This window comes from Cupressus sempervirens, chromosome 6, assembly GCF_028749045.1.
Source record: "Cupressus sempervirens isolate cs-2001-9-10 chromosome 6, ASM2874904v1, whole genome shotgun sequence".
Taxonomy (NCBI): Eukaryota; Viridiplantae; Streptophyta; class Pinopsida; order Cupressales; family Cupressaceae; genus Cupressus; species Cupressus sempervirens.
The window spans coordinates 631,523,507-631,595,595 of NC_143123.1; positions in this window are offsets into that span (position 1 = coordinate 631,523,507).

The window sequence follows — 72,089 nt, forward strand, 5'->3', positions numbered from 1 at the left end:
AATTCCCCTTGTAAGGAACTGAGCCTAAAAGTGTTTTCTCCTAGAATTTTTGCGATTTGATAAGGGCTTGTCCACAAGCATTGAAACTTGGTATTGCTGCTCAAATTTTCTTTCACCTTATACTAGAGTAGAACAAGGTCAGGAATCTTGAATGATTTAATTTTAGCTCTCTTGTTGAACCATCTTTTGACAAAAACTTGATGTTTAGCCATATGCTCTAATGCAGTTGTGCATTTTTCATCCATCTCTACAAGATTCATCAATCTAATTTGTACTTTGTTAGTATCTTTAGCATACCCACTCATGAAATTCAAAACATAAATTTTGAGATTAAGTGGGAACATTGGTTCTTTTCTATAAACAAGCAAGTAGGGAGAAGTTCCCAAAGCATTTTGGACTCTCACTCAATCTATCCATAAAGCATATTTGAGTTGTGTATGCCAATCCCTAGGGTTCTCCTTCAGTAATTGTCTTATTACTATGATCAAGTTCCTATTTGTTGATTCTACTACTCCATTTCCTTGTGGGTAGTAATTTGAAGATAACTTGATAATGAATTGATTTTCAAATTCCCATTGGGTCAAGAATGTAGATGTGAAAGAAATTCCATTATCACACACCAGGGCGAATGACATTCCAAACCTAGTAACAATATGTTCTTTCAAAAAGTCTGTCACCACCTTAGCAGTGCAATTTGTGAATGTTTTTGCTTCTATACATTGTGTGTAGTAATATGTAGCTATGAGAATAAATTCATGCTTGGTTGATGATGGTGGGTTGATTAGACCAATAAAATATAGCCCCCACTTTGCGAAGGGGTGTATCTCGTACATAGGCTATAAGGGCATTGCTAGATTCCTTTCTTTGTTGGCACTGGTTTGATAGATATGGCAAGAGTGTACATGCTCGTATGTGTCTTTGAATATAGAGGGCCAAAAATATCCTAATCTTAGAATCATGTGGGCCATTGCTCCTGCTAAACCATGTCCTATACCATACTTATCGTGAAAGTGTTCCAATACTTCTTTTTCTTCCTCATGCCTAAACACTTCAAATAAATCCCTTCATAGTTTCTCTTGTACAACTTGTTGTTATGTAGCATATAAGATTCACACTTCATTTTAAGTCCCCTATGTTGTGAACTGTTCATCCACTTTAGGCATTGGTCTTGTAGGAGATAATAAATAATGTCTTGATACCAAAGATTTGTCCCCACACCCTAATTAATGTCAACTTGTAATACAACCATCTTCTTTTGATCATCCTTATCCGTTTCATTGTCAAACTTGAATTCCTTTTCATTTCCATCCTAGTTATCAGCTATCATCTTTGACAACCCTTGACCTCTAACTAGTCTCATAGATTGAATTTTGAGATTGAATTCTTGAAGTACAACCATCCACTTTCCTCTCCTTTCATTGAGTTCATTCTGCATCAAAAGTGTCTTTACCGCTAGATTAAGTGCAATTGCATACACCTTTCTCCTTAGTATGTAATGATGAGATTTCTTTACCATCTTGATTAATGCAAAGGATTGTTTATCAAGGTTTTAATAATTTAACTCTGCATTCTTCAAGGGACAACTCATAAAAACAATTGGTCTTTTATCTTCTGTTTCCCTTGTGTATGTCAGGCTCCCTACACAAGAGTGTTTGAAAGCAAAGGAATAGATCTTAAAAGGTAACTCATAATCTAGACTAACCAAAACTAGGGTTGTAAAAATGGAAACCTTGATATCTTTAAATGATTTCTTTATCTTTGGAATCCATTCCATCTTAGCTCCCTTTTTGAGTAAATCATTAAGGGGAAAAACTATCTCTACAAATTCACTTATGAATTTTCACACAATGTTTATCTTTTTGAAGAAAGACTTCAATTCCTTCCAACTATGTGGAGGTGCTAACTTCAGAATAGATTCAACTCTATCTGGATCAATGGAGATTCTAACCTTAGAAATAACATGTCCTAGGAGCATTTCTTAGGATTGTGAGATATACTATATTTATGACATCTATTGAATACCTGTCTTAGATCAGCAATGTGGGTACTTCAATCTTTTGAAAATACCATCAAGTCATCGGTGTAGATGACTATACATCTTTTATTCTTTCCTTTGAAGGCTTCATCCATTTCTTGTTGAAATGTAGCTCCCATATTAATCAATCCAAAGGGCATTCTTCTATAGGCAAAAGTTCCCCACTTGGTTGTGAAATTCATCTTTAACCTATCTTCTTCATTGACCATCACTTGATTATATCCTAAGTAGCCATCCAAGAATGACATCATTTATGAACCATTAACAATTTGCAAGACCTCATCTAGTGAGGGTAGAGGATAGTTATCTTTCTGAGATGCTAGATTCAAGTTACAAAAGTCAACACAAAGATGAATCTCTCATGTCTTCTTCTGCATGGGAACCAAATTTTCCACCCATGTGGAATGGCAGATAGGAAATATGATCTTAACATCTAGTAGCTTCTTTACTTCTTTCATGATCAGTGGCTCAATGATAGGATTTACCGGTCTTTGCCTTTATCAGAATGGTTTGGCATCTAGTTTTGGTGGGATGTCATGTGTGATAATCTTAAGATCATAATTTTAGCTCTTCATAGCTCCAAGCAATGACATCCTTATCCTTGGTGAGTAATTTGAGCAGGTCTTCCCTTTCCTGTGAATTGCACACTTTTCCTATTCATACCATTTTTGGTTCTTCATCAGTACCCAAATTGTATGAGTCACATTCTTCGATTCCATTTTCTTGGCTTACCCTTCTATTGAGTGATAATTCATCATGGTCAAAGATGCATTCTAGTTCAACCATTCCTTTTGGAATAGTGTTGGTTTTTAGAATAAGAATCCCATCTTCATTTTCAAGCCCATCATCTTCAGGTCTGTCATTTGGTGTATCATTAATCTCTTGTCCTTTAAAATGGTGATTGCACATGATAAACTCAAGTATGTGTTGATCATCTTGAAAGACTTGGAAGTTTGTGATATTATCAAGAATAGACGAAACCACAACCAATTCTACTAATTTTTTTAAAACTTGGTTCTTTCAACTAGTTGTAAAGCACTTGCTGAAATAGCGAGAGCATATACTACCATATTTTTTCTTCTTGGAAGGGATTTTATGTTCAAAGATTCAAATTAATCCAATATATCCCATACCCTTTTTCTATAAGCACGTAATCTTTTATCATTGTAAGAGTATATGGATTTTACTTGTTGTATGACCATGAGAATCCCCTTCAATTTTGAGAGCTATGACTCATTTCTCTAGTACAAAGAGAAGTCCTCAAATTAACGCCTCATATTTTACAACATTTTCAGTACATCTAAACCGTAATTCATATGTGGCATAGAAAGACCTACCTTTTGTGTTGACCAATTTGATACCTGCATTGGCTCCCATCTTGCACCTGGAACCATCAAAGCAGAGTGTCCAAATTGAATTTTCCTTGGGTCTTTTGACTTTTTTCTTATTTGTGCTTAACTTCTCTTTGAATTGAGCCTTGAATGACTAATTCTTAGGGATCCATTGTAAATTTCCTTGTGTGGGACTCAATGAGTCCCCTTCATAATCTATATATAGAGGAAGTGTGTGTTTTTCTTGTTTATCTTGAATTTCCCCTATCAGCTCTTTGATTTCCTCAACTTTAGGTTCAAGATGAATGACTATCAAAGTCCACCCCTTATGTTTCACATATCGTCTTCTTCTTTGGACTTTAATGATCCCTAGAGGAGGAGAAGATAGACCTCCCCCATCTAAAGAGGTATCACTATATGACACATTTAAATGTTCAATTTCATCTTCAATATTTTCAACAAGGTTGGATGAGTTCACTGAATTTTGGCTTTCTATGAATTCATCTATTGAGGTGTTTTTATCCTTGTTTTTCATCATGTGGTTCAATACCTTTGCAACTACTTCTTGGCATGATAGAAATTCAAACTTAGAGTGACTAACTTTGTGTAATCGATAGAATCCTAGGAGGAGGATGTTGGGATCAACTTCCTCTCCTAAACATTGTAAATTACTCACCATACTGTCTATGAACTGTGTCATGATTTCACTTTTGGGTACTAGCACCTTAGGTTCTTCATTTTGATCTTGAGATGTATTGGTTGGAACCATATCCAATACCATCACTTTTTCTGAACCCAAATTAGATTGTAAAAACACTATCTCATTCGAGGCATTATAAAATGTGATCATTGTTTTCAATTTGGGATCAGCATCTATCTTGATTTGATTGTTTAATCCTTTCCATGGTGACCACAATTAAGTGAAGTCTGTAGAAGACCATCCTCTTAGACATTTCATCCATTCTCTACTCAGGAGCAATCCATAGGTTTCTAGGATATCAACCACATGAATATTAATAACATCCTAAATTTGAGGGTCAACTACCAATTGTATCCGCAGATCTTTCAACACACCAATGACTTTTACCTCTATTTTATCCAACTATATCACCACTCGATTAGAGGGTTGAGGACTATTTCCTAGCCTTTGAGCTATTGATAATGGAATTATGTTACATGAAGCTCCTAAATCAATGAGTCAATTGTGAAGATTCTTGCCATATATCTTGATGCTAAGAAAAAATGGGGGTACCTAAACTTTGTTTTTGAACATAGTGGACATCGCTTCTACAACATTTACTTGTTGAAATACTTTCTTTCGAGGAAAAACATTCCTAAGGTGGGAAATATTTGTATGGTCCAATGTCTTTATAAGAGCTTCTTGTTGTTGTGGACAATTCTGTAACATGTCAAACATGGACATATTGGCTTTAGTTCTTTTCAAATCCTGTACTGCATTTTACTTTTTAGTGGACCAAGAGAGATTCTTTACTATTTTTGGTACGTTCACTTGATTCTAATTCTATTGTCCTCCATATACTAGTCTTACTCATGGCAGATTGTTACTTGCCCTTGGATTAGGTGGAGTTGATTGTAAACCTAGAGGAATCCCATCCATCAAAGGTTCCTTTCTATTTCTTAGATTATACGTATTTTGATTGTCATTGAGAAAATAAAACATCTCATCATGCTAAATATCAGGTTCTTGACTAATTTGGAATGAGAATTCCTCACTTGTGCTTTCTATGTAGAACTATAGGATTCCAATAGCATAGCATTGAATTGTACAGGAGGAGGATTATCATTTACCTATGAATTTTGATTCACCTCCTAATTACCATTATAGTAAGAACCATCATTGTTAAGCACATTTTGGCTATCATCATTTTGATTGATATCAACATATTGAACATTGTTGTTGTTGTTATTAGTAGGAATGCTTCCATTGTTTATATAGGTGTTCCATTATCAATTCTACCTTTGGAAGCCATTGTTACAATCAAGAGGATTGAAGTTGTTTCCTTTGCTGTTGTTTCTTACATTGTTGTTGTTATTGTTCCTGTTGAAGTTCCTATTGGAATTCTGACCAAAATTGTCATTGTAGGGGCCATCATTGTTTCTTTGGAAGTTATTATTTTGTCCTTGTGACAATCTAAGACATGTCAATTCACTGTTCATTTGTGACATAGTCTTCTTCATTTGACCAACTTTTGAAATGAGGTTATTGTCTGTTTCCTCAAGAACTATAGCCTTCTATTCAAAGAAAGCTATTTTGGGGGGCTCATACCCTAGTTATTTTATTGAATGATTTTGTGGATTAGGTGCCTATTATAATGAAACTAGACTCATAGGTGCGAACTGGCTAGGCACTGTGGGTGCTCCCACTGGGTATGTTGGTATCATAGTGGCTACTTGCATTGGAAGCATCATTCCTCTCCATTAGGATTGGGTTGCTTCGTAAACTTGATTGAATCTATGAAGACATTATCCAATGTGTCAATATTTACTATAGGAAGTCTTCTTAGAAAAAGTAAGATGATCCATAGCATTCAGATAAATTTCAATAGCAGCTTCAACTAGTATAGTGTATGACATTTCAAACTTGCAGTATGCCATATGAAAGCAATGGTCGAAGTAGGAAACTATCTCAGCTGGGTCCCTTTTAATTCATATGAATTGTTGATGTATCACAGCTAAATTAATGAATGTTTTGAATTGTTCCAAGAATTTTTTTTAATGTGTCCCAATCTCCAATGCATCCGAGTGGCAAATTAACATACCAATTGAAGGCAATTTTCCCCAAAGAGTAGGGAAATAAATGAAGAACCATGTCCTCATTAGCAACCTTCTTGTGATTAAAAATTTTCTTGAATACCTTGACATGATCTTTAGTAGTTTGAGTCTCACCATAGATGGATCTTGGGAAAAACTTCTCGAGATTCTTAGGGAGGACATGATCTACAACATTTTTGAAAAATGCCATTGGGGGGGTTTGGTAGACCTAATGGTGGTTGTTGAGGAGTAGCTATTGGAATATGTGGTGGTCTACCAAGTGGTTTGAGTGGAGGTGGAGTTGAAGAAGATGATGAAAGTTTGAATGGAAGTGGTTGAACTTGGGATGTTCCCTTGTCACTATGTGGTTTACGGAAGTGGGTAAGCTTGAGAAACTCATGTGCACTTGGCGTAGACCTTAATGCTCACTAAAATGGGGATTTTGGATCAATATCCTCTAGCTTGCATCAATTTTGGAGAAAGCACACCTCTGTAGAAGTACACTTTCTCACCTCTCTAAATTTTGTGCACCACCTGCGAAGTTGTGGACCTGGGGACCTACATACCTACAAAGCCGTAGACCTGAATTTATAAAAAACTCAAGAAATTTTTTGAAATTTGTGAAGCTTAGATTATTGTAAAAGCATAAAATTTTGAAACTTGGACAAATTTTCTTCCTTTCTGGGAGTCTAAAATGGCCTTCCTTCTAGCGCCACTTCTATTGGGTAGTCATTTTGCACACAGTCAATGATAGGAATCCTATTATAAAATGTAACAAGGGCCACCATTATTATGCAACAAAATTCTTTTAAAACATTAAAAAAAACTAAATATATATAGACCAACAATTAATCTAGTGCTTCGAGGGTCTCCATCCATATTTTATTCATTAATTGGATGCATGAGAACTTTACATGTCAAAAATAGAAAAAGCATGAGAGAGAAAGTAGGAGGAAGTGTTTAGTCAAATAAAGAGCATCTAGAGGTGCCAAAAATAGAAGTTGGTCCTTTACTAGGCATGTGTCAAAGTTAAACTGTCATTAGAATGTGTTCTCCTTGCATGGAAAGTGCTATTTTTGGAACAAGTAGCTAACTGTCAATTCACCTCTGAATTGTAGAGTTGCAGACCTGTGTACCTACGTATCTATGCATCTATGGAGCTATGGACCTTGATAGTGTCAAAATCTCAAAATTTTACTGAGTGTCAAAATTGAAATTCTGGCATCTAGGTTTTGTTCTTCATCTCAAAGCTATGTTTGGATGTTTTCCCTTGAATTTCTCTATCATCCTAAATATCTTAGTTGCATCTAGAAGATCTAAAGCCTCATATTTATCCTTGACCTTTTGTCTATAGTTTTCCACCTCAATTCGAGTCTCTACAAATCCTTTGATTTTGGTATCTAACACTAACAAGGCTTCTTCTATCCTGAAGGCTTGTCAAACGTCCTCATCATCAGCAACCTCCAAAAAAAAATTCTTGAAATTCTCCACTACTACCTCTATAGGTATCAACATCTCTCATCCCTCATCTTCAAAAATATCCAAGCATGTATCACTATAGTGTCTCTCTGCTTCCAAAATTCACTCTTGGGCTTGGTCCTTGAGCCAATGGATCTCCTCATGTAATGTCTCCATTACTTTATTGATATCTAATATTTTCTCTATCCAATCATCAATCATGTTTAATTCTTCCCCGATATATACATCAATAAAAACCCGATATCTTTGGACTTTTATGAATTGTATAGTCTGTAAATACTTATTTCAAGCTTGTACCTTATCCATGATACTAAAGTTCTACTTCAAAATTTCTATGATCTTTTTACGTTCTCTCATGTAGCATGCAGTAAATTTAGATTCCCTATGATGATGCTGACACCTTTCTCCTAAAAAATTTCTCTCCATTCCTAACAAGCCTTCAAAAATGGGTCAAGTTGTATAGTTCCCCCTTCTCTAAGTACAATGTTCAAATTCTGCTCAGGGTGTTTAGAATCAAGAGGACCAATGACTTTAGCTAGATATCCTTTTAGGATCTCAACTTGCCTCCAAAGTGCATGGAGTTCAATTTTCTCTTGTTCCATGTAATTGAGGACCTCTTTGACTCCCATAGTCATCATTTGTCAGGCCAAATCCCGTGTAGCCCTTCCAAACATAATATCCTTTAACTCATAGTCTTTGATGCTAAGGCCTTTTACATCTATGCCTTTAGGAGGGAGAGCTACTTGTGCAAATAAATCTTTGTTTTGTATGGTGGTGACAAATGCCAATGGTGCTGCCTCATGTGATGGAGACTCAAGTTTGTTCAAGATCTCTGCAATGTCAAAAATGTCTTCCTCTAAAGAATGAAATTGAGGCTTAGTACTCCTCATTATTTCCTTCTAGATCCATCTAGGGATGCATCATACTAAGGATCTAGCTCTTGATGATGAAGGGTTGTGTTCTACAACTTGCCTCCCTCTGTCGCTCCTGCTAGGAGTTATATCCTATTGGGAGGGCTCTTCTTCTATAGCCTCAATTTTAGTAGACCCTATTTCTTGAAGCTCAATGTATTGGGAAAGAGGTTGAGAATATTCCATGATTTTTCCTTCTAACACTTCACCAGTCACCATTTGTTCTGGTCTCTCCTCTAATAATGGTTCCTTTTAAGGATGTTCTTCCTCTATACTTTGAATTGGAGGAGTCACCGAGCCCTATTTTACCACTGTCACTCGTGGTGGAGATGGAGGAGTAAGATCAAGATGTTGTGTGTCTGGCAACATCTGTGTCCAATCTTCTTGTTGAGGTTTAGCTATGGGGTTTCCCTGATCTTATCCCTGATCAACTCTGTACCTACAAGCATGAAATCAAAATATGACATTGAGAAAATTTCATCACTTTCTTCACTCTACTCATCCACCCTCTACTATACTTCATATTTCAAAGAAGAGAGCTCTAAAGATTCTACTTGAGTGGATGGTGGGGTACCCATGGCACTCTTTCTCCTTTACAACTCTGTGGCACTAGCTAGCTAATTTCTTCCCTATAGGGGCACTTGTTCCTCTTCCTCTTCTAATTCTTCTTCCTCTTCTTCATTTCCTTCCAGAATACTTTTAGGGATAGATGGATTGGGCACTAATCTTGTACTGAGCCTTTGCCTTTTCTTCATCCGAATCTTAATCCTTTTCTTATGTTTCTTGGAGGTAGAAAGAGAAGTTGGCTCATCTTGCACAGGAGGAATGGAAACTTGTGGAATCTCTCCCTCTTTTCATTGGCTAGACACAATAAGAGCCAATTGTGATTCATCCTAGGCTTGGGTAGCTCTAGTATCTTGAGACACTTGTGGGCTCTATTCCTACTGCTAGGGAGGTGCATGTTCTATCTGAATCCTTTGAGGAGAGGTCCTCATTCTTTTTTTCTTTCCCTTCCTTTTAGGAGGGTGATAATATCCAAGTGGAAAATCAAGCTAGTATACTATTTTTGGCCTGATAGGAGACTAAGCTATAAAATTAGGAATTTTTACTTTCCTTTCTCTACCTCTTTTTGGGTGAGCATGTGCATGATAGATTACTATGTCAGGAATTGGATCAAGTGGAAAATGTTTCTTGATCCAATCCTTCATCATTTTGATAATATGCCTTGCTTGATGATTAATATCATCAGCCTCCTCCATGTCAACCTCAACATTCATAATGGGTCTTTCACAAATTTTATCAGTGTTGAACATGGGGTCTAATAACTCCTTACAATCTTGTTGCTTTATCTCCTCATGGATGCTCAACAAGAGAGCCTTTTCTACTGGATACAAATTCATCCTACTATTGTCCCTAATGCAGACATCATAGTCATTTGTGGCATTCATCTAGTGATCCTCAACAACATCCTCATGATGGAAGTCTTTTCCTGCCAAACTCTCCACTTTCACAACATTGTCAAAATATGGCCAGGGAGAGTTGTATTCTTCAAGTTCTTCAAGGGGATAGTTCTCCCACTCCGATTCAAAAGATGGAATGTCTTGCTTCTACTTTACCTAATATGGTCCAATCACCAATGGCCATGCCTAGGAAGGTCTCTATTGCCTCTTTATCTTCTCATTGGCTAAGTCAATTTGCTAGAAGATCTCGAATAGTACTAGTTTGTCACTTGGGTATCTCGGGAGCTTCTTAGGATTTATAGATGCACTAGCTACCTATAGATAAGTGAACATTTTGAATTGGATGAAGTATGCTCCAAGAGCTATGACTTGTGCTTTGGCTTCATTAGATAACCTCTTCCCATAGTCTCCCTCAATGAATTGAATGATCACAAATATTAATGCATCTTTCACAACTCTATACTCTTTTATCTACCCTAAGAGCTTCTTCTTCACTAGCTGGGGATAGACTATGTATGGCCATACATTGAGGTCCTTCATACTACCTCTCTTGTACAAAAAGAGATAGTTTGTTTCCCTCGCTGCAAGTAGGTTTCTTATCCTTCACCATCCTTAATTGCTCACACAAGTTTTCACTTCGTGTGGTGGCCCAATCCAGTGGTATCTTTGCTTGTCTAATGATCTCAATAAAGTTGACCATAAAAGTGCTAAAGTGGTCTACTACAGGTAAGCCCATGAATTTTCTCAAGAGAACAATAGAGTAACCGATATCCTCCTTCATGTATCCTTAGATTATATCCTCTTTGGTTGTTATCTTTCCCCCTGGAGGCTTCTCAATGAGATAAGAAGATTGTATGATGTCTATGGCCTCCTGTTGCTGCTCCCTATACCATCTGTTAGCTACTTCATATGACATTCTGATGAACCGATCTACTTTTGGAGGATGGAAGACCCTTTCAATGTTGTCAAGTCATAGGTCCAACAGAACTTGCCTTGTGATGCTCTTGACCACTCTCTCATCATCAAAAAAATGTTGTGATCAAGCCATGATTAGTTTCACTAATTTTACTCACACAGGATGTGATGCTGCATTTACCAATCTAGAATGGATCAATCCAGGCATCATGGCCGACCTCTCTATTGGCTTGTTGTAAATTCTCAAGAATTCTCCTAAGTTTGTGTGCCTTAGGTTGATATCTCTAATTTTTGCATAATCATCTTGGAATCTCAACTTCGAAGGTACACCTTGGAATTTTAAGATGATGGGTTTGGGTGTTGCTGTAGACATGGATGGCATTTGATCACCTATATGTTATGGGAGAACAAAACAAACATTAGTTAATTAATACACTAAAAACTAATTGTAAAAGAAAAAAATGTTTAATTCAAGTCTAAATTAGCATTAAAAAATGTCCCTTTGGTTTATTTCATCTCTTTTTTATTTCCTTCTTGTTTTTCTTTTTTTTTAATAAATTTTATTTTATTATATATTTTTTATTTTTTAATCTTTTTTTAAAAGCTTTAAATAAAAAACAAAATAATAATTTAAAAAAGGTGGAACTAGGCATGCAGGCACGCAAAGTGCCTTGCAACTAGGGTATGGCACCGAGGTGCAGTGTTAAGTGCACGATCATGCAAGCGCAAAACACTACCATGGTGAAGTTTATTTTTGGGTGCTAGTTTATTTGTTGGCGCTGCGGGGGTGTATATGGTGCAACATGCATATAACATAAAGAGGGGAGGACCATGTGGGTTGCACCACATAGAGTTTTCCACATTAGCATTGCACATGTCATGCCACTTGGCCATCATGTGGGGAACACCATGCAGGCACCACACGAGGCGTGGCCTGTGGGCAAACATTTTTGCATCGTCACTATGGAGGGGTGCAAGATTTAGCACTACACACAATGTTTAAGTGTTGAGCACAGTATGTTAAGCGTCGTGAACAATGTCTAAGCACCAAGTGCAGTATGCTAACTACCATGCACAATGTTTAAGCATTGAGCATAGTATGTTAAGCATCATGCACAATGTTAAAGAACTGAGCACAATATGTTAAGTGTCGCACGTAATGTTTGAGTGTCTAGCACAGTGTTAAGTGCATACCTTGTGCGTTTGGCGAGCTCCAAGAAAAAAAAATGAAAGACAATATCATGTTAAAAAAAGAGAGGATGTGGAGGGTTTTATAACCCCCCACCCTACACTAGGACAAGTGTGCAGTGTGTCGATGTGTGATGCACATTCTGCCCATGTGCGCACTTGTGCACATGGCCTTTTTTTTGTTTTTTGCAATTTCTCTAATTTTTTGATTTTCTAATTTTGACAACTCTAATACTCTCTAACTGTTAAAACCTTCTCCTAGCTCTTGAATTGTGAGTTTGGGAGTCATAAAAAGGTAGGGGGTCCCCATTCCTAGTGAGGAATGGGGTGTGTGTTTTGGAAACCACAACAAGGACTTAACTTGTCATAATTGTCATGGTATGGATCATAATACAATTGATTGTAGGAAGCCTAAGTATGATAATGGTAGAAGAAATAGTAGAATGTCTAGAAATACTAACCATGCAGATAGAAGAATATCTAATGAAGGGACATCAAGAGAAGTATGATCTTATGAAGATAGAAGATAGATTGTGTTTTATAAGTATAACAACTAAGGACACATTGCTCAAAATTGGCATGCATCTGATGATCATTAGAATCTTAGAATTAGAGCACAAGTATGTTAGTTATGCAAAAACATTGAACACACAACAAAGTACTATAGAATGGACAAAAACTTTAGAGAGAAGGAAAAATGGAAGAAACTTCGAGAACAAAAGGAATGATGGAAAGAATATTAGAAATGATAGAAGGAACCATGAAAGGAACTCCAAATCTAATAGAGATAATCAAGAATAGAAAAACATTGTTAGTGAACTAAAAGAAGAACTTAATGAATCATTTGTGAGTAGATATCCGAAAAGAAGAGTTAAATGATGATGAGATAGGAAGATCAAACTCAATTGTTGAGTTTGATTCAATTAAGTTGAATAAAGCTTGTTCACAACATCAGAGTTTGAAAACTTCATTTAGAAGTTGAATTAGTGGTAGCAAAGTTGGAAAAAGATGTGTCCAATTATGTTTAGATGGTACCTAACCTTTCTTGTAATTTGGAGCTCACCTAAAACAATCTATGAAGGAATTCAGAGTTACCGGTATTACAGTAAAGGTTCATTCTATAGCAGAAGGTGAAAAGTATGATTTTGCAAAGAATTTCATGATGCAAAGTCTTGATGACATTTTTCATGATGAAAGGAGGCTATAGAAAACCTTGGGTGACATCCAAAGATTAAATAGGTGATATTGAGTAGTTATTTGAGTACAAAATGTAATTGACAACTTTTTCATGTTTGCAAAGTATGAAATTAATGCAAGTTCAAGTTGATGGGATAAATGGAGTACATAATTGATTTTTACTTAATTGTGAACACATTCAAGGTAAAGGGCATTCAGAAGCAACTTGATAGAGAAATATCAAAGAAAACCCTATTTTTGAAAAGAGGTATTTTATAATTTTTGTACAAATTTGTTTGGTAAAAGTTCATAATTGATAGAATCATGGCTATGCCAATAGTTCATAGTGTTGAGAACAAAGATAGACCTAAGTTAAAGAAAGTAGAGTCTACAATGAAGAAGGAACTATTAGAGGCTAGAATGATAGAGAGTAAATTTGAGGCTATAAGACAAATGATGAAGCAAGGTATACTGAACATTCAACCTTTGTTAGTATTTTTTGCAGAGACATCTTTGGAACAAAGCATTCCATTATGTAACAATGTCTAATGTTTAGCCTAGTGAACCTAAAAGAAAATCTAAAAGATTGGTGGAAGTAGTGTCTACTAAGACAAAGAGAGTCAAACAATAGGCCAATAAACCAAGAAAAAAACATAAAACATTTTTGAAAAATGATTCTAGTGATGAAGAAGAAGAGGAACAAGAAACCAAGCAAGTAGAAAAAGTGACTCCAACAAAGAAATTAGTAAGCAAAGCTTGACAACTTTGGAAGTCAAAGGTAGAGAAGATCAATACAACTATTTCTAATGAAGGTAACTTTGTTCAGATGAACAAGTTTTATGATTTGTATGATAGTTTTGAGAAATACCAGATTAATATATCTACTATGAGATATATTGTATCAAACAATCTAAAATTGAAGGATCTTGAGAGTGTTATTAACTAGAAAGTCTATGACAGACTCATTCAGAAGAAGGCTCCTACAAGGGAAGAAGACCTAGAACTTTGGAATTCTATGCTTAGAACTACTTGCAAGAATGATGATGAAGAAGAACTTAAAATATTGTTGAATAACCTTGCACCATACTCAAGGAATAAATTAAGACCATTTCTATATATGATTGGTGAAAAGGATAAGCTAAGAAGTGAGACTATAGTAGTAATCAATCAAATGTTGATAGAGTCAAAGACATCATCTCCTCTAGCACCTAGATCCTTAGAAGTGTCAGTAAGTGGTGATATTATGTAGATTAATTAAACCAATGTTACCATTAACATTTATGATACCAATGCATTTGATTCTAAACCTAATGAACTAGACACCGAGGATATTGAGGAAAAGTTGAGACAAATTGTTGAAGAGAAGATGCTACTTGAAGAAGAGAAGAAGAAAATAGAAGAAGCCAAGCAAAAATTTCTTGAGGAAGAAAAGAAATGAAATGAAGAGGAAGAAAAGAGAAGAATTGTAGAAGAATAGATGAGAAGGAAAATAGAGGATGATGAAAAGAAGAGATTGGAAGAGAAGAGATAAAGAGAGGAAAGAGAAAATAAAAAAAGAAGCAGTGAAGAAACAAAGGGAGAATGATATTAAGCCATCTAGTTCATGTACTCCACTCTCTCTTGCTAGTTCATCTACTAATGATGATGATCAAATAGATCTAATATCATCCCTAACCAAGCTTATTGAGAAGAATAAGAAAGTGAAGAGTTTACAAATAACTCTAATGAGATTTATAGATAGATTGCACAATAACTTGGTAGTACAATACATAGAATTAGATCCTAAATAGAGGGCAAAAGCAGTGCTAAATTCATTTGATGAAGAGTTGACCAATTTGTTTAATGTTGCAGAGGTAAAGGCATAGATTTCCCATGATGCTAACTTATTTAGCATCATTTGTCAGGATATCAAGAAAGAATTGGTTAATCTTGATACTTGTATAAAAGAACATTGAAAATGCCAATAGGAAGAGAAAAATTTGTATATAAGTGTACCCTATCATATAAACTGACTAAAAAAATTAATAGTTAGATAGAAGGAACATCCATCTAGCTAGATCGAACATCCATCTTGCAAAGTAGATAATTTTAACAAAAATTTGGCCGGTATTCATAGTGACATTAGGAAACTAGAACTTTGGAAGGAACATATTTTGGGGAGGATATCAAATTTTAGAGAATATATTGCTTTGAAATTATCTTTTGTTCAAAAATAGTTAGAGGAATGTGTCAAGGCCAATGACACATATTCCAACCTTTTGTATTTAGATCTTAATGCAATTGAGATTGCATCATATGCCTTATGTGCAATTCTCACCTTAGCTAAGTCTACCAAGGAAACATGGACTAAGGGTATGGATAGTCTGAAGGATAATTTTAATGACTACATGAAGATCATGTCAACATAAGGAAATACAACATACATACATACATATATACATACATACGTACATACATACGTACATACATACATACATACATACATACATACATACATACAATTTTTGGATAGAATCTTGACATTTTGACCTTTGTCATTGATGTCAAAAGGGGAGAAATACAATGTGAAAATCATAAATTAGGTAAAGAGAAGATAAAAGTGTAAAGTAAATTGTAAGGGGGAGCATATGTAAAGATGAACAGGTTGTAATAGATGAAATGATTATATGTTGCTTATGTTAATTTTTTGTCACTTAGCCAATTTTTCTATTTTTTTTCCATCAATGCCAAAGGGGGAGATTTTTGATAATTGGATAATTTTGATATGTAATTGTTGTCATTTATGGAAACACATGATGTACATGTTCATAAGAAACCTTGGAAATAAAGATGCTTAGTGTTTGGTAATCAAAAATTTGTCTAAGTATAGAATTTTGTTTACAATAGTGTATTGTTTTGTTTATAACTTGTTTCCGACATCATATTATGACTAGAGAAGTTACATGGAGATAGTATACATGTTGGTGATGATGTATATAACCTTGAAAGTTAGTATAGACTATATGGAATAGAGATAATCATGTTTGAAGAAAAACAAGACTATGGAATTGAAGGAAAGAATTACTTTTGTTTACAATATAATTACTTGTCCAATTAGGGCCAACATCCTAGATGTTTACTCTAAGTTGGAAAATTTTATTGTGGTGATAGCCAACCCATCTATAATTTTTGTAAAAGCATTGTATTTATGCAAAGTCATTTTGCAATGAAGAAGTGTGAAGTAAGCTTTGAAATTATTATGTTGAGCAATTGTATGCAAACTTTTGTGTAAGTGATATATGCGAAGTTTTATATGAGCTATTTGGTGATCCAAGATTGAGCTAAAGATTAGAGATTAGTGAATGATGAAGATAAAATACCTATTCTAGAAGACTGATTACTTGTTTAGGCAATGAGCTCTTCTTGTAATTAGAAGTACATGTTTGGGTAGCGAGCTCACCTTGCATCTATTGTACCACAACTCGTAATAGGGATTCAAAGTCTCCTAACAAGGACTACTTATAATGAATTTACTCATTGGCTCCTAATAGGGTCCATCCTCTAACAAGGAACTTATATGTCAATATATTATCTAGTGGGTATCATCCCCACCAGGGTTTTTCCTTGGCCAGAGTTTCCCTAGTTAACAAACTATGGTGTTATGAGTTATATTTTGCATTGTCAACATTACTTTATTGCTTTACTATGCATGGTTTTAAGTAAGAAATAATATCTAGTTGGCAACTGAAGTAAGAGAGGTGGTTATAATCCATGGACTACCTATGAGCATTATTTCAAATAGGAAAACCAAATTCATGTGTTATTTTTGGAAGACACTGTAGAGAAGGCTTGGGACTAAATTATCTTTTGGCTCTAGCTATCATCCATAGATAGATGACCAAATAGAGGTAAGGAATAGGGCTCTTGACAACCTACTAAGGTTTTTCACAAAAGAGTATGTTAAAACTTGGGATCAACTCATTGGCCAAACTGAATATGCCTACTTTGACATAGTGAATCAATCAAAAGGAAAGAGTCCCTTTGAAATTGTTTATGTATTAAATCCTAGATGGGTTTTTTGAGTTGAGAGAGTTGAACAATGGGTTACATGATAGTGGCTATGCTAAGGAATTTTCCCAATCCATGAAGGAAGGCCATGAAAGTGTCAAGAAAACACTAACTGAAAATGCTAACAAATTGATGCAGAAGGTGGATGCCTCAAAAAGAGAGCTATAGCTCCAAATAGTGGATTTGGTGATGGTGCACCAAAACAAATAGAGGCTATCAAAAGGGATACAACACAAGCTCTAGATGAGAAGGTTGGGTCCTTGTGAAATCTTCACCAATTATGGCAATAATGCTTACAAGGTGACACTTCCTAAGGACATTGGAATGTTACCCATATTCAATGTTTTAGATTGATCTCCTACAAAGGCTTGGTCCTAGATGCTGATTAGTGTCTTCATTAGGCTACGCAAGATGTAGTAGACCTACACCTAACCCCTACTCCAATTCAACAAGTAGATAAGATACTCGATATGAGGGTTTATAAAAAAACTTGATAGAATGAATTATTAGCCAAATCCCCACCCCTTTATTTATTATTTGAAACCATCATAAAAATCCAATTAGAGAAACCTTTTAGGGTATCAAAATTTCCCTGTTAATTAAAATTACTAAACCCTAGTTTTTCATGCCATATTTCAAATTTTCATATCTTTTCGAAGAGTTACAATTTTATGATCAAGGGTTTCATCATCTCATTTTAGATCTCCTTTTTTTCCTCTACTAATGTTACAGATTCTAATGCTATCGGGTCATTATAGGTTCAAATGTCGAGTCTTCTGATTTGACAATCTTCCTTTTGTCATGGTATCACTAGTTTGAGCTTTCAAAGTTACATTCTCATGATTTGCCTTTGTTTTCATAACATTGAATGATCATAGGATTGTAAAAGTTGAGAGATGTAGCTATTTCATGAAATCTTGATGCTACAAAAAGGGATGGAGCATAAGATCTTAGTGATAATTTTTGGGCTCCCAAAACTACTCCAAGGTGTGATCGTGCCATCAAATGATCATAAGATCATGAATCTTTAGGTGTCAAAGATGAACATGTGGCCAACCCTAATTGGTTAATGGTCTTAAAATTGTGCAAGTGCCTCATCTTCAGTGTGATCATCAAATCTAGATAGATCCATGGCTGGCACATTAGTGCATTTTCAAAATTTGTGATCTTTAATGAATGTGGGGATTTACCATTATGACATGTGGACTTGTGGGGGCCAGATCTAGTAGGTGGCCTACAAAAAATAGATGTGCTGGAGGGAATTAAATGATGACACCTAATTATGTTAGACTTTCTTCTACTTTTCCTGACTATTAGTTCTGAGTTGATCAATGATGGGTGCATTCCCACTTTCATAAGGTGCACCAAATTTAACGGAAGCAAGGAAGCATGGTTCAAACACATGGATCAGATGGCTCTAGTTGTTAATGCAGGATGCCAAAGCTAAAATAATGTGTCAAGTTTGATACCAAGTGGATGTGTTCTATTGGCTGAGGGCAAGATCTTTGTTAATGCTTTCTGAGTTTTCTATAGTCATTGATTGAACCAAGATCTATGATTATCATTATGTCACTTTTTGAAGTTGTAAGTTTATTAACCATAGTGATATAATGAGTAGTTTCTACATGTCTAGGAGTGTCAAAACCTCAGAGGGCCCCTCTTTATGGTGTATTTGCATGGTAAAAATTTGCATCATATGAAGTCCTAAATTCTCAATCAAAATCTTCTTTTTAAAACTTCAAGGGTTTTAGTGATGGTCAATGATCATAGGATCATGGGAGCTATAAAAAGTAAAATTCCAGATTCAAAGAACTCATACATCAAATAAAGGGAAAGTTAATCATTTGACAAGTTTAGCTAAACATCAAATCAAATGGCATCACAATCTCATGATAGACCTTTTGTTGTAAGGTCACAAAGATAAATGATGGGGCTTTCAGAGCTATGTTGATGGTTGTGTGATTGTGCTATCAGGTTGTAATAAGATTGCAGCAAAGTTACAAGGTAAATGGGCTAGTCTCAAAGAAGTCACCCATCAAATGAAGAGGTGGAAGGTTTAATCAAATTCTCCATTGACAAAAGAAAGCAATCAAGGTTTCAATCTCAGTAGAAACCATTGTTTGTGAGATCATGAGGGCAAGATATGAGATTACCTAGGACATGATAGAGAGTTATCTAATCACAATATTAAGATCATGAAGATAATTATTGTTTTTGTCGATGTTATGCTAGACTATGATTATAAGATCATAAGGTCAATTAACCACGACTATAGCATTGTAAGGGAAGATAGATGGTCTTGCAAACCTATGCCAAGGTGTTGTTGTGTCATCATGCTATCATGATATCATAAAGAAATGGTTTTTTGAAGGATCATAAAAGAGTTTCAAAGAGGGCCTGATGTCATGATAGGTTGATGATTGTAAGATGATAGAGATTATAAAGGGTGCTTGCGAGCATAACAAAAATGACGATCATAAGATTATAAAGGACAAATTTTCAAGCTAAGATGATATGAATATTTTGACTTCATTGAAGATCATAAGATCATAGTGCCTAGGTTGACCATATTATAAAAAGGTTTCTACTTGTTCGAGCTAGAAAATAAAGGGTCTCTAAATAATGAAATTGCAAGGAAGGTACAACGTGGGCTTCAAATATGTTTGACTTGATGATTTTTTTTGATTTGGCATGTTGATAACAAAGAAGTAGATCTTTAATGATAGATAAGATCTTTTGACCATCTACAACCACTTTTAGGGTTTCTCAATTCATAGTAAATAAAAAGGGACATGTCTCTCATCACTTGGTTATCCATCTACTCCAACCATGCACTAATGACCACCATTCTTGTCTTCTCAAGGTTTTGTTGGCTATGAAATATATGATGTCATTCATCTAGATGTGTACCAAGATCAAATTTTTCCCCAGATTCATAGTGATTGTTCTCTACAACTTTAATGGTAGTAGTTGAGTTCTGCCTTAGGGTATAAATTATTTGAGTTATGTCTACACTATAAAAGTAGATTTTGTAACACTCCTTAGGGTCTATCTTTTGTCTGATTCTCTAGTATTTTTTTATCTACCTTACTATTGTAATTTCTTGTGCCTCTCAGCTATCATAGTTCTCTATTGTATATCCTTCATCTATTAACATACTATATAATACCTTCTTTCCTCTTGTTAATGTATTGTTTTCACTCTTCAATCTAACATGACTATATCTATTTTTCTTATTGAATGTTATCAACAAAGTGTCTTCCTTATAGCATCTTATTTAGTACCTGATCTACATGTAGTTGTTGGATTAAGTAAGGATTGAATCTATATGCTTTGAGATTATCTTGGTTAACTATGCATTCTTAGGCAGAGATAGGATCAAACATACTATTTTGGTGTATCACCTCTTTAGATTATATTATGTAGTTTTCTCATGCATTCCTTCTTCCTTTTCCTCTCAAAGAGTAGTTACATGCATCTTAATAGTAAGGAAGCTAGCATTCTCTAGAGACTCAATCTCACAATTCAAGTCCCATAGCTTGGAGATTGTTTCCATGTTTCACAAGGTTTCCTTTAGGTAAAAAATTTAGGAAAGGGTACAAGATTTTGTGACAAAATTTTTTGGCACAGCCGATGGGAGTCTCATATCAAGCATTCTAAGTCTACTGGCTCACTAGTGTCAAAAGAAGAATTTGATGCTAAGAAGATAGTGTTACTCTCAGTTTTTTAGGCCTTGAAGAGGCTCATTTTACAAAGTACTTGGGGGCTCCATCTCTACATTCTAGTTTCCATATTAAAGTTGCTATGATTCATGCCCAAAGCTCATACAAGAACATCTTCTAGAGGTAATTTCAATAAATTGAGCTTTCATTTTCAAACCCTAGAAAAAAAGGAAGTAAATTATCCCCATCACTAGTTAGGAGTGTAGAAATAGCACATACACCTATAAGATCTCTTTCCCTCCTCCTATTGATAGATCAAAGCCTAGGTTGCCATCTTTTCATATAAATAGTTCACTAGTCCATATGGCACAACCTAGAGCACATGCATTTTCCACCTTTAATGGAAAAGGTCCCCTTCTCCTAGCTAAAAGATATGATATCCTAGTATCAATTTTCAAAAGTATACTTGATTTCATTGGTGAAACTTCCATCTCCCCTATTGAACAAATTCAAGAAATTTTAGATGTTTGTCATGTACATGGGATTACTAAGGATGATGTTTTTGTTAGGCTTCTATCTTCATCCTTAAAAGGAAAAGCATTACAATGGTATAGAGGTTTTCCTCATAACTCTATTACTAATTGGGATGTGTTAGGAGAAGAGATTTGTAAGCATTTTGAAGATAAAACTAATCGCTTATCACTCCTATAGAAGTTAATGACCATCAAAAGGGCACCCTATGAATATATGATTGATTTCAATTATAGGTTTCATAAGATATGGGATAGAATATCGATTGCAACAAATGATTCCCTTGGTAATGCTTTCTTACATTACCTCAGAGCCTTCAATAGTGATATAGCTACCATGACACAAACTATGGGAGGGTATACTTTACTAGATTCTTATGAAATTCCTATTAAGGTATAAAATATATTGATACAAGGAGGAAAGTTAGTTGCAAGGCTTTCAATGCCTTTTTTTGTTGGCATGACCAATCATCAATCTGCAATAGCCCCTATCCCCAATTCCTCTATCAGTTAGTCCCTTGTTGTGGTTCCTATAGCTTCCACATCTTCTAATGGGTTTGGTAAAATTGAGACCATGATGCAAACATTGATGTAAAAAATATGCAAGAGGATGTAGAGTCAAGCGAAGAAGCTAGAGGATAGTTTCTTAGTGATGCAAAAGATGAGCAATAAGGTGGTGACTTTAGAAAGGAAAAAATCTCAAATTAATAAGGTTCCCAAACTTTATTTTCAAGCCCCTATGAATAATAGATCCCAAAATCAAAATCAAAATCATACCCCATACAATCAAAATAGACCTACTGGTAATGCCCCTACTGCAAATACAAGCCAAAACACAGCCTTGGTCTCTTTAAACAATCTTGCTCAAGTCATTACTTTTTTTCTTCGTCCAACTACTCATATTGTTATTGTATGTGCCAATAATGAGTCTTACTTAGCATTGACTAAAAAAGAGAAAATAATAGGACATTGATATAATGTTAGCCAACCAACTAATGCTTCTCATCCACAATAATAGGGTGATTGTTCTTTCATGAACTATCAACCAGAAGAGCATTTTCATGCTAGGTATGATGCCATAGCTCACAACACTAGAAGCAAGAGGAGAGGTATTGAAGAGTCTACATCTCCATTACCTAATGAAGCTTCAAATTTAAGTGCTACTCCTCATGTGCCAGTGATGAATGCACAAACTATTATTGATCCTTAGCAAAAGCAAAACACAAGAAACAAGGATTTTGTTGAACCCAGAGTACTCAATTTTAGCCACCAGTCCATGAAGCTCTCAACGCTTCAGTCAAAGTGGTTGATACTCCTTTCAATTTGGTAGATCAAATGAAACGGACTAATGTCAATATCTCTATATGGGATTTTGTTGCTATTATACCATCACAAAAGAGGTTATTACAACAAGAGTTGGAGAGTATAGAAGTGAAGGATCAACCACCTAGAGAAGACAATGCCACAAGCCTAATGAAACCAATAAAAGGGGAAGAAAAAAGTAATAAAAGTAGGCCTCTTTACTTTATGTTTATTTTATCATAGGAGATAAAATCGTCCATAATTTTATGATAGATGTAGGGGCTAGTAGCTTTGTAATGCCCAAGAGTGTAATTGACCCCCTTGATATGAAATATGAGCCCATTCTTAGGGATTTCCTCAGTTGGATGGTATCTATCAAGACTGTAGGTCTCCTTAAAAATGTGGAGATGGAATTGCATGCTTGTCCTGGCTACACTATAACCCAAGATATATTAGTTGTAGAAGTAGAACCTTATTTTTTTATTTGTTTTTCTAGAGACTTTATTGCACAGATAGGAGGCCACATTGCTGAAAACTAGTCCTATATGCTCTTTAGGACAAGATACAAGGCAAAATATTCTTTAAGATCATAGCTTTAGTTATTAAACACATAGAGACTTACTCTTTAAGTCCCACAAACATGAATTGTACAGTTAGGGGGGAGGTTGAAGGGAGCACATTTCATGACCCTACTACTTTTTTAGCAGAAGTGCCTAATTATCTATTAGATGAGTGGACCACTACTTACCAATTTGATCTAGAGCTAGAGGCCATGGAAATAGGCCTTGGCACATACTACATATTAGAGGACACTCCTATCCCTAGTATCATGAAGACACATGAGGATACTAATGGTCTATGGAGTATGTTCTTTGATGGATCAAGGAATAAATATGGATCGAGAGATGCTAATTTCCACTAAGTTGGAAAAGTATTATTTTTCATATAGGCTTTAATTCAACTGCACTAATAATGTGGCAGAGTATGAGGCTTTGATCCAAGGTCTTTAACTAGCACAAATGAGAGACATCAAATCTTTAAAGGTATATGGAGATAGTGAGTTAGCTAGTTATCAAGTTAGAAATTAGAATATCACAAAGCATGGCCTCCTCAAATCATACAAAAATAGGGTGTGGGATTTACTTGAGGACTTTTAGGCATTTAACATCTAGAGCATCCCTAGGAGATAGAACAAACATGCTAACATGCTTGTAGTCATTTTTGCTTCTTATGATGTACTAGAGCATGTTGAGGACAAAAAGGAGAAATAAATTAGAATTTTTATGAGACCTACAATTCCAAAAAACAATACCAATTGACAAGTTTTTGACTTTGATTTGTAAAATATTAATTTCCTATAGAATGAGGCATAATTTATAGAGAGGAATCAATCCAAATTACAAGGCCAATATGGTGATCAAATCATCAACCTTAGTTCTAATAATTTTCCCAAAGGTCTAATCACCTTAGAGAGTGTTTTCAATCTTGATGATCAAGTAAGGGACAAAAGTATAAATCTAGCTACTAGAGAAAATGATCACATACTAGTTGTAGTTGCTAGTGGAAAGACCCTTAATATGGGAAAGGTATTTTCTAAAATTGAACAAGAAAGTTTTGCTCATCTATGTCAAGAGTTTAATAATATATTTTCCTGGACATATGATGATTTAAAGGGCTTTGACCTAGGTTTATTTCAGCATACTATAGATTTAAATGACAATGCTAAACTAGCCAGAAAAAAATAGAGGGTAGTTAATCCTAAGATTAAGCCATTAATGAGAAAAGATCTACCTAAGTGAATAGATCATTTTCCCTATTAAGAATTCCTCTTGGGTAGCTAACCTTGTTCCTATTAGGAAGAAGAGTGGGGAGATTATCCTATATGTAGACTTTAGAGACCTTAACCAAGCCTCTCTTAAGAATCACCATCCTCTCCCTTCCATGGAACAAAGTCAATGGTTTAGGAAGATTTTCTTACTTGGATGGATTTTCAAGTTATAACCAGGTGTATGTCAAGGAGTCTGATAGGTATAAGAAAACCTTTACAACTAAATGGAGCACCTATTCTACCTTTTGTACTAACGAATGCAAGTGCCATATTTCAAAAGACAATGGAGATGGCCTTCAAGAATATGATTGAGAAATTTGTCCTGATCTACCTTGATGATAGCTATTGAAATTATAGTCATGTTTATTATTAGTGACATACACTTATTTAGATTGTAAGCTTATACTAAGCATATTGTACAATTAACAATGTTAACCAAGTATTTCAGTTGCTACCGAGTTGCATAGTGCTTGCTAAGTTCATAGTTGATGTGATGTGGGTCTAGTGTTAACTAAGATTCTTAGTATTAACCAAGAGACTCAGTTTATACCAAGCTCAAGGTGACAACATTAACTGAGCTATACAATGTGAATCAAGTGATTTAGTTTATATGCCGAGTTTTGTAGTATTTGATGAGTCACTAGTACAAACTAAGTTCAAGACTACTTCGAAGTGATCAGTATGGACCAAGATTCTACGTCTATCAAGTGCATTACCATTCATTAGATTCATGTAATATATGAACTGAAAATAACATGAAAAGTAAATGCATCTAAAACATGTAAGCAATTGAACACACACACTTAACACCAGATATGATTACCTAGAAACCCTTCAAAGAGAAGGTAAAACTAGGGTGGAGATGACACCCACAAATCTTCACTACTATAGTAATAAAGTGTAGCCAATTAAGGTTACAAAGGTTTGACCATGAAACATGATCTACCCTATGAAAGGCTTGCCCTATTAAAGGCTTACAACATCCTGTTAGAAGTGTTCCTAGGTAAAGGACTTTAAAACATCCACTTGGAATGTCACCCTGTTAAAGGATTTATTATAGCCTATTAGGACTACTCTACCTAGGAGATTTTACTAAAATCACCTATTAGGATGTTTCAACATAGATCTTGTGATTGGCTCTAGTTTCTTAATTAAAGATCAAATCTATATAGTGTCCTTCTTGATCCCCTTTGATCTAATATAAAAATTGTTGTATCCTTCCATTCTTTATTCTCTTCTAACTGATTTTGCAATTCACTCTCATTGTTAAGTCACCATGAATTCTCTATGAATGAATTCAATCCTTCACCCCTTGTTACCTCCTATAACACAATCTCTTTCATTCTTCTAATTCCTTATTATTGTTGGGGCTTCATCTTGCTTATAAAGACTTTGGTGGATTAGGTTTAGGTATGAATATATGGATGAGATTCATTCTTTTTGCCACTTAATCATTCCTATTTTTTGATTGGCTGCATGCAAATACATAGGAATTCTGCAAATAGATTCATGCTTATCTTTAGAGAATCAAGATCTAAGCTTATGTCAACTTGAAAATGGTTTACATAGTTGTGTGTGCAATCACAAACAAATATGTCCAATCTATTTTACTCGACACTTGAAGTTATTGATGCTCGGCACATTCTGTAATTCTATTTCTAACTTGGCATGTGAACTGCTCAACATTTACTATTCACTTAGTACTTGAACCACTCGACATGGTCTATCTGCTCAGCACTTGAGTGCCTCAGTACATGAGTGAATCAGTGCTCATTGCATCTCAACACAATCTTGTAATTACATATTATACTTGGTGTGCATTAGTAGTTTGACATAAACTAAGTAAATGTCTTAAGTGTGTTGACACTCAATTTTCAAAACCAATTTGAGATCAATAGCTCATTCACAATAACACCATATATGTTAACTAGGGAAACCCTTGATTAGAGGGAAAATCCTAGTGGGGATGGTACCCACAAGATGATGCACTAATATAAATATTCCTTGTTAGAGATAAACCCTGTTAGGACTCTACAAAATACATTCAGTACATATTAGGCCCTATTAGGAGACTTTTTATCTCTATTAGGAGATTCTAACCTAGTTAGGAGTTGTGTCAACCCTATTAGGAGTTGTATAGGGAAAATGGACCCACTTTCCAAATAGCTTCAAGGGTAATACCAATGAACCCACTATCCAAATGATCTTTGTATTATTCCTTGTAGAATAATAGAAATGAATAGCACTACTCCTTCCTCTTTCTTTGTCCTATTAATCAAAATTTTGGTCCTTCTAATCTTGTAACTAGATCACAAACTTTGGTCGAATAATCACTTGGATCACTTACTCACATTCACCAAATACTCTACTCCTTTTCACACTTGATACTTTTAAAATCATTAATTGACATATTAAAAACAAGGAAAAACATCTTTCCTCTATACCATATATTCAAAATAATTCCTTGAGTCAGCCTTGAGGCTTTTCCAATTAGCTATAATAAGATAATTAATTAATTCATAGCTACAATAGCTCTATCAGCTCACAATCTATACAACTTCCCATAGGTGTGACACTAGGGCTTTCACAATTGTTGACGCCACCAACAGACTATCTTTTGTCATTGACTAACTATGTAACTTTAGACTTATTCTTTGTTAGAAGATATAATGCAATAATTAGAAACTACTTCTTAGGTACTCTGTGTATGTACTTCTCTCTATAAAATAGGTATATCTTCTATACATGTTTGACTTACTTAATGCAAATTGAACCTCATCATCATGATATGGTATAGAACATGTCCATGTTTATGCATCACTAGATAATCAAGACCTTATCTATACAACTAAGATCTTTGTTTTCTACTTTACAAGTCTTCAAAGACTTACTTCTATGTTGACATCAATGAAAAACACAGTCATGAATGCAATATTTAAATACTGCCACACACTCACCAATTCTTAGGATAGTCCCCCAAAGGAATAGCAACAACATTCATGCTAACAGGTTAAATCCTCTAACCAAGTCATATTTAATAATTTGTGTTGCAAACTTTAATAGGATTGGCTCCCAATAGAGCTCTTTTTGAAAGAGTGAAAAAGTAGTGGCATGTTGCTAGTGGTTTATCCCAAAATGGGTTTCCATGTAAAATCCTAGTGTCAGACTTATGATGATTGTTTTATGATGTTTTACATTTGATAAAGTTTAACATTCAAAAAGTATATAATTTTTACAATTGTAATTATTTATCAATATAGTAGAGACCAAAAAACAATAAGATAAGAAGAACACTGATTATTTAAATGTATAGTTTTTCAAATGGTACTTATGGACCTTGAGTAACTGATTCACCTCCCCCAATTATTCTAAACATTTCTATCAATTGGTATCAAAGAAACCATGCTTACAGGGAGAAGTTTGAAGTTACTTGAAGCTAGAGATCATGAATCACAAAAGAGAGGTACCAAAGATTAATAAGGATACCTTTCCTACATGGAAAATCTTGATGAGGTTGCATTAATCCAATATAGTCGATGATGCTATAAACTTTGTGGAAAATGAGTATATGAAGATAATGAATGCTCTTTTGACAATTGAACAACTAAAGGAAAAGAAATAACCTAATCAAGCAATGTTAGAGATTGCCTAATCCTTAAGCTATGTCGATTATGATTACACAAAGAATGTGAAAGTGTAAAGAAGATGTGGGATAAATTGAAGACCATATATGGAAGTGTTGGCAATGTCTTGAGTACCAAATCAAAAAGTTTAAGAGGTAAATTTGATGAAATTAGAAAGATAGAAGGTGAAAGCATAGTACAACATTGTACAAGAGTCAAAGAAGTTTTTGATGCTATTCAAGGTGGAAATGGAGAAATCAAAGATGAAATAGTGATAAGAAAATTATTGAGGAATCCACAATTTGACCTTAGAATTGAGATTTACTCTAGGTAACACTTTAACTTTAGAAGGTGTAATTGGTAGAATTACTTCTTTTGATATGTCTAACTTTCATAACTACACACCTCCTACTATTGACTATGCTTTTAAGCACTACTAGTTCTTATCAAAAAGAAAGGAAAACATGTGAAGAATGACACTCAAACTTTTGAAGATGAGCTTGATGAACTTGAAGATCTTATTGCAAAAATATTTAGAAGAGGAAGAGTTAGATCCAAAGGTAAAATACCTATTATCTAATTTTAATGTAATGAGGTTGGTCATATTGCTACTAGGTGTCTTGATAGGGAAAACAAGGATGAGAGAAAGGAAAGTAAGTACAAAGGAAAAATAGATGACTAACACTACAAGAAAATAAAGGATGACTAAGGTAGTAAATTTTTTTATATTGGTAAAGAAGAAATTGACATTAATCAAAAAGTAATGATGATCAAGTTTTCTATGTTTCTGTAAAAGAAGATTTTGATGAAGATAAGAAAACTATATTAGTCTCATATAGGAACAAAAGTGATAGATGGGTAATTGGTAATGGTTTTACTAATCATATCGTTGGTGACAGAGATAAATTTGAGGATATTTGTCCATACAAAGGTGGATATGTTAAATTTGGTAATGATATTATATATATTGTAAAAGGTAAAGGTTCAATTTGATTAATTGACAAGATCAAGTGTGACAATGTTTATTGGGTTGAAGGAATTAACTATAATTTTTTGAGTATTCCACAGTTGAACAAGTCAGGATACATAGTTGAGTTTCTTCATAGGAAGAGAAAGATATATGATGATGAGAGTAAGATAATTGGAATTAGTGATTAGACTAGAGGTAACTTGTTCTATTTAGAATTGTCTAATGAGACAAGTTTGTTTACACAACAAGAAGATGTTTGGTTATTGGCACAAAAGGTTATGTCATGTGAATTTTGACTATTTGGTGAACATTAGTAAAATAGACAAGTGTAGTTTCGAGAGAAAAAATACACTTCTAGTGATATTTTGGAATCGGTTCATACTAACATATTTGTACCTATTGATTTTCAAAGATATTATGGAAATAAGTATTTCTTTCTATTTGTTGATGACTATTCTAGGATGATGACTGTGATGTTTCTTAAGCTAAATCTGATGCTTTTTAGTGTTATAAATGTAATTGGGAAAGTAAGTTCTGAGAGGGGGTGGGGCGAGCTGAATCAACACTTCAAACTTTTACCATAAAAAAAATTCACCATACATCCATCTCACAAATTAACATGTAAACTGAACTAAGTAACCATGCATTACATCCAAAGCATAATGTAAATCAACACATAACACATAAGATTTTAGTTACCCAAAAACCCTCCTAAGAGAAGGTAAAAATTGGGTGGGGATGACACCCACAAATCTTCACTAGTGAAGTTGTAAAGTGTGGCCAATTATGGCTGCAAAGTTTTGATCATAAACTATGATCTACCCTATGAATGGTCTACCCTATTAAAGGCTTACAAGATTGTTAGGTATCACCTTGACTAAAGGATTTCAAACTCATAATTAAGTAAGAAATCTATTAAGAGATTAACAAAAGTCTATTAGGACTACTCTATTAAGAGATTTACTTTGTATCATCTGTCAAAATGATTCAGCACCCGATCCTTTAGTTAGCACCTTTTCTCTTAATGTTAGATCTCCACTTTTCTAATTATCTATTGATCCTCTTGATTAGATCTATCTTCTCTATCCTTTCACTGCTTATATATGTTCTTCTCAAACTAATTCTACATTGTAGCTCCATAACTTAGACATCATTTCTACCATGAATGCCTTGTATACTCCTAGCATTCATATCCTTTGCTCTTCATTCATGTATCATCGTGTTGTCTTGTCATCCTTAGGGTTTACCTCCTTAAATAGGCATTTTTGTAGATGCACTAGGTTATCATCAATGGTTGTGGTTGATCCTTATTTCTACCTAATGCTTCCCTTAATCTAATTGGCTACATGTATTAGATATGGATACAAAGTATGACTAGATTCTTATCTCTTAATATAAAAAATTGATGTTTTTGTCAACCAAAAATAGTTTGCATAGAAGTTTATGCCATAAAAAACATCCATGTCAAAGACTGGTAACTCAACATCAATAGGCTCTAGTGGTTGGCCTTCATTATGCTCTTTGTATTGATACTTGACATCTGAATGGTTTGACACTTACTCTTTCTTGGTACCTGAATCACCTAGCATACAGAATTTACTTGGCACCTTATATTTTCTTAGCAATTGAGTGACTTAGCACACACTGACTACTTGACACATACTAGTGCTTAGCACTAATTGTCATATTACTCTACACGTATTGTCTAGAAGCTTATTGTTAGCATATACTATGCACTTGGCTTGAACTATTCTTTTCTAGATAATGACTAAGTATTTTGTTACTAGTTTTTCAAAACCATAATGAGATTAAAAATCTCCCCCTTTGACATGGGTGGCAAAAAAACTTTGTCATGGCATATACAATCTTATCTCATGCATAAGTCAAACAATTCATCATCTCTATTTGGCTTCTATACAAAATCTCAAAATCTCAAAACTTGCAAAAATGTTGACTCCCATACCATATTACTCCCCCTGAGTAAATATTTATTTTCATTTCTATAACTCTTTTTGAGTAGATATCTTAACAAAATTCACCAAAAATTTACAAAATCTTCAAAATTTTCAATATGCCCCTTTTTTTGAAACTTATGTCATTTGGGTGGTACATTTATAGTGTATTTGTCCAAAAATGGCTTATGAAGTTCCATTATGATTCCCAATCCAAAATTCCTAGTTATCACTAGCTTAATCTAAAGATTAAATCTATATTTCAAGATTTCCTACCATATCTACTATACTGCATTGAGTAGAAAGATGAGAATCTTTCTTAATCAATGTTTCTACAAAGGTTAGTTCCTTCTACAAAACTTCCATGTAAGGGGTCAACATGGACTGTATACTGATCAAAATTGATCTTATATTTGCATCCTTTTCTTGCAATAGGGAAAGCCTACCCTATGTATGCAACACTTTTTGAAAATGTGTTTGGCTAGTGCTAGGAGATGTCTTCAATTAGGATCTAGTAGACATAAGATCTCCTTGTAAAAAGTCAATGGTTCATCAGTTTCTTGATTAAAGAGTTCAACATTGCATTATTTACTAAGAAAAACTATTATCTAAAACCTTCTTCACACTCTCCATCTTAGTTGATAATTCAACTTGTCTTAGTGGAATGGTACTTGATATCTTTTCCATAACCTTTGAGTGAAATATCTTCTCAGACCATTTCAGTAATTGAACATTTGACTCTAAGTCCTCATCCTTTATCTTATCAACCATATGTACAAGTTTCTCTATAATAGGCTTATTGAAAATTGAATCCAAAAGCATCTACAAAAATATCTGTAATGTCACATAGAATATTTTTTGCTTCTACTCCCTCCTTATAATTTCTTGTCTTTTCTTCTTCTGTAGAGCTTCTTGATAAACACTCATTTCTTCAACTATGTTTTTTTTGAGATCAAACTTGGGTAAAAAAATCACCTCATCTAAACTCACATCCTCAAATGATGTAATTTCAACACTCGCTGGTGTGTTATACTGGACCTTGATATTTGCAATGGAGTCTCTTGTATACTCATCCTTTGAAGAGTCTAGTTGTTGGAAGGATGTGTAGAGACTAGTAAAGTGACCAATATATGTATAGATACCTATTCCTCTATCTCAACAATCATCTTATGATGTTTTGTTAAATCATCCTTCTTTTGATCTTCATTAGGTTTAGGTAAGGTGGATGTAGGACTATCTTCCTTACACTTTGCTTCTTCATTTCCATCCTTGTCAATGATTACAAGTGCAAGTAAACGTAAGCTCTATAGACTAAGTAGTAATATAACTAGTGTTTCTACTTCTTTTTCTTTCATCTCAATGACTATTGTAGGCATTGCAAATGGTGCATTTTTAGGCTTATCTTTCTTCTCCAAGTTTACACCTTGATATTTTATCAACTCTTGTGATTCCTTCTCCTTTATTTCTATAATAATGGGTGGAACTATATATGTATCTTTATGTTGTTTCTCAGTGGATACAATCTCACATTTTTGATATTCATCAACCAATATAGGGTTTGTTCATGGTATTTCTATACTGGTGGATTCCACTTGTAGTTTCTTTATGTCCTCCTCACTCAATGGGTTAACATTCTATGTATAGTTATTAGGTATGTCCTCAATAGTTATAAAGTCCTATTGATTCTCTTTCTCTCCATGTGGAGCAATGGTGCTCAACACATTGACATCCTATGCATCTTCCTCAATTATGTCATCATTTTCTTCCACTATAGCTTCTTTAGTTGTTTCATCCTTCTCTTATTCTCTTTTCTCTTCCATAGTGTCAACTATCTTTATGGTCAAAACATATATAACTTTCCATAGTAACTTTCTCTGGCTTACCATCTCTTCTACTTTATTCCCCAATATATTAAATGTTTGGTACTTGGGAGAAAACATCCCTTTATATTTTTCTACTTCCTTATTTATCATTCTCTTATCAAGTTTGGGCATAACTTGTGCTAGAATAGGCTCTCTATTTTTTTTTTAGTTTCTAAACTGAACTTCCACTTTTTCTCAACTCTCTCATATATATTTTTAAGAATAAATTTAGCAATCTCTAATGGAGTGGTCTTAAATGTGGTCATCATATCATAAATAGCCCCTTCAATATTATTTTTATCTTCACTCTGTAACTTATCAAAATCAATATGTGAAAAGCCAGATAAATCTGCATGGGTCTTTACATTTTCAAATCAGTTATCAATGTCAGCTAAAGAGTTATGGTTTACCACTTTGAATTGATTTAAGTCATTAGATTTTATCTTCTCCTTATCTGAGTCACCTTGTGGGTTGTAATTTCTTCTAGGCTTCTTATTAGGCTAGCTTAGCTCAACTTTGACACTCCCTCTTTTTCCTTTGTCCTTTATCTCTTTAGCTTGTGCAGTGGCAAACCTTGTGCTTGACATTATGAAAGGTGCAACTGGCTTCTTTTCAATTTTCTTTTTTGTTTCCTTTCATTTCTACACTGGCTTCTATTGTTCTTTCCTCTTCTATTAGTTTCTTCAGTTTCATCCTCAGTAACTTCTTCTTCCTCTTCTCCTCCTTCACCAAACTTTTCTTTTAGTTTCTTCATCATCTTGTTCTTCATTCTTATGACTATGGTAGTTCGTAAGTTTATCATGATCCTTGATTTTTATTCCTCATAATTCCCAAAGGATGTAGCATCCTTATCAATCTCTTCCTCTAATAATGCAGCAATAGATGTTGAGGCATCATCAACATTAATCTCATATGGTAAAGGTCTCAACCATCTTACCCTTGGATTTGCTTCTTGTAGATATGCGTAGTCAACATTAACTAGGAAACATACATCATTATAATGTTTTTCCACTAGTGACACATGAATTCTTGACCTCTGCTTCATAGATTTCTTAAATTCTTCAAAATAACTAGTTATCACTAAATCAAAATTCTCACCTAGTTGCCTAATGAATTTACTTATCTACTGAGTAACAAATCTGTTTGTCTTTCATACTACTTTGCCAAATTTAGTAAATGATTTTTTCACATAAAAGAATATGAAAATGATAACTGAACCAAACTTACATGAGGCATATGTGTGATCTTTCTTAACAATCTTAAAACCTAGGTCGACCACCAAACAAGATACATTATTTAATTGGCTCATGATGCAATGCAAAGTAAGGGAATCCACAAGGGAGATGTCCTAGCCCCAAAAAATAACCGTACAATAGAAACACAACAACAATGCAAGATCCAATACCAAATCACATCTCTTTATTCATAAAATAACTGATTACATGCAATGTGTTGGTCTATAAGGCCTTTATGATTACAACCAAATACAAAGAATGTGATAGTTCTACAAGTTCCCTCAAGATGCAATCCAAGCCCTAGCTAGTCTAAATCCACACTCTAGTAGAAACCTCCAAGGAAGATCTAAGCTTGTGCTCACAAGCCCACCAAGAAATCTCCTTGTTTCCCAAGCCCCAACTACTAGCTCTTCTCAAAATTTTCTCCTCTACCACATCTTCTTCTCCAAGATGGATGAAAAAACCACTAAAGACTCCAAAAGATCCCCTACTTACACCTGACTAAGCCACAAGTCAACCTAGTAAGATACAAATTACATAACCCTTGCATTAAATACATAAAGAGGCATAGGTTAGCTTGCAACATAAATTAAATACCAAATGCCTTAAAAGTCTTACAACACTTATTAAATACTTAAAAAATAATCAACCAAGACCACATAGGTCCAAAAAACTCCACCAAAATACCTCTAACATGTAAGATGGTCAACTACCCTAGGATACTCTCGCATCAGACTCCCCATGTGCGAAAAGATGGTCTCAATAGCTAGAAGAGCATCTTCCAAGATTCAACACATAAATTTTAATCTGGTTCTTCACATACATGTCCCCCAATTCATCAACTTGTATGCTCTTTTCCTTGTCCCCCTTCTACTTCTTCACATCCATCCTTAGTGTTCCATAGGTTTGATGTCCATAATAATCTCTAACCCTTTTAGAGTTTGCCAACTCAACTCAACTACCAATACTCATGTTCCTTCTGCCAACCTCTTCATTCTGCAAAGGAATCATGGAATGATTCCTTCCACCCTTCACAATTGTAAACACATTCTTGAAAGAATCATGCACAACCCTACAATCACACTACACATGTCTCCAATATCATATAACACTTGATCCTTACACTACCCAATCTAGAAATCAACAAGGCACTGCTCCCTCACTTCTAAAGGATTCTCACCTTGCAACCAGACAATTCTATAAGGATAAGGATGTTTCATTCTTCTCAAACCATGTTTTTGAAAAGTCTCCTTAGAAACAAGGTAATTTTTACTACCACCATCCACAATCACATTGTAGACTTTACCACTAGACTTACAATGAGTCTTGAAAAAATTACTCCTCTAACAAGATTCCAATGTCCTCTAACCAAAAATACTCACCAAGATAGAAAAAATACTCCTTTCTCAAGTTAATGATCTTTAGCCTCATTCACAAAAAAAGCTCTTCTATCACAAGAATTCTATGGACACTTATAAGCTCTATATCCTTCTTCATGACATCTGAATCAAGTACCCTTAAACTCACCTCTACCCATCCTTCTCTTTTTATCAATAGGTTTTGATTCATCTTTTGCACTTGGTTTAGCCTTTGCCAAGCTATCTTGCTTCTCCTTCCCTTGGGAACTACCTTGATTCTTCCTTTTTATCTTTTCTTCTACTCTCAAAATATACTACTAAGTGTCATCAACTGAAGAAATATTCAACATACCATCCTCATCTTGAATATTGAATCTCAAACCATTAATGAATTTAGAAACCTTCTCCTTTCACAATTCTCTATGCCCAAACCAAATAGTCAACTTGTAGAACTTCTCAAAATAATCTTTCATAGTCATATCCTTCTATTTCAGATTCTACAACTTTTTAAACAACTCAATTTCATAATCAACAAGGATGAGCTTAGCCTTCAACTTAGTTACCATCAACCTCCATCTAGTGATCTTCATTTCACCTTCATCGTCTCTATCTCTTTGTAATTCCTTCCACCAAGGACAAGCATGTCCCTTTAGCTTGGTTTGTGCCAACCTTACTCTATGTGGATCCTGAATATCTACAAGATCAAAGTCATTGTTCAATTCACCAATCCAATCAATCGGGTCTTTAGGATTCAAAGTACATGAGAAATTAGAAAACTCCATCTTATGCTTCAACTTCAATTGAGATCCATGTCTAGCAAACTAACCAACCCTATTTCCCATAGTTGTTTCCACATGATTAAGTCTATCCTCACCATTTGATCTAGAAACTTCAAAGTCTTCAACAACTTCCTCATAACCATCTTTAGTACCCACATGTCAAGGTACACCATCTATAGATCTTATGATCTTAGCAATCATATCACTCTTCATCAAAGCCATCTAAGATTTGAAACTAGCTTTAACCTCCTCCATCTCAAATCTAAAATTTTCTTTAACATTCTCTGAGATCCTTTCTTCTACAACATCACTAAGATCATCAACTCCACTAGGGTCTAATCTTCCTAGAGGCATCTTCTAAGATTTTTGCAAACCCTGCACAATAAATCCACAAATCTAGAAAATCAATCAACTTAACAAGATCAACCTTATTTTCCAGCCTTTATCCAAGTCCTTGTGAAAATTGCCTCAACTTTGAAACTCAGTCTATACATTTAGGAACAACCTTCACTTTGATGCCACTTGATGGAAGTCAAGGTAGGAGAATCCCCAAAGGATATGTCCTAGCCACTAGGAAATAACCACACAATAGAAACATAGTAGTAATGAAAGATCTGATACAAAATCACAACTCTTTATTCATAAAATCACTGATTACATGCAATGTGTCAAACTATAAGGCCTTCCTAGTTATGACCAAATAAAAAGAAAGTAATAGTTCTACAAGATCCCTCAAGATCAAATCCAAACCTTAGCTAGTCTAAATACACACTCTGGTAGAAATCTCCAAGGAAGATCCAACCTTGTGCTCACAAGCCCACCAAGCAATCTCCTTGTTTCCCAAGCCTTAGCTCCTAGCTCTTCTCAAAATTAGCTCCTCTATCACATCCTCTTCCCCAAGATGGATGAAAAAATGAGTAAAGACTCCACAAGATCCCTTACTTATACCCAACTACACCATAAGTCAACCTAATAAGATACAAATTAAATAACCCTTACATTAAATACACGAAGAGCCACAAGTCAACCTCCAATAGAAATTAAATACCAAATGCCTTAAAAGACTTACAAAACTTATTAAATACTTCAAAAAAAAAAAAAAACCCACCCAAATAGGTCTACACAACTCCATCAAAATCCCTCGAACATGTAGAATGGCTAACTACCATATGATGCTCTTGCATCAACTCAACTAGAAGAACTTCTATAATATTAGACATACTGTAAATACTATAATAAGGTTTGTGATGGTATCAATTGACATTCCACTTTTGTTCCACACTACACTAGTATTATTCTCAAAACCTCTTTTGCATCACTTCTCAATGTCTTCAGTTTGTCTAGGGTAGGATACCTTGTCATGCTATGAATACATTTCTTTGATATTCTAATAGGTCCACTTTCCAACCATAGTTGATTTTCATGAATTTGGCTCAAAATTATCTTGATCCACTCGGTCTTGAAAACTTGGGGAAAATCTAGGGCACACATTAACCTTTTTCACTCTATTGTTATTTTTTCTTTCCTCAATACTCCATTTTTACACAACTTTTGATAAATGTCCCTTATTTCAATATAACCAACCTTTCCTGCCTTGTAGCTATAACAAAATCATACATATTAAATCATTAAAACCTCCAGTAGTATCATTGATATCGAACTAGATGGATCTCTTTTATGTGTGATCTCACAGATGACACAAAATTAGGGTTTTTTTTGACATTGTTACTTATCAGTTGAACATTAAAAACTTATTTTCCTTCCTTCCTTGTTGGTCTTAAATAAATCACCACCATTTTAATTTACTAGGGTTTATAAAACATATGTAACTTGGAACAAGTTAAATACCTTTCAAATCCATAGATTACTTTTGAGTTGCAACAAAATCTTGCTTGCAAACATTGAAATCTTTTTTGTAAATCACCTTTATGCTTTTCAAACATGTGGTAGTTGCAAATTAAACATAAATCAGCTAAATATCCTTGAAAATATTGTATGTAATTCTTGGTGCATATATAGTTTTTCACTTAGTCACTATAGGTTTTTCTAGTATGCTTGGCTAACATAGAAAGCTCAACTATTAGTACCATACCTTCATTACTTGGCAGTAACTACAATACTTTCAATGCTCGACAACAACAAAAAAATTAACAAAATGATAGATTTTCTATTTCTTCTAATCACTTCATTTCATCTTAGTACATGTTAATAAATAATTTTCATTACTTAAATACTTGGAACTAATGCAAAATATATCATTTTAGATGTTAATTCCAACATACCTTTGATTTCCTAGTTGGGCGTGATGTGATCATCTGATCCATTGGATAAAGTGACCTCATCTGGACTAAATGCGAAAAAATCTTCTTTCTTTCTCTAGGTCTTGTTTATCTAGTTCCTTACTTTCTCAACATCTACCTTTTCTTTTCCTTTGTTGAATTCATTGCTCAATGCAGGTGACCGAGTTGGGCAATTTTCTACTTACATGATTGGTCTTAAGACAACTAAAGCATACAATCTCATTCAACCATCTTTTTTAATTACATCTAAAGTGTGTCCTAATGGAATTTTTAGATATATAACCATATTCTTGGCAATAGTGACAAGTTTACCTTGTATTGTAATCCCAATCATAAGAATTCCCATTATGGTGTACCTTTGTTTGCTTGTTTGATGTGCCTTTAGTTTTAGATCTTCATTCATATGCCTTGTATCCATACTTCTTATAGTTGTAACAATAACATTAAAATCTCTAAGTGTTTATGGTCTTTGTCCTAGGATTATGTGCCTAATTTCCTTGCTTCTTACAATTATGAAAATGTTCCTTGAATTTCTTCTTAAGGTTTTGATTTTCAGTGTTTCTCCTAGAGACATTTGATGTGTGATTCAATTTTCCACAATGATGAAAAGTGGGCTTGATAATCTTTCCTTTATTGTTACTAAGTTACCATTCCTAGATAATTCTCCTTTCTCAATAGTAGAATGCCCCAAACTAGTAGCATCATTGTTTGACCTTGGTGCTTCCATCAGTTTTTCAAAATACTTTATGGCTTCACTATGCTTGTTAAGCTTTTATTTTTTTGTCTTCAATTAATTATGCAATAGGGTATTCTATATTTTTAAAGATGTAATCTCAATGTCTTTCCTATTTAGTACTTGATTTGCAATCATCACTTGATTCATTAGATCCAACCTAATGCTTGAAAATCTCTACACATCTAATGACTTCTCCTCAAGTCTATTAGCTAGTAGTATTTTTTCTTCTTCAATCATGGCTATATCTTCTTTGGCTTGGTTTTTTAGTTTAGTTGTCTCACACAACTATATTGATTGACTTTCTTATTCCTTTTTCAAATTCCTAACTTCTTCATTTATGGCTCCATTCTTTTCCATCAGATCTTCAATTGCTATATCAAATTCATTTCATTTTTTTTCATAAAAAAATCTAGTAGTATCTTCTTCTTGACATTGAATGCCATTTTGTTGAATGGCCAATTCCTTTCTATTATTTAATGAATGTTGCAGTTTATCTCTTGCCTACTTGAGTTGATGTAGGGAAAGTTGTATTTCAATCTTCTCATTCTCAATAGTTTTTCCCAATTTGTAGACTTCCATCTTCATAATATTACCTCCAAAGTTGTCAAACTTTCCTTTGTAGAGAAAAAGGCTTTGATATCAATTATTAGAAATGTAAATGGGAAAGTAATTTCTGAGAGGAAGGGGGGTGAATAACCACTTAAAACTTTTACCATAAAAACAATTCACCATACATATATCTCATAACTTAACATGTAAACTAAAATAAGTAACCATGCATCACATCTAAAGCACCACGTAAATCAACACATAATGCATAAAATTTTGGTTACCCAAAAATCCTCCAAAGAGAAGGTAGAAATGGGGTAGGGATGACACACACAAATATTCACTACTGTAGTTGTAAAGTGTGGCCAATTATGGCTACAAAGTTTTGATCATAAACTATGATATACCCTATGAAAGGTCTTCCCTATTAAAGGCTTACAAGACTATTAGGTCTCACCGTGACTAAAGGATTTCAAACTCACAATTAAGTAAGTACTCTATTAAGAGATTTACATAATTATACTAGGACTACTATGTTAAGATATTTACTCTATATCACCTATCAAAATGATTCAACCCCTGATCGTTCGACTAGCACTTTGTTGCTTGATTGTATATCTCCTCTTTTCTAGTTATCTCTTAATCCTCCTAATTGGATCTATATTCTCTATCTTTCCACTTCTTATCTCTATTCTTCTAAAGTTGATTGTGCATTATTGTTCCATAACTTGCCATCATTTCCACCATGAATTGCCTATATACTCTTAGCATTCATATCCTTCATTCTCCATTCATGTATCATTATGTTTTCTTATCCTCCTTAGTATTTAACTCCTTAAATAGGCATTTGTGGATATGGGCTAGGTTACAAGCAATGACTGTGGTTGATCCTTATTGCCGCCTAATACTTTCCTTAATCTAATTGGTTGTATGTATTGCATAGAGATGTGTAATATGATTGGATTCTTATCCCTTAATATTGAAAATTCATGTTTATGTTAGCAAAAAATGGTTTCAAATAAAAGTTTGTGCCATACAAACATCCATGTCAAAGACTGGTAACTCAACATCAATAGACTCTGATGCTCAACCTTCATTGTGCTCTTTATGATGATAATCTACATATAAATGTCTTGGCCCTTTGAAATGCCACTTTTCTGATTTTAAATGATATTTAAAGCCTCAAATCAGATTTTTAAAACCAAACAACCAATATTACAAAGATCCACCAATTTCTCAAATAAACCCAAATCGGGTATGTCTGAAATAGTGCCAAAAAACTTCACAACTTCACAAATTATTAATAAATCTGAAAATGGAAATTTTTATAGAAATTTCAGCAGCATAACAGCCTAAAAAATGAAATTTCTAGATCTGTATAGCCTTTACACAACAGCTCACAAATGTAGGACAAAAACAATGCTCATCGGGCTCCCGAAATTAACACAAAAATGCCCGAAAACACCACAAAAACACTAATAATCTATCTCAAAAGTTTAATGACATCCCAATACATATATTCAGCTCTATTTTAACATCTTAAAGTCTAAAATATAGTAGCAACCCAAACTGATATGAAATACTCAACTGAAAACACCAAACTCATACCAAAAAACACACCTGAAAATCCACAAATCTGCACTGTTCAGCACAAAGGCAAACTCTGTATGAGCATGCACATGGAATGGATTCAAAATCCCATCCTTAGCCTTCCTGGAAACTTGGAAACTCCCATTATTTGGTCTCCCTAGAAACCTACAAACTCCCGTTCTTGGGTCTCCTTCTCCACAGGTTTGGCAGCCTTGGAAACACCAAACTCTTACAAAATATACACCCGAAAACCCACAAATCTGCATTGTTCAACACAAAGGAAAAGTCTACATGAGCATGCACATGGAATCGCTTCAAACTCCCATTCTTAGCCTTCCTAGAAACTTGCAAACTCTCATTCTTGTATCTCCTTGAAAACTTGCAAACTCCCGTTCTTGGGTCTCCTTCTCCACAGGTTTGGCAGCCTCTGAAGAATAACAAAGAAAATGAGCAAAAATCAAGTTTTGGAATGAGCCCAAAATGCCTCCAAACCCCTTAAAAGAGGGCATAATCCTAACTCACATCCAAGAGGGGTTAATGAAACATATTTTAATAATAATTTTCATTTATTAGTCCATTAGCTTCCAAAGATTATCCCCTTTTTTTGAAACTTCACCTTTTTGGGCTTGCCTGCCTTAGCAAAGATTATTATTTTTAATTATTTGAAAAGGGGACATGACAAGTCCTCCCCTCCCAAACATTGCTTGTCCTTAAGCAATGGCTAAACAATAAACCAATCAATCCACCTGGATCCCAAATGTAGTCATGAACTATACTACTACCAATTAACATAGGCTCCTGTAATATCCTCTGCAATATGGCCAAGAGGAATCCATAATCAAACTAAAAATTATAGCTCAAACAAACTCCAAAATCACAACTTCCACAGTCAGAAACCCATGAGACACAAACTCTTAGAACATCAAAACCCAAGTAAAGTGGACTACCAACATAGTAAATACCATCAATGCATTCCACTGGCCTATACGAAATGTACAATCCAACTCTGCAACAATGGTGAATGCTCCCAAATGAAAGTTTACCAAGGATGGAGAATCCACACACTATACAACACCTACAGTCAACACAACTCTGTAGATCACTGACCACTGTCTCATAACCATAACTACCATGCACCCCTGATGGTGAAAAGCCATCACAAGATAAATAGCAAGAATTGGAACCCAAACCAAATTTTCCTGCCATTAACTCCTCAACACAAGGATCAAATGCTAACTAATGTACATACCTTGTAATATAATGTTGATAAAAAAAACCAACCTCAGTCAACAGCTCACCATGAACAAGTGATACAACCCACTGTGACTGATCACCAGCTAAGTCAAGAGATGTCATAGCCAAAGGAGTAGAATCAATAACAACACCCACTGAAGCATCACTCTGAAACTCCTACTCTAAGTCATGTATTATCAAGCTATCAACTATAGAACCTATCACCATTTCATGCCCATCACAACTCTCATTCTGAGGTGTCAAACTATCCCATAACTGATGACAAGCACTGGGAACCAAAGTACATCTTTTTATCATCATCTCATCAACATGGTCATCAAAGGTAAATGGATGAGCATACCTCATAGTGTAATGCCGATAGAATGCGCCAATCTCAGTCAGTGGCTGAGACTGTAATCCAGATGAAACTAACTACAATTGATCATTAACCATGTTGGAACTAACTACTACCTTCGAAGATATCACCAAGGGAGTATTATTACTAGCAAGAACCATGGCAACTGCCAACTCACCAACATCACACATGATCTTTGATACATCTCTAGTCTTCGTGCCATCAGTACTAGAGGCCACCACCCAGTCAAGCATACAACAATCTGCTACAACACCCAACTCAACTGAACCTGACTCTAGTGGGAATTAACCTGATATGCCAATGTTAGTATCAAGGATGGATGCATCCCCATCTCCACTATCTCTGACAATCTCAGCCATGGACATCCTCGGATCACGAAACACCATAGCTTGTGACTGTATAGAATCAAGTAAAGACTATAGTCACTCTAACTCCATGGTCACCTTAGCCAAATGAAATTGTGACTCCTTGAAAGCCAACTGTGTACTCTCAAGAATCTCAGAAGTCACCTCAAGCTGCTCAGTAAGCTCACTCACCTCATCTTCCTTGGCCAACAATGCATCATATGCTATACTGCCCCACTCCATAAGATAATCTTTGTCGGCTACCAACTGCATATAATTTTGTCTCAAAATCTGAATAGCCTCCCATAAAGAGTGGATCTCTATCAAGGAAAGATAACTGCCTTCCTACTCATCACTAGTAGGAGAACCCCATCCATAAACTGCTAACAACTGACGAGCAACATCAAAATGCTGGCAAGTGATAGCAATGTCTTAGTCACTAACTCTCAACTGATTAGACACATGATGGCACTGGCTTGACTGTCTCCTACAAACCTCCTCTAATGCACTATCTAAAGGAGTATCCTCAAAGTCACTAGTCTCTAGAGTATTACAATCCATATCCTATGAATCAAATCTAAAGCTCATATCAACATACGGAGTATCAAAAAAATTAGCACTATTGTCCAACTCCTGTATACCCAAGGAAACTAAGTCTTCAAAATTGCCCACTACATCCTCCTGGATGTCATCAATGCCAATATGATCCTGGGACTCATCTGTACACACTGCCAAATATGAAATATCATCAACACATTCCAGCAAGTATGGTCAACTAGATATATAAACAAAGCCCAACACCAGTGTATAAAAACTAATACCAACATCAGATATGCCCTTGGCACAAGAAAAGACAACACTGTGCAATCTGCTAATCAAATCCATGATAGCAGCCAAACAATCACTGCTACCAAAAAGTGTTAAAGATTTCCAGTCAACTGAATCCCAAATTCCAATATAACAATCTCAAGTCCATATCCATAAACTATAATCAGTTGGTAACTCAAGAAAAATCCTCACCTAAGTAATATGACCAATACTAACTAATTCCACATACCTGTCTGACATTATCCCTATATCTTGGATGTGAATGCAAGATGAACTCGCAACATTATCAATGTCCACATATGATCTACCATTCATAGAAAACTGAGTATTAGGAGTGCAATATGAAACTAAACTCAATTCCATGCCATGCTTATCCCCATGTCTCTCCCAGTCTTGTAATGCTAATGGAGTATTCACCAAAGAAGCTCGAGTGTCCTCAAGCTTATGAGAAAGCCTATCAACTTCCTCCTCCATCCTCCTCAAGGCATCTAAATAGTCTCTAACAAGGCTAAGAAGATGGTCACGATCTGATAGAAGATGTAAATAACTCAACTTCATCGTTCCCATTCCTTCCCTAATCGCTTGTAAGTCAACACAATGAGACTTTGCCTAAACTCCCTTATGTCTACCCTATAACTGAATCATCTGAATGTGATCCTCTATCATATCCCACATACTGTCATGATGAGATAATGAAGTCACAATACTATCTTTGTTCACCTTCAGCTGGCTGGACAAATCATGTGGAGTACTACCTGCCTTAACCTCATGTGATGAAGCATCTAACTGTGCCTAGTACTCTTTCTCAGCAACAAAGTCATGAATGCTCAATGTCTGCTCATCTCTACTAGGTATCTCGCCATCATGCACAACAACATCCTCATAATCATCATCTAAACCCACTACCTCCTGTGGCAGAGTAGAATCCGAGACCTTTGCCTGGCTATAAGCTAGTTTCTCAAAATCCTCATGCATGTTCTTGGTAATTGTATCATCTGCCCTGTGAGAAAATATGCCAAATAGAAATCCAATCAACTTATCCACCTTAGCTGGGTCAGAAAACATGTCATTCATTATACGGTGGTGCTCAATCAACTATTCAGACATGTCATGGCTTATTTTCTTAAGTCTATCTCGAATGTCTAAATAACCATCCTTTCTACTGTTCTGACTCTGGATATCAATTGTCCAAGATCATGTCCTCTGAGACTCTGTACTATACCTATCCATTCTGGATAAAGTAGAGTGTAACCCCAATAGGTTATAACTTCTTCAAACACCAAGAAATAACATGCAATTGATTAGAAGTAGCATGCAACCATATATTTCGACATGCAACTGATTAGAAGCAACATGCAACCACCAAATTCACCAAGAACTGACATGAAAATGATTAGAAGTAGAATGCAACCATATATTTTGGCATGCAACTAATTAGAAGCAACATGCAACCATAAATTATGACATGCAAGATCTGGGTAGTTGTCAAAACTGACATGCAAGATCTGGGTAGTTGTCAAAACTGACATGCAAACTTCTACAAATCCTCAGGCTGGCAAGATCATGGCTCTGATACCACTGAAATGTCCCTTTTCTGATTTTACATGATATTTCAAGCCTCAAATCAGATTTTTAAAACCAAACAACCAATATTACAAAGATCCACCAATTTCTCAAATAAACCCAAATCGGGTATGTCTGAAATAGTGCCAAAAAACTTCACAACTTCACAAATTATTAATAAATCTGAAAATGGACATTTTTACAGAAATTTCAGCAGCATAAAAGCCTACAAAATGACATTTCTAGATCTGTATAGCCTTTACACAATAGCTCACAAATGTAGGACAAAAACAATGCTCATCGGGCTCCCGAAATTAACACAAAAATGCCCGAAAACACCACAAAAACACTAATAATCTATCTCAAAATTTTAATCACATCCCAATACATATATTCAGATCTATTTTAACATCTTAAAGTCTAAAATATAGTAGCAACCCAAAATGATATGAAATACTCAACTGAAAACACCAAACTCATACCAAAAAACACACCTAAAAACCCACAAATCTGCACTGTTCAGCACAAAGGCAAACTCTGTATGAGCATGCACATGGAATGGCTTCAAACTCCCATATTTAGCCTTCCTAGAAACTTGAAAACTCCCATTCTTGGGTCTCCCTAGAAACTTGCAAACTCCTGTTCTTGGTTCTCCTTCTCCATAGGTTTGGCAGCCTTGGAAAGACCAAACTCTTACAAAATATACACCCGAAAACCCACAAATCTGCACTGTTCAGCACAAAGCCAAACTCTACATGAGCATGCACATGGAATGGCTTCAAACTCCCATTCTTAGCCTTCCTAGAAACTTGCAAACTCCCATTCTTGGGTCTCCCTGGAAACCTACAAACTCCCATTCTTGGGTCTCCTTCTCCATAGGTTTGGCGGCCTCTGAAGAATAACAAAGAAAATGAGCAAAAATCAAGTTCTGGAATGAGCCCATAATGCCTCCAAACCCCTTAAAAGAGGGCATAATCCTAACTCATGTCCAAGAGGGGTTAATGAAACATATTTTAATAATAATTTTCATTTATTAGTCCATTAGCTTCCAAAGATTATCCCCTTTTTTCGAAACTTCACCTTTTTGGGCCTGCCTGCCTTAGCAAAGATTATTATTTTTAATTATCTGAAAAGGGGACATGACACCCTTACTCTTGCTCAAAACCTAAATCACTCGACATACACTGTTTACTCTGCACCTTCTATTTTCTTAGCACTTGACTAACTCAACGCACACTAACTAGTTGACACTAACTATCATATTACTTGGAATGTTATTTCTGGAGGCTTATGCTTGGCATGTACTATGCACTCATCTTGCACTATTCCTTGCTAGATAATGATTAAGTGTTTTGTCACTACTTTGTAAAAACCATTATGAGACTAACATTTACTTATTCAACTAGTATTTAGCCAGTGTTGAAAAATAAATAAGTAAGATTTTAAAGTGTTTGAGATCTCATAATGCTGGTGAATTTATTTCAAATGAGTTCAATACATTCTGCAATGATAGAGGAATTAAAAGACAGATATCAGCACCAAGGACCCCTCCTTAGAATGGGATAGCTAAAAGAAGAAACATATCAATAATGGACTATGCAAGAACATTGATCATGGAGAAGAATGTATCAAATAAATATTGGAGAGAAGCCATTATTACTACTGTTTATACTATAAATAGAGTACAAGTCAAGAATGGTACAAATGCTAGACCTTTTGAACTATGGGATAGATATGGTCCTAATTTGAATTATTTCAAAATATTTGGAAGTAAATGTTATATATTGGATGATAATAGGAATGGAAAACTTGATGCAAAGAGTGATGAAGTTATACTCCTAGGATATTATTATCATTCTTTATGCCCTGCCAAGATTCAAATTTTAAATGTTTACCCTCCAACGGCTAGTGTGCAGAGTTAATATTATTTTAATACTCGATCAAACCTTATAATGCATTTTGTAGCCTGCAAGTCTTCCATCGTAGATATAAGGAAAAACAATGGTTGGTGCTATCTCTCCATGACAAATTACACAATGAATATGTTAGCGACATAGCACCCTTCTACCACATGTCCAATGGGTCCACTTTTCTCGATTGTTTCTCCGATGCCGAGTTTTGTCAGTTTCACAGTGGGCACTATGGTGCTGTCAAAAAATTTGAGCTTCTTGCCGTTAGCGACATAGTGCCCTTCTGCTGCATGTCCAGTGAGTCCCAGGTGCCCTGTCAGATATCAGCGAGGATTTTTCAGATAGTTGGCACATGGAAAGTTCTTATTAGCTATGCACTGAGAAGTCTGGACAAGGGTGCTCACCATTAGATCAGTTTAGATCAATGATGGGGGCTATCTTGCCATGAGAAGTTGCACAATGGATACCATAGCGACATAGCACCCTTTCGCCACATGGATCAGGGGGGGCCAGGTCTTGCCAAGGTGTGTGTGCCAAGGATTGATAGGTGTCATTTGAGTGTGGTGTAGTTGCCGAGATGGCGCCAGGTATGATGGGCCTAGGTAAGAACAAGCACAGTATTATGACGAGTCTTCACGATCATAAGATTTTAGGAAGATCGATGGTTAGTGCTATCTCGCCATCAAAAGTTGTACACTATATACCATAGCAACATAGCACCTTAGTGACACATGTCATGTGGGCCCATGTTATCTCATGAACCTTAAGGATGATGCTAGGTGTGCTGATAGCATTGCATGGGCCCAGAAGTTGAAAAGAAAAGTGTGAAACGTGACGAGTCTTCACTATTGTCAGATTATAGCAGATCTATGGCAGGCGCTATCTCACTATGGAGCACTATGAGAATTTTAACCATAGCAACATAGTGCCTTGATGAGACATGTCTTGCTGGCTCGACCAAGGTTGACAGTTAATGGCTGGCAGTTAGTGTAACTATCACAGCTGGAGTTGGAGGAGTTGGCACAATTAGTGATAAGAGATGGTCAACTATGTAGGACTTATGTGAAGTGGCAAAATAAAAAGAGGCTGTTGGTCCATGTGGTGCATCCTGCTTACAAAAATAGGTTGACTCGCTGACTCTGCTGATTCATAAAAAAAAAAAATAGGGTAATCGGTTTTGTTGCGTGATCTGATCTTCATGATCGATTCCAACTACCATGAAATGAATGGAGAATGAGAAAAACACTCCACTACCCATCTTTTGATCCATCTACCAGGTCAGAGCACAGTTATGGCACCATTTTAGTCTTCTCAAGGCCCTATTCCAAATTATTATGTTTGGATCCACATCTAGATCAGATTTCCCCTTGATTGTCCTCTGTAGAACTTAATGGCAGGTAGCTGCAAGGTTACTTCAGCTGGAAGAGATCTCAGTTATGCCTGAACTATAAAGGCAACTTTTGTAAATTTTGTTAAGGTTGAACTTTCTCTAACTTTTCTCTATTGTTGCTCTACAATTCTAGTGTAAATTCCCCTATGCCTCTGAACTGTATGATTCTCCACTTATCTCCTTCAGCCATTGGTATGAAAGTGCAAGAACTCTTTGCCTTCATCATTATTTTGTGAAAATTTATAATCTGCATGATTGTATCTCTGCTGGCCTATGAATGATATATAAGTGACCCTCTTTCCTTGTGTCATTCATCTTGGTTTTCTAATCTGCATGTGGTTATTAGATCAAAGCAAGTTTGAATGTGTATATCCTTAGTTTCATTCTGGTTTAGTAGTGCATATATGGGCAAGGATTGGTTTGAACACTCTATTTTGGTGCATCACCTCTTTAGATTAGACTAGGTAGATTTTCTTTCATGCTCTCCTTCTCCCTTTTCCTCTCCAAGAGTAGTTAGGTGCACCCTGATAGTAAGAGGAAGCCAGCCTTCTCTAGAGACTCCACCTCATAGTTCAAGTCCCACAACTTGGAGGTTGTTTCCATGTTTCACTAGGTTGTCCTCGTGCATAGGCCTTGGACAAGGGTGCAATCCTAAGTGACAATAGTTTTTGGCATGCCCGGTGGGACAAACTATCAAAGATTTAAAGTCTACTAGTGTCAAAAGAAGATTTCAAAACTAATATTGAAGAGATAGTACTAGCTTTAGTATTCAAGCCTTCAAGAGGCTCATTCTTCAAAGTACTTGGTGACTCTAAGCTTCAAATACATATCTGGTTCCAGACCAAAGTTGTAGTGATTCATGCCCAGAGTTGAGACAAGGGCATCTTCTAGAGGTAAGTTTCATTACCAAGGGCTTTCATTATCAAACCCTAGAAGAAGGAGGACTAGAGTATTCGTATCACTAGTTAGGAGTGCAATAGTAACAAATACTCCTACAAGAACTATCTCTACTACTCCTGCTATTAGATCTCAACCTAAACTGCCATCAATACATATCAATAGACCACTTGTCTATATGGCATTTCCTAGAGCTCATACTTTTTCCACCTTTAATGGTGGGAGCCCTCTCTTATTAGCCCAAAGACATGACATACCAATAGCTACACTCAAGAGTATACCAGAGTTTACTGGTGAAACTTCTATCTCCCCCTCAAAACACATTCAAGAGGTTGCAAATGTCTGCAATATCCATGGTATTACAGAGGATGATGTTGTAGTTAGGCTCCTAGCCTCATCCTTGAAAGGAAAAGCACTACAATGGTATAGAGGTTTAGCTCATGATTCTATAACAGATTGGGATGGATTAGGAGCAGGATTGTGCAAACATTTTGAGGATAAGAGTGACTATTTGTCACTTTTAGAGCAATTGACTACTATAAAAAGAGCCCCCCATGAATGTATGACTGATTTTAACTATAGATTCCAAAAGACATGGGATAGAATACATACTTCAGTGAAGCCTACCCCTGGTAATGCTTTCTTGCACTACCTTAGAGCTTTTAATAGCAATATTGCCACTACAATCCAAACTATGGGAGGAGATACCTTGCCTAACGCTTATGACATAGCAATAAGGGTGGAAAACATCTTGATACAAGGAGGTAAGTTAGCTCCAAGGCATCCTTTACCTTTCTTCCCTGATGTTTCAAATCATCAACCAGCAATGGCTCCCCTTCCCACAACTTCCACATCACAATCTCTTACTCCAGTCCCTCAAGCTTCCACATCTTGAAATGGGATAGATGAAATCAAAGAAATGATGTAATCTCTAATACAAAACATGGACAAAAGAGAGAAGAACCTTGATAAAAAACTGCAACATCAAGGGAGGAAGTTAGAAGATCAAGGAAAGAGACTAGAGGATAATTTCTCTATGATGCAGAAAGTGAGCAACAAAATGGTGACTTTAGAAAGACAACAGGCTCAAGGTAGTAAGCCTCATCAATTTCAATATCAAACTCCAAATAGTGGTAGGCCTCCAAATCCTAATCATTGGAACCATTATTTTGATTAGAGTAGGCAGGGTGGCGAAGCTTCAACCTCAAATGTAAACCAAAGTAGAACCATAGTCCCTCAAAACAATATGGCTCAAGATCAAGATTTTTGTCCCTCCTATAACTATTCTTATGCCTATTGTATGTGTCAGAAGGCTGAATCTTATTTGGCCTTGACAGTCCAAGAACCTACATAAAAACAAGCATACAAGGAGGACCAATTTAAGGATGCCTCAGATATGCAAAGATAGGGTTATTGTTCTTTTATGAATCATCAGATGTAGGAGCATTGTAATGTAAATCAGGATTCCATTACTCATAACACCAGAAGCAAAAGAAGAGCTATGGAAGATGTTATCCCTCCTCCTCCCAATCAGGCCTCAACTTCAAATGCAATATCTCATGAGCAAGCAACAAATAATCAATCAAGTGTCTTTCAATAGCACAGGAAAAACCATGGAAAAAATGATATAAGTGGCTCTCAGGCCATCCCATCACAACCTCATACAATTGCAGCCCCCAAGGTTTCTACCTAAACATTTGCTATGCCATTTAGTGTGGTAGAGAAAATGAAGAAGACAAATTTGAATATCTCCATGTGGGATGCTGTTGCTACTATACCCATGCAAAAGAGGTTGCTATAGCAAGAATTGGAAAGAATTGAACCAAAGGATCAAACACCTAGTATGGAAAGTGCCACAAGCTTAGTACAACCATCAAGGGAAGTAGAAACAAGAAAAAAGGTTAGACCTCCTTCATTCTATGTTTCTCTAATTATAGGGGGCAAGCTAGTCCATAATTGCATGATTGATTCTGGGGCTAGCAGTTCAGTAATGCCTAGGTGTGTTGCTGATGCTTTGGGAATGAAATATGAGCCCATTGTTAGGGATGTATTATAGTTGGACAGTAGTACTATCAAGACTTTAGGGATCCTTAGGAATGTGGAGATGGCCCTACATGCATGCCCTAGTTGAACTATAATCCAAGATATCTCTATTGCTAAAGTCAAGCCATATTTTGCCATCTGTTTGTCAAGAGACTTTACTGCCCAAATAGGTGGTTTCATATCTTCTAATTGGTCATATATGTCTTTTAAAACAAGATATGGAGCCAATGCTTCAATCAGAGAAGAGCCTCAAACCCTCCATCATACTGAATCTTACACCCCTAACCCCATCAACATGAATTGCCCCATTCTAGAGATGCATGAGAATGACATAGTAAAGGAGCCCACCACTCCCCTAGCAAAGATTCTTGATTTCTTCTTGGATGAGTGGGCTTACGCATATCAATTTGACCCTATGTCAGAGATCCTCGAGATAGGTCTTAGTACATATTGTATATTGGAAAAGGATGCCCTGGTTCCCAATCTTGTGGATGCTAAAGAAGATGAAAGTGGGATATGGAGTATGTACTTTGATGGATCAAAGAATAAAAATGGATTAGGGGCTGTTGTTATGTTGATCTCTCCTGCACAAATAAGATACTGCTTCTCATTTAGGCTCTAGTTCAGTTGCACCAACAATGTGGCCGAATATGAATCCTTGATTCAAGGTCTCCTACTTGCCCAAAAGAGAGGAATTCAAGCCTTGAAAGCATATGGAGATAGTGAGTTGGTAGTTAACCAAGTGAGAAATCAGAACATTACCAAGAATGGTTTGCTCAAGTCTTATAAACATATCTAGTATGGGATTTCCTTGAAGGTTTCAATGCATTTAATATTCAAAGCATCCCTAGGAAAGCAAATAGACATGCTAATAGACTTTCAGTAATAGGTGCATCTTATGATGTGCTAGGGAATCTTGAGGAGGAGAAGAAGCAAAATATCAAGGTGGTAGTGAGGCCTGCCATCCTTGACAAAAACACTCATTGGCAAGTGTTTGAGTCCGATGAGCAAATTGTGAGTTTCTTGCAGAATGAGGCAGAATTTTTAGAAGGAAATCAGTCAAAACTTCAAGATCAGTATGGTGATCAAATCATTTATCTCAGTTCTAACAAGCTACCTAAAGGTCTCATTACTTTAGAGAGTGTTTTTAATCCTAATGATCAAGCAAAGGGTAGGGCCATGAACCTAGTTGCTGATGAGGGTGATCATACTCCAGTCATGGTTGCTAATGGAAAATCTTTAAATATGGGAAAGGTATGTTCTGAAATTGAGCAAGAAAATTTTATTCATCTATGTCAAGAATTTAACGATGTATTTTCTTGGACATATGATGATTTAAAGGGTTTTGACCCAAGGTTATTTCAGCATACCATAGATCTAGTTGATGATGTAAAACCAGTAAGACAAAAATAGAGACTAGTGAATCCTAAAATCAAACCCTTAATGAGAAAAGAGCTATCCAAGTTGATTGAGGCTAATATAATTTTTCCCAGCAAGCACTCATCATGGGTAGCCAACCTAGTCCTTGTTAGGAAGAATAATGGAGAAATCAGACTGTGTGTGGACTTTAGGGACCTTAATCAGGCTTCCCTTAAAGATCACCATCCTCTCCCTTCCATGGAGCAAATTTTGTGCAAGGTCAGTGGTTCAAGGAGATTCTCTTTTCTTGATGGATTCTCTGGTTATAATCAAGTGCTAGTTAAAGAATTTGATAAATATAAGGCTACATTTACCACTAAATGGGGCAACTATGCTTATTGCAAGATGCCATTTGGGCTAACCAATATAGGTGCTACATTTCAAAAGGAAATGGAGATGGCCTTCAAAAAATTGATTGACAGGTTTGTCTTAGTCTACCTTGATGATATTACAGTGTATTCTAAGAATGCAGAAGATCATTTTGATCATATAAGACAGGTATTCGTAAGATGTAGAGAGTTTGGGGTGTCCCTTAACCCAAGCAAGTGTGTCTTTGCCACCAATAAAGGGAAACTATTGGGACACCTTGTATTTGAGGACGGTTTGACCATTGATCCAGAAAGGACAAAAGCAATACTTGCCCTCCCTCTTCCTAAACACAAGAAAGCGCTACAAAGTTTCCTTGGTAGGATAAATTTTGTAAGAAGATTTATTCCCAATCTTGCTACCATGGTGAAACCTTTTACATCTATTCTCAAGAAGGGTATGGTCTTTGTATGGACCAAGGAAGGGAAGGAAAGTTTTGAAGAAATCAAGGTAGCCATAGCCTCAGCCCCTACTCTCATGAACCCAAATTTTGAAAAGGATTCCATCCTCTATACCCTAGGTGGTAAGTCAAGCATCTCTACTATTTTGACTCAAACAAACGATAAGGATGAAGAGCAGCCCATAGCTTTCTTCAGTGAAGGGCTTAAAGAATATGAAGATAAATACAGCTTTGTAGAGAAGTAAGCCCTTGCAGTCATCAGAGCCTTTAGAAAGTTTAGACACCTCCTATCCCATAATAAAATCCATTTGTTAGTACCCCATGCCACTATAAAGGATTTCCTTTTGAGCAAAGATATTAGTGAGAAAAGAGCTGGTTGGATTACAAGAGTGATGGAGTATGATGTCAATATCCAGGTCACTAAGCTGGTAAGAGGTAAGGGATTGTGTAAGTAGATGCTATCATCTCAAGAGCCTGATGAAGAAGTTGTCATGGTATTAACAGAAGAACAAGAAGCAAGAAATGATGGCCCAAGGAATTGGATGGATGACATGAAGAATTTCTTATTAGGGAATGGATACCCTCAAGGATTAGATAGAGCTAAAAGGAGACAATATAGATTACAGTCAATCCCTTATGTCATGATTGATGGTATCCTATTTAGGAGAGATTTTAATGGAGCCTTGATAAGATGCATGGACATAGACCAAGCTGAAAGAATAGTCAAAGAGCTTCATGATGGCCCTGATGGTGGTCACTTCTCAGCAAGGACAACTGCAATAAAGATCATGAGGGCTGGTTATTATTGGCCATCTCTATTCCATGATTGCCATAGACATGTGAGGAAGTGTGAAAAATGTGCCTTCTTCTCTGGTAAATAGAAGCTTGTAGCTCTTCCCCTCCATCGTATTTAGGTAGATCAACCTTTTGCTCAATGGGGATTGGATTTCATAGGCCCTATCAATCCTTCTTCCAGTTCTGGTCATAAGTGGATTTAAGCTGCTACAAATTACTTCACTAAATGGATAGAGGTAGTTGCATTGAAGGATGCCACTGAATCTTTAGTTGTTGAGTTCCTTAATGGAATTGTGACCAAGTTTGGTGCCCCTTCAACCATTATTTCAGATAATACAAACTCTTTTGTTGGAGCTCAGATTTTTGCATGGGCAGTGGATCACAATATCTATTTGAGCACATCCTCAAATTATTACCCCCAGGGTAATGGCCTAGCTGAGTCATCTAACAAGAACCTGATCAGGATCATGAAAAGGACAATAGAAGATAACCAAAGATGTTGGCATAAGAAGCTGAAGACTGCACTATGGGCAGACAAGATAACACCTAAAAGATCATTAGGGAACTCTCCATTTGTATTGGTATATGGTAGAGAGGAAAGGCTTCCAATTTCATTGGAGTTCCCAACCCTAGAGTTAACTCATCAGTTGGAACTAATTGAAAATGATGCTATGACAGTAAGAATGGTAGAGCTGATGGAGCTAGAAGGAAAAAAAAATAAAGCTATACAGAACCTAAAGATACATCAGCAGAAGATGAAGAGGAATTTTGATAAGAAGGCTAGGGTCAGAATCTTCATAGAGGGAGATTTAGTTCTAAAGTGGGATGCATATAGGGCAAAACTAGGAAGGCACTCAAAATTTGATGCATTATGGAGTGGCCCCTATCTAATTTCCAGTTGCAAGTAGGCCAATGCATTTCAATTGAGCAGGCCAAATGGTGAAGTTTTGCCCATTCCAGTCAATGGGATTTATCTTAAAGCTTGCTTCTGATGAAGGTCAAGTTCTTGTATATAAGTAGTTTAGTTTCCTTCTATTGTTTCCTTCTTTTCAAGAAGTGCATGGGCACAACTGTCTTCCTGTGAGGTAGTAGATTTTGAGGTATTTCAAGTTGCAGAGGAAGTTTTATTTTTGGTCCCAGTTGCAGTTGCAGAGTTTTTTAGGGTTTTTATGTTTTGACCTCTCACAGGTAGGGTTGGGGTTTCACAGTATGCACAAAACCCATTTTTGACTCCATAGCCCAATGGATACATAAGGCCATTGGTCATACACATAGAAAGCTTGTGTCCCCTGTGAGTTGCCAAAAATGTTATCATTCTTTACGCCTCGCTAGGATTCAAATTTTAAATGTTTACCTGCCAATGGCTAGTGTGTAGAGTTAATATTATTTTAATACTAGATCAAACCTTATAATACGTTATGCAGCCCACAAGTCTTCCATCGTAGATCTAAGGTAGAACATCAGTTAGCACTATCTCACCATGAGAAATTACAAGATGAATATGTTAGTGACATAGTGCCCTTCTGCCACGTGTTTGGTGGGTCCCCTTTTCTCGATTGTTTCTCTGATGCCGAGTTTTGCCAATTTCACGATGGGCACTATGGCGCTATCAAAAAAATTTGAGCTTCTTGCCGTTAGCGACATAGTGCCCTTTTGCTATGTGTCCAGTGAGTCCTAGGTGTGCCCTATTAGATATCAGTGAGGATTCATCAGATAGTTGGCATGTGGCCGGTTCTTATTGGCTATGCACTGAGAAGTCTAGACAAGGGTGCTCGCCATTAGATCAGTTCAGATCAATGATGGGCACTATCTCACCATGAGAAGTTGCATGGTGGATACCATAGCAACATAGCTCCCTTTCACCATGTGGATCAGGGGGCTAGGTCTCACCAAGGTGTGTGTGCCAAGGATTGCCAGGTGTCATTCGAGTGTGGTGCAATTTCCAAGATGGCACCAGGTATGATGAGCTCAGGTAAAAACAAGCACAATATTATGATGAGTCTTCACGATTGTCAGATTTCAAGAAGATCGATGGTTTGTGCTATCTCACCATCAAAAGTTGCACACTGTATACCATAGTGACATAGAACCTTAGTGACACATGTTAGGTGGGCCCGTGTTATCTTGTGAACCTCAAGGATGGTGCCAGGTGTGCTGACAGCATTTTGCGGGCCCAAAAGTTGAAAAGCAAAGTGAAAAATGTGACAAGTCTTCATGATCATCAAATTAAGGCAGATCTATGGAAGGCACTATCTCGCTATGGAGAACTGTGAGAATTTTAACCATAGGGACATAGCACTTTGATGACACGTGTCTTGCTTGCTCGACCAAGGTTGATAGTTAATAGCCGACAGTTAGTGTAATCGTCGCAGCTGGAGTTGGGGGAGTTGGCACGGTTAGTGATAAGAGATGGTCAACTATGTTGGACTTCTGTGAAGTGGAAAAATAAAAAGAGTTTATTGGTCCATGCGGTCCATCCTGCTTATAGAAATAGGTTGACTCGTTGAATCTACTAATTCATAAAACAAAAAATGAGGGTAATCAGTTTTGTTGCATGATCTAATCTTCATGATCGATTCCAACTACCATGAAATGAATGCATAATGAAAAGAACACTCCACCACCCATATTTTGATCCATCTACCAGGTTAGAGCACAGTTATGGCACCATTTTAGTCTTCTCAAGGCCCTGTTCCAAATCATTGTGTCTAGATCCGCATCCAGATGAGATTTCCCCTTGATTGTCCTCTGCAGAACTTAATGGCAGGTAGCTGCGAGGTTACTTCAGCTGGAAGAGATCTCAGTTATGCCTGAACTATAAAGGAAACTTTTGTAAATTTTTTCAAGGTTGACCTTTCTCTGACTTCTCTATTGTTGCTCTGCAATTCCAGTGTAAATTCCCCTGTGCCTCTGAACTGTATGATTCTCCACTTATCTCCTTCTGCCATTGGTATGAAAGTGCAAGAACTCTTTGCCTTCACCATTGTTTTGTGAAAATCTATAATTTGCATGACTATATCTCTACTAGCCTATGAATGATATATAAGTGAATCTCTTTCCTTGTGTCATTCATCTTTGTTTTTTGATTCGCATGTGGTTATTAGATCAAAGCAAGTCTAGATGTGTATATCCTTAGTTTCATTCTGGTTCAGTAGTGCATATATGGGCAGGGATTGGTCTAAACACTCTATTTTGGTGCATCACCTCTTTAGATTAGACTAGGTAGATTTTATTTCATGCTCTCCTTCTCCCTTTTCCTCTCCAAGAGTAGTTAGGTGCACCCTGATAGTAAGAGGAAGTCGGCCTTCTCTAGAGACTCAACCTCATAGTTCAAGTCCCACAGCTTGGAGGTTGTTTCCATGTTTCACTAGGTTTTCCTTGTGCATATGCCTTGGACAAGGGTGCAAACCTAAGTGACAATAGATATTCCACCAAGAGTAAAGCTTACAAGTGTTTAGATTCCAACACTCACAAATTTGTGGAAAGTGTAAATGTGAAAGTTGATGAGTGTATAGAAAGAAGTGACCTTACATATAATTAAGAAGTTAAAGATCATAGTACATTCAAATATGTTGAATATGGTGCTCCCAACACTCCAATGAAAAAGAAAACCAAGCTATAGTTTCCTAGTAGACATAAAATGATGAATTACAACAATGTGGTAGCTGAGCTATATGTAGTGGGTACCAAGCCATAGACTAAAGATGTTGAGTCATAGATAAGGAATTCTGACCATCAGAGAGAGAATGTCAAGCATGCAGAACTAGACCATAACTTGAACAAGTAAGAACTAATGAGCTTGAGATTATTTTTCAAGATAAACATTTTCAAGAATGGATAAGGAAACCACCCATGCTAGCCAAATTTGTAAGAATAAATCACAAACTTGAAAAAATCATTGGTGTTTCTGAATCAAGTATTATGACAAGAAAAATACTCAAAGATGATACATGCTTACTTTGTGAATTTGAGCCCAAATCCATAAAGGATGATCTAGAAAATGAAGATTGAATTCAAGTAATGAATGAAGAAATTGAATAGATTGAAAATAACAATACATGGACCATAGTGCCAAGATTTAAAGACAAAAATGTTATTGGAATGAAATGGGTTTTCATAAATAAACTCAATGGAAATGGTGAAGTTACAAGGAAAAAGACAAGACTGGTATGTAGAGGATATGCTCAAGAAGAAGGAGTTGACTATAAAGAAACTTTTTCTCCTATGGCAAGACTTGAAGGAATCAAAACCCTTCTTTCATATTCAGCCTACAAGAATTTCAAGGTATATTAGATGGATGTCAAATCTACATTCCTAAATGGTATACTTGAGGAAGAAGTGTACATTGAATAGCCTAAAGATTTGTGCATCTATACAAGAAGAATATGGTATGTAAAATGAAAAAAGCTCTTTATGGATTGAAACAAGCCCCAAGAGCATGGTATGAAAGACTAAATAATTATTTGGAAAAGATTTGTTTTGAAAGGAAAAATGACAACAGTAACCTATATGTAAGAATTTGGTATTACTCTGATACCATGTAAGAATTTTCCTTAGGCAATAATTCAATGCCAAGATTAAGAAGTTGAATAGATAGCACAAGAGAGACAAATGATGATCAAATGATGATGGATATCAAATGATTGGATATCATATAATTGGATGAATACATTATTGAAGTGCCTTGTATATAAAGGAAACTGATATGACTAGGAGTTAGCAAAGAGATAAGCATAACAACTAAGCACATGTCCACTAAGAGTGGATTATTCTCCATTCTTCATGAATGCATGTGCAACAATGAGAGGATAAGAATGCAAAGGTGTATCTCATAAAGAGATGTAGTAGACAACATGTGCTCAATTGGAGTGCAAACTACTGTGTTGTCTACATGACAACTCATATGAATATGCATTATCCTAAGTAAACTTAAGTAAAGTGTAAGTAGTAAATACTTATTTAATACTTATTTACACCAAAACCCCCCATTAAGTGCAACTTATGAAAATTTACTTAAGCTCACAAAAGCTAGATAATAATGCAAGATGGGTCTTGGCTACTAGGCCATGTTAGGTACCCATGTACAATATATAAGTACAAATGATATGCAATGCAATATCTCATAAAGTAGAGAAAGAGGGAAAACCACTTGGGAAAAATCATCCCCCAAAAAGAGAGAAGAAAAATAAAGTACAATGCATGTATAGATGGAGTAATCAAGATCCCCCTATTGTGCCATACATCATGCATATACAATAGAGAATCCCTCCATAAGAATGAAATATAGAGAAATGAAATCCCCCCCCCCCCCTTAGTGAATGATCTCCTAATGATGAGTTCTTGAAGACAAAAAACAATCCAATGACTACAAACAACATTTCTCCCTTAGGAAGAAGATACACCAAATAAAAATACAAGAAGGATTTCCATTATGGATAGAAAGATGGAAGGGGAATATATATGAAGTATTTTTTCTACAAAGTTTGAAGATGTCTCACTATGTCCTTGAATAATGAAGACGTCATGAACTAATCAAGATCAAGTTCAATAGAAGATGGTGACAGACAAGGAACCAATGGGAATTTCTTTGTATAGGAATGTGAATCAAACACCAAAGACCAAGATGACTCCTTAAAATAAGTAGGGAGAGAAACAACTAAGCCTCCCCTCAATGTAGAATTTTCACCCATGAAATATGCTCCTAGATCAATGTAGAGGTTGCACCATGAAAACTAAATGATATTTCTCCGTTGAGGAAGAAATTGTGGCATGTGTGTACAAAAGAATCCTCCTTTATCATTAGGAAGAAATCTTAGAATGTAATTTGTCTCAGGAAGTTGCATAGGAATCTGTAACACATGAGTATGATCAACAATGCAATCTATAATCTTGAGTGAAGTTTGAGATTCATATAAAGCAATGTCTAAAGAATAAAATGTCTTCTCTAAAGTGAAAGGGACCTCCTACAAATATTGTAAGAAAGTATCTATAGTCATATCAAACTTGAAAGAAGGATCAAGTGGAGAATCATGAGGGTTAGAGTGTTCCCTTACAACAATTAAAGAAGGATCATCCTCAATAAAGAGAAGATTTATATCATCAATAGTGTCTCCCATATCCTCAATTTAGGACTCCATAAACAAACCTACAATGTCTATCAAGAAGTCATCACAAGGAACTGAGTCTGGAAGACAATGAATATCTTGCTACACTAAATATCTTGCTACACTGAATCATGTGAATATCTTGCTACAATGAACTATGTGAATACAAGCATCATCAAGAGCAATAGTTGATGTAGTAATCTCAACTAGAGAGGATGTAGCTATAATTGGAGGTAAAAGATCTTTTGGAAATGAAGGAACATGTGGATCACCATACATCTCCCAAAGATAGATTCAAATATCCTAAAAATTAGTCAACTTCATGTCATCAAGTGAATCCATAACCTCCATATCCATATGTAGAAAGAGTGCACAAAAAATGATTGTAATAGTTTCACCATTGTATGAAAATCCTTTCACATATGGTAGTTCATTATGCATATTAAGATAAGTGTGAACTAATTCACTCCATTTCTTATAGTTTTGTGTTGTCAAGGTAATTAAATCTTCCTCATCCATGATGCACTAATCAATGTAATGCCCTGTAAATAGATTTTTGATTATTTATACTAAGTGCAAATACAATTTCCACTTGTCACAATGAACCAAAGTGGACTTCTAATTTGATGGTTACAACACAAAATATGAAGCTATATATGACTCAACAAGATAAGAAACAAGACCTCTCAAAGATCTAATTAATTACAAGTAGCCAAAAATGACTGAATATTGAAAGTACTATGTCTACTCAAAATTACTCCAAACTGATATTAGATCTCGAAAGTAGACAAAAAATTATGCACTTTCAAAAAATAATAGCACCTAAATATGTATCCATATGAGCCTAAACGAAGCCTCTAAAGTTGTAAAAATCAAGATTAGAAATTTTCAAAAAAAATTAGGAACAAAGATCACAAAAAACCTACACCAATGTGTAGATCATGAAATTCTACGCCAAAACAAAAACAATTTCTCAAAAAAAGGAGTCCATATGAGGGAGATATTATTGTTTGAAAATCACCTCTATAATTATTTTTCATGAATCACTGTTGTTGCACCTCTAAAAATCAAATGACTCTAGATTTCACCTCAAATGTCCAATTTTGATGAAACAAAAGTTAATTTGGGGGTTTTTTGACCTTTTGAATGTGATTCCAACATTTGATTTGCACCACCAAGCTCCAATCTTGACTTGTAAAAAAAAAAAACTCTCCAATTGATATGCAATTAAACTCCTATGGCTTTGATACCATTTAATAATTTGGTATAGCTCTGATGCCATGTAAAAATTTGCCTAAGGCAATAATTCAATGCCAATATCAAGAAGCTCAGTAGATAGCACAGGAGAGACAAATGATGATCAAATGAGAATCGATAATAGATGATTGAATATCAGATAATTGGATGAATACATTATAGAAGTGCCTTGTATATAAAGGCAACTGATATGACTAGAAGTCAACAAAGAGATAAGAGTAACAACTAAGCACATGTCCACCAAGAGTGGATTATCCTCCATTATGCATGAATGTACATGGAATAATGAGAGGATAAGAATGCAAAGGTGTATCTCATAAAGAGATGTAGTAGACAACATGTGCTCAATTGGAGTGCAAACTACTATGTTATCTACATGACAACTCATGAATATGAAAATCCCTAGGTGTTTACATCATAACTCATATGAATATGTTGTATCCTAAGTAAACTTAAGTAAAGTGTAAATAGTAAATACTTATTTACACCAACACTATATTTGAAAACTTGTAAGAAAAATGAAGTATTTTTATTTAAAATATTTATTGATGACATTAAATTTAGAGGAAAAGAAACACTTCACAAGTCATTTGTTGATGAAATGAAGAAGGAATTTCAAATGTCTATGTTTGGTGAGATCAAATTCTTTGATGGATTGCAAATATATTAAATGAAGTTTGGTATTTTCATTACTCAGCCCAAATTTATCAAGGAAATACTACAAAATTTTAGAATGGAGGAATCAAGACCATTGAGCACACATATGTCTAGAAGACATTAGTTTTCTAAAAATGATGAATCTACTAATGTGAACTGGACATTATATAGATCAATTATTAGAGAATTGCAATATGTTGTTCATAATAGACCTAATATTGCATTAGCAGTTGGGATAGTTGCAATATTTTCAAAAGTCCCTAAGGAAAATCACATGATGGAAATGAAAATGATATTGAGATATTAAAAAGGTACAAAAGATTATGGCTTGTATTACACTAAAAGTGATAGAATTGAACTAAAAGTATTTTTTGTCACAAAAGGATACTTGTCCAAATTTTTTAACTATGGACAACCTGATGAAACATGGAAACAACCTCCAAGCTATGGGACTTGAATTGTGAGGTTGAGTCTCTAGAGAAGACTGACTTCCTCTGCTATCAAGATGCACTTAACTACTCATGAGAGGAAAAGGGAGAAAGAGATGCAAGAAATAGAATCTACCTAATCTATTCTAAGGAGGTGATGCACCAAAATAGAGTGTTCAAGCCAATCTTTGCCCATATATGCACTTTTGAACCATAATAACACCAAAAGATATACACATCCAGACTTGTTTTAATCCAACAATCACATGCAGATCAAAAAACCAAAATAAATTATGTAAGGAAAATGAGATTCACTTATATATCATTCATAGGCTAGAGAGATACAATCACATAAAATTGCAAACATCCACAATACACCAATGAGAGTCAAATAGGTCTTGCACTACACATCAATGGTTGAAGGAGATAAGGTAGAATGCCATACAATTCAGAGACAAAGAGGATTTACAATAGTAAGCTAGAGCAATGCAATAGAAATAGAGAGGGTCTAACCTTTTCAAAATTTACAAAATTTACCTTAATAATTGAAGCATAACTAAGATATTTTTTCCCTAAACCAAATGCAACCACTACACCTAGCAGTTACTACAGATTTGGAAGAAATTTGATCATGGAACAACTCTAGATGCAATAGTGACATGATGAAAAATCAATGCATCCAGCTATAGGAGATCAAATCCCATGAGATTTGATCATTAAATGTAATAAAGGAGCATGAAGATGCATTAATTCCATGGAGGAAGTCCCAAAATGCCAATTTTCCTTAAAGAAATGATCCTTGCAATGTGCCATGATCACCACAAAAATATAGAGTTGACCCATGTGGAATGAATTTGATCTGCTTAAAAATTGCATAAACCATTGATGTAGATCTTCTTTTGAATATGGACGGCCTAGATACTTCAAAAAAATCCCCAACCAAGGAATAAAACACAACCATAGATCCAATATCTCCACCTAACCACACAAATAGCTAAGATGTGCTCATATATATCCAAAGAATCCATAAGATCTAATGACCATCGTATCTTTGTAAGAGCAAGAGGAAGCAATGTGAAAATATGATCACCATCTAATTAAAAGTAACCTAGCATAAGAATGATCCACCACATGGCATGCAATTGTTGGTTTTCATATTTATTGAATGTTTGGTTGAAGAGACAATAGTAATTTCACAATTTTGGAAAGAGCAAAAAAGTCAATCTTGAAAATGGAAAAAATGGTTAATGCAAAATGTTAACCTCAATAGAAAATGTGTGTTAACACCCAACTCAACACATTAAGGAAAAATGAGCCAACTCAGAACATGAAGGAATTGAAGTAGCTTTGCACATGAAGAAATTGAGCCAACTTGGCACATGACGAAATCACATTAACACGAGATGTTAACCTGACCAAAAACCATGTTAACCCATATTGAAGAATCCAACCCATTGAAGATCTCTCAGATCTGCTATCAATGATGGGCTAAATGGTGGCCATAACTGGGCAACATTCTTGGTGACTCAGAGGGGATTCTTTCTTGTTAAGCATAGACCTATAGCCTTAAGAAATCCATTGGGCATAGAGTCACTACTAAGAATTGATGTGTTCTCCCACATGTGACCAGCAAAAAATCTGTGACCAACAAAGAATAAAAAAACCTCCACGGAGCTCTAGAAAAGGAGTAAATGTGCCCATGCACTTCTTGGAAAGAAGGAACAAATAGAAAGAAGAAAAAACTACTTATGTACATGAAAACTTTAAGCCTTCATCAGAAGCATGATTTGAGATAGATCCCATTGATTGGGATAGGCAAAATTTCAACATTAGGCTTGCTTAAATGAAAAGAAATGGCTTGCTTACAATTGATAACCACATAGGGACCACTCCGTAGTGCATCAAATTTTGAGTGCCTCCCTAGTTTTTCCCTGTCAGCATCTCATTTTAGCACAAGATCACCCTCTCTAAAAATTTTGAACTTAGCCCTTCTATCAAAGGACTTCTTCACCTATAGGTGATACGTTCCCAAGGTCTACATGGCTTGATTTATTTTCTCCTCTCACTCCATTAGTTTTTCTATTCTTATAGAAATAGAATCATCTTCAATCAGTTCTAATTGATGGGCTAGTTCAAGAGTAGTTCAATCAGTTCTTCTCTACCATATATCAATGTAAAATGGCAGTTTCCTATGGCTCTCTTAGGTGTTAATCTGTCAGCCCACAGTGTTATTTTTAAATTCTGATGCCAACACTTCTAGATATCTTCTATAATACTTTTCATAATCCTAATTAGATTTTTGTTGGATGACTCAGCTAATCCATTACCCTAAGGATAGTAGTTGAAGGATGTGCTCAAGTGGATATTGTGATCAACTACCCATGCACAAATCTGAGCTCTAACAAAATATTTTGCATTATCTAAAATAATGGTTGAAGGGGCACCAAACCTAGTTATAATTCCATCAAGGAATTCAACAACTAAGATTCTATGGCATCCTTTAATGCAATTGGCTCTGTCCATCTATTGAAGTAATCTATAGAAGCTAGAATCCATTTATGACCAGAGCTAGAAGGAGGATTGATTGGGCCTTTGAAATGTAATCCCCATTGAGCAAAGGGCTGATTAACTTGAATAGGGTGGAGAGGAAAAGCTATAATTTTTTGTTTACCAAAAAAGAAAGAACATATTTCACACCTTCTCACATGTTTATGAAAATCGTGGAACAAGGATGGTCAGTAATAACCAGCTCTCATTATCTTCATGGCAGTTGTTCTTACTAAAAAATGGCTACCATTAGGACCATCATGGAGCTCTTTTATTATTCTTTCAGCTTGGTCTATATCAATTTATCTCAATAGGGCTCCATTTAAATCCCTCTTGAAAAGGATACCATCAACTATGGCATAATGAATTGACTGCAACTTGTATTGTCTTCTTTTAGTTCTATCCATTCCTTAAGGATACCCATTACCTAACAAGAAATTCATCATATCATCCATCCAATTCCTTGGATTATCATTTCTTGCTTCTTGTTTTTTTGTTAGTATCACAACAACTTCCTCATCTGATTCTTGAGATGAGATCATCTGTTTGCACAATCCTTTCCCTCTTACCAACTTGGTGATCTAGATGCCAACATCATACTCCATCACCTTAGGGACCCATCTAGCTCTCTTATCACTAATGTCTTTGCTCAAAAGAAATTCCTTCCCACTTGTATGAGGTACAAGAAAATGGATCTTCTTTTCTAATAGAAGGTGTCTAAATTTCTTCAAAGCTTTTATAATTGTAGGGGCTTTCTTCTCCACATAGTTGTATTTGTCTTCATACTCTTTAATACTTTCACTAAAGAATGCTATGGGTTTCTCTTCATTCTTATCATTTGTTGAGTCAAGATAGTGAAAATGCTTGAATCACCACCTAAGGTGTAAAGAATGAATTCCTTTTCAAAATTTGGATTAATGAGAGTAGGGGTTGAGGCTATGGCTTCCTTGATGTCTTCAAAACTTTCTTTAGCTTCCTTGGTCCATGCAAAGACCATATTCTTCTTAAGCATGGTTGTAAGACGTTTCACCCTAGTGGAAAGATTAGGAATAAATCTTCTCACAAAATTTATCCTACCAAGAAAACTTTGTATCCCTTTCTTATGTTTAGGAAGGGAGAGAGAAAGTATTGCCTTTTTTCTCTCTAAATAAATGGCTAAACCATCTTTAGATACAATGAAAGTATAACTTTAAGAAACCCCCCTTTAGAAAGAAGTATAGAATTTTGGCGAATCAAACATTAGTTCAGGGGAAAAAAGTAAATTTCTATTGGAAAATTTTTATTTTTTAAGAAGGATTTTATTTTATTTTATTGGCGATTGTTTTTCAATCATATGAAAATTCTATAAAATCTTGGTGAATATTTCATTATTGATGAAAATCATGGAAAAAAGAACACATACCTAGAAACAATGATTATTAATATTAATATTATTATTATTATTATAGAGCCTAATTAATTATCGAACTTTAAGGTTAAATTTGGCTCACTTTTATCATTATAGTTTCCCTCCAATTATAAAATGGTGGTTTGGAACAAGCACCCCTATTATTTTTAACCATTGGATGATCCTAAATCAATGCCTTAAATCCTATTTCAATCCAAACTTTTAAAAAGATACCAAGTTTTTAAAAAGTTCCCAAAGTAAAGACACATGTCCCCAATCAAATCTATTTCGTGGCAAAGTGAGAAAGGATAAAAAGTTTCATGAAAAGTATTTAGAAAAGAGACACGTATCAAATCTACATACTTAATCTATAGTGTCACTTAAATATTTACCAAATATTGGCATATATGACCATTAATTAAGAAAAGCCTTGAAAATCATAGGCAAAAATATTTAATTTACAACATATAAAAATTAGATTCCATTGGTGAAGTCATCATTAAAATATAAAGACTTATGTATTATTATTAGTGATTAGCCTAAGTATGGGACCCAATTTTGGTAAAGTGTAGGTGATATAGACACCCCAAAAGTAAAAAAAAGATCAAATTCTAGGGTTCCTGATGAGTGAGATTAGCCAATTGGCGAATATTAGCCACTAAATTTATCCTTAATACAATGTGTCCTAACAAATTTCCTTGATTAGTGGCAAACACACACTTGCTTGGATTTAAGGACACACCAAACTCTCTACATTTTATAAACACCTATCTAAGATGGCCAAAATGATCTATCACACTCCTAGAATATACTATAATAGTCTTTTATCTGTCAGCCTCTTTGACCAACACTCAGTTATAACCAGAGAATCCATCAAGAAAAGAAAACCCCTCAGAGCTACTAACCTTTGATAATATTTGTTCCATGGAAGGGAGGGGATGATGATCCCTAAGGGAAGCCTAGTTAAGGTCCCTAAAGTCCACACACAATCTAATTTCTCCATTCTTCTTCATAATAGGGAAAAGGTTTGCTACCTAGGATGAGTGCTCGATAGGGAAAATTATATTGGCCTCAATCAATTTGGATAGCTCCTTTTGCATTAAGGGTTCAATTTTAGGATTCATTGGCCTCTATCTTTGTCTTATGGTCTGACATTATAAATTAAATCTATGGTATTCTAAAATAAACTTGGCTAAAAAGCCTTCAAATAATCATATGTCCAAGAAAATACATCATTAAATTCTTGACGTAGATGAATAAAAATTTCTTGCTCAATTTTAGAATATACCTTTCCCATGTTTAAGGATTTTCCATCAACAACCATGACTAGTGTGTGATCATCCCTTCTTGTAGCAAGGTTCATGCCTCTATCTCTTGCTTGGTCATCAAGATTGAAGGCACTCTTTAAGATAATAAAACCCTTAGGAAAATTGTTGGAACTAGGATTAATGATCTGATCACCATACTGATCCTATAGTCTTGATTAGTTTCTATCTGAGAATTTGGTTTTATTCTGCAAGAAGCTCATAATTTGTTCATTAGATTCAAACACTTGCCAATTGGTGTTGTTGTTAGGGATAGCAGACCTAACACCACCTTAATCTACTATCTCTTTTCACATCATAAGATGCACCCATTGCTGCAAGTCTATTAGCATATCTATTCTCTTTTCTAGGGATGCTTTGAATATTAAATGCATTGAAACTTTCAAGAAAATCCCATACTCTATGTTTATAAGACTTGAGCAAACCATTTTTGGTGATATTTTGATTTCTCACCTAATTAACCACCAACTTACTACCTCCATATACACTTAAGACTTGAATTCCTCTCTTTTGAGGAAGTAGGAGACCCTAAACCAAGGATTCATACTTGGCCACATTATTAGTGCAACTAAATTGGAGCCTAAAGGAGAAATAATATCTTTCTTGTGTAAGAAAAATCAACATCACACCAGCCCCTGATCCATCAAAGTACATGCTTCATATTCCACTCATATCCTCTTTGATCTTCATTAGATTGAGAACTAGAGTATCCTTTTCTGATATGCAATATGTACCAAGGCCTATCTCAAGGGTTTCTAATATTGGATCAAATTGGTGTGCATTTGCCCATTCATCTAAGAGAAAATTAGGTATCTTTGCTGGAGAAGTAGCAGGCTTATTTACTATGTCTCTTTATTCTTCTTCATAGATGGTGCAATTCATATTTATGGGGATAGGGGTATAGGACTTAGTATGATGGAAGGCTAAAGGCTCTACTCTAATTGAAGCCTTGGTTCCATGTCTTGTTCTAAAAACCATGTATGACCAATTAGAAGATTTATAGCCACCTATTTGGGTAGTGAAATCTCTTGAAAGACAAATTAAAAAGTGTGGCTTGACTTCAACAATTGATATATCTTGGACTACAATACAACTAGGGCATACATGTAGGGTCATTTCCACATTCCTAAGGATTCCTACAGTCTTGGTAGTACTACCATCTAGCTATAATACATCCCTAACAATGGGTTCATATTTCATTTATGAAGCATTGGCAACATACTTGGTCATCAATGAACTACTAGTCCCTAAATCAATCATGTAATTGTGGACCAAACTATTCCCTATAGTTAGAGAAACATAAAATGGAGGAGTTCTAAACTTTTAACTTGTTTCTACCTCCCTTGATGATTGTATTAGACTTGTGGCACTTTCTTCTCTTGATGGTTGATCCTTTGGTTTAATGCTCTCCAATTCCTTTTGTAGTAACCCATTCCACACTGGTATAGTAGTAACATCATCCCACATAGAAATATTTACATATTTCTTCTTCATCTAATCTATCACATTGAATGATGCATTATGTGCTTTGGTAGAAACTTTGGGAGTTACATTTGTAGGAGGTGGAGATGGAACAACTTGAGGATCACTCACATCTTTTTTGCTATTATTTTGCCTTCGCTACTAAAAGGTATTTGATTGATCATTTATTGCTTATATATGAGGTATCATGTTTGAAGTTGAGGCCTAATTGGGGGGGAAAGTATAGAATCTTCAATGGCTCTTCTCTTGCTCCTAGTATCGTGAGCAATGGAATCACGGTTCACATTAAAATGTTCCTCCACTTGACAAATCATAAAAGAACAATCCCTTGGTTGTTGCAAATGGGAAACATTAGTAGACTGAGGGTCATTGTATTGTTTTCTAACATATGGATCTTGTGTAGTTACTATTAGGAACTCTTCTGTCCTCTAGTACATAAATGAACCATGTGAATAATTACAAGAAGGAAAAAAGTCTTGATCTTGAGCCATATTATTTTGGGGGACTATAGCCCTACTTTGATTTGTGTTTGAAGTAGAAGCATGACCAAAAGGCCTATTCTAATTATGTGGGGCATAACCCTAGTTTTGATTTGGAAGCCTGCCATTGTTTGGAGTATGATATTGCAATTGAGGGGCCTTATTACCTTGAGCTTGTTGTCTTTCCAAAGTCACCATCTTGTTACCTAATTTTTGGACCACTAAGAGACTATCTTACAACTTCTTCCCTTGGCCTTGGAATCTTTTATCTATGTTCAATATCATAGACTACATCATCTCCTTGATTTCATCTATTCCATTTGAAGAGTTGGAAGATTGTGGGACTAGAAAAAGGGATTGTGATGTGGAAGTTACTAGAATAGGAGACACTATTGGTTGGTGATTTGGGATATTAGGGAAGAAAGGCATAGGAGGCCTTGGAGCTAGCTTTCCTCCTTGTATCAATATGTTTTATTCATTTATTATTATTTCATAAGCATCGAGTAAAGTGTCTCCTCCCATGGTTTAGATTGTAGTGGAAACATCACTATTAAAAGCTCTGAGGTAATGTAAGAAGGAATTACCAAGGGTAGGCTTCACTAAAGTAGGTATTATATCCCATGTCTTCTGAAATCTATAGTTAAAATCAATCATGCACTCATGGGGTGCTCTCATGATAGTTGTCAATTGCTCCAAGTGATAGGTGATCACTATTATCTTCAAAGTGCTTACATAATCTAGCTCCCAATCTATCCCAATCAGTAATAGAGTTATAAGCCAAACCAATATACTAGTGCAAGGAATTCCCTTTTAAGGATGAAGCTATAAGCTTCCTAATAGCACCATCATCTTCTATAATACCATGTATATTATAGACATTTGAAACTTCTTGGATATGTTCTAAGGGAGAAATGGAAGTTTCACCAGTAAATTTGGGTATACTTTTGAGGGCTAATACTAGCATATCATGTCTTTAAGACAATAGGAGAGGACTTCCACCATTAAAGGTGGCAAAATCATGAGCTCTAGGCTATGCCATATGGAATAATTGTTTATTTATATGAGTAGACAATAACTTAGGTTGAGATCTAACAATAGGAGGAGTACAGATGGATCTAGCAGGTGTATTTTTTGCCACTGTACTTCTAACTAGTGATAAAGATACTCTAGTCTTCCTTCTTATAGGATTCAAAAATGAAAGCTCTTGGTACTAAAATTTACCTCTAGAAGATGCCCTTGTTTTTTCTTTGGGCATGAATCATTACAACT